Genomic DNA, 56,713 nt, shown 5'->3' on the forward strand with positions numbered 1-56,713 from the left:
CATCATCTATAAGCAAACACAATTGCTTTGCATTAGTGGAAGTTTCTCAAATGTCCCTTATTAATGTAAGAAATAAGTTCATGTAAGACCTATCAATGCACTACCTTCTTGGCTACATATATTCTGTAATGCTACAATGACACAAAATTATTTATGGGGAAATTGGAATTAGCAGAGGTTATCCATAAATTATACAGCTAATTCTCAGCTGGCGTACTATTCAAATGGAAGCATTAAAATGGAATAAATCAAAGCTGTAGATGTAGAAACAGCTGATCAAAAAATACACATCTATGGGGACTGAGGTCTTGGTCATGTGATAGAACTCCAATATGCAGTTTTCTTTCAAGCCTTGATATTCAGGTAGTGATGAAAGTTATGGATTCAGAGTGATAATTGAACTTCTAACGTAGGCTGCTCCATGGGATTGTGTGCACTAGCAGGTACTCAAATGTGTGAATCATGCAGCACATGTTCTTTCAATACACCACAGCAAATATGTACTCATACTATTTCCAATCATGAACATTATTGTTCATAGTGCCTATATGTCTGTAATAAGCTCTATCTAGGAATAACTATTTCTTACACTTCCATCTCAAAACTCATTTGAAATATCTGATATAATCCAAGTCAACAATTCAAATGGTAATTAGAGAATCAGTTTGATGAACTAGGCTTTTAAGCATATTTGCCCAAGAGGAATCATGTTTGGGGCCTTCATGTCCATTGAAACAGATGGAACCATAAAGGATATGGAGGGAAAGATTATCATAAACAAAATTATTACCCCTTATTTGTCACCTGGAATTAGGAACTCAGATGCAGGGCCTCAGGACACAGAGTGCTTAAGAATCCTCCAGAGCTGAACAGTGAGCTGAAAAACATGACTGAGAGAAGTACATGCATTCTTTACTAGTAACTACAGTAATAAAAGGAGACACCTAGATGTGTTCATGCATAGTTGATACATGGGTTTCTGTCTGACTCTTCATGCTGCACTTTACTCAGACTCCTCTCTTGGAGACATGACAAAGATGCTCTCTTTGATCTTTGTCTTTTTGGTCCTGAAGCTTTCCCTCATTTTTTGCAGTTTGACTGATCCCAAGTGCTTTTGGAGAGTAAAAGACAAGAGAAACCAGGAAGGAGATGAAGAGCTTGATTGTTTATTTTCTATTTACACAAAGCATGGATATGTGAAGAATGATCATTTCACTGGGAATCTAGACAAGAAGTAAGTACATCTTTCATTCATTAATTTTAGTAGATCATGGAAGATGATGTATTCTAAGGGTACTGAGAAATAGAACATGATTCTGTGTGTTCTCAATCTGTTTTGCCCTCCCTCCTCTAGGATATAATCCAGATTTATTTCATGTTTTACTGCTGGTTATCTCCCTATAGCTAATGATTAAAGGGATAGTTTGTAGCTTGTTTTTTATCACTCTTGAGTCAACATTTCCAGGCAGAAGATGAAAAATTGGCCCACACTGTCTACCATGCTCCTAGGAAGATTCCCTTAATATGATAATTCCCAACTCATCAAATCATGTGATGTCTCTCAGAAACATAGTACCAAACTTATCTTTGAGTTTACTTCACAGAGACTACAGTAAAATGGTGTTTATCGGCCTGCTAGTGCTTCATCCATCAGCATGGATACCCAGTTCCTGCAGTTGGAATGTGGTGTATCTGCTCTGACTTTTAGTTGCATCTGTTGAAAAGATACACAGATTTTGTTTAAAAACTCTGTCATAATTTCATAATTGTTGTGTTCTATGACTCCTGCAGTTGAAATCTGGGATGAGAATATATTTCCATTTACTATAAGAATTTTATGCTTTCTTTTCCTTTACATTCTGTTTCATACGAATAGATACATTTTTGCTGTATTAACAATGTAAGGAGTCAAAGTTCTGAGTTGGAAACTTATAAAGCATCTGCATATTCTAGTACTAATTTGTGCATTTGGTAGAAGAGGAGATACTTCTACATGCAATTATTTCCTGTTTCCCTTTTCATGTGCTAGAATAAAAGATGTTCCTGTGGTACCTGATAACATTTGAAAGAGGAGTACTAAAGTTACAAATTATGTCAAGTTTCCCCTGATAGAAGGTCATTTTCTGACTACAATTGGTCATGTGTCTTTCTGCTGCATATATTTATGTTATATTCATTCCACATTTTCATCTCTTTTATTTTATTGAAAACAGATTATTCTCTCATACAATACATCCCAACCACAGTTTTCTCTCTCTCTCAACTGCTCCCAGATTCTTTCCTCCAACCCTCTTCCTAGATCCACTTCGCCTTTGTTTCCTCTTCAGAAAAGATAAGACCTCCAAAAGAGATGAGCCAAACAAGACAAAAAAAGATACATGAAGACAAAGCAAAAGCCCTCATACTGAGGCTGCACAAGACTACCCTTTAGAAAGAAAAGAGCAGACAAAAGAATCAGAGATACACCTGCTCCCACTGTTAGGATGCTCATAAACTCACCAAGCTAACAGTCATAACACAAACACAGAGGACCTAGAGCAGATCCATGCAGGCACCATGCTTGTTGCTTCAGTTTCTCTGAGCCAATGGGAAACCTGGTTAGTTGATTCAGAAGGCCTTGTTCTCCTGGGATCCTCTATCTCCTCTAGTTCCTAGAATTTTTCTCTTTTCTCTTCTGTAGAATTTCTTGAGCTCAGAGAAGAGGAATTTGTTGGATATCTCTGAGTTAGAGATATCTGTTTTGCCCTCCCTCCTCTAGGATATAATCCAGATTTATTTCATATTTTACTACTGATTATCTCCCTATATCTCTCTCTCTCTCCATAATATCTGGCTGTAGATTTTATATATATATATATATATATATATATATATATATATATATATATATATATATATATATATATACCCACTCCCATCTGCTGATTGAGGAAGCTTCTCTGATGGCTACATGACAAGGCACCACTCTATGGGTATAGTATAATATCATTAGGAGATTTTTCCCCCAGGAGTGTTTGCTCCTACCGTAGGTCTCTGGGTTATCCAGTCTCTAGTTCCTGGCCATCCAGGCAATGTAAAACATGGACTCATTGTCACAACCTGGGCCTCAAGTTAAACCAAACATTGATTGGCCCTCCCACAAATTCTGTGCCATCATTGTACAAGCACATCTTGCTGGCAGGAAAGATGATAGGTAGAAGGGTTTGTGGCTGCATTCTCTTTCTGTAGCCTCAAGGGTACCTTCCTGCACCAAAGAGACTAGAAAATAGGACTAAAGGCTCCATGCAGGCACCAGCTCAACCTCTCCATGTTCAATGAGCTGTGGATGCATTGTCCTGGGCAATGGGGACCCAATTTCAGTTTTCGGAGAGCAACCTTCTATCTAGGCATTATCCTGGATTGTTTGGGCAACCCCACAGGACTTCCTCAACCAATAATTCAAGCAAATGCAACCCAATTCCACAACTAGAAGCCTTGCCCGGCTACAAAACATGGCCATTTCAGACTCTATATTCTCTCTTACATGGAGTCCTCATTAGGATCACCCTTAAAGATTCAAAGAAGTTTCCACTGAACTATTTCCAAAACAAATGAAAATGCTTGTCAGTTCCACCTGTCACTACCAGAACTCTCTCCCTCAATCCCTTCACCCTGACCTTATCCTTCCCATACCAATCAACCACCAGACCCCACTCAAACCACAAGATTTACCCTATTTCCCCTTCCCAATGAAGATCATGGGTTCCCTCCATATTTGTCCTCTTTACCTAACCTCTTTGGATCTGGGTATTGTAGCTTGATTATCACTTAATAATCAACTGATATCCACTTATAAGTGAATGCATGCCATATTTGTCTTTCTGGATCAGGGTTACCTCACTCAGGATATTTTTTTCTAGTTTCATCAAATGCCTGCAGATTTCATGTTGTCACTTTTTAACAGCTGAGTAATACTCCATTGTGTAAATGTTTCTTTATCCTAACATATATTCCTCATGCATCTTAGATTAATGGATATCTACATTGTTTCTAGTTTCTGGATATTGTGAATAAGCCACAGTGAACATAATTGAACAAGTGTGTTTGGGTTGGATGGTGTGTTCTTTCAAAATATGCCCAAGAGTGGTGAAAATGAGTTTTGAGGTAGATTGATTCCCAATTTTCTGAAAAAAAAAACCCACCATATTTATTTTCACAGTTGCTCTAAAAGTTTGCACTACCACCACCAATGGAAAAATGTTCCCCTTGCTCCACATCCTTGCAAACATGAGCTGTTACCTGTGTATTTGTGCTTGGTCACACTGACAGATGTAAGATGGAATCTCAAAGAAGTTTTGATTTGCCTTGTCTTGATGGTTAAGGATGTTGAATATTTCATAAAGTGTTCCTCAGCCATTTGAAATTCCTCTATTAAGAATTCTCTGTTTAGATCTGATTCACATTTTTAATTGTAATATTTGTTTTTTTTATTATCAAGTTCCTTGAGTTCTTTATGTATTTTGAATATTAGACCTCTATCAGATGTGGAATTGGTAAAAAAAAAAAACTTTTCCCAATATGTAGGCTGTCTGTTTATCCAATTATTGATGTTCTTTGCCTTTATAAGCTTTTCAGTTTCATGAGGTTCCATTTGTTAATTGTTGAAATTAGGACCTGTGCTATTGGAGTTCTGTTCATAAAGTTATCTCCTGTGTCTATGCACTCAATAACCCCAGATTCTCTTCCATTAGGTTCAATGTGTCTGGTTTTGTGTTGATGTCTTTGATCCAATTGGACTTGAGTTTTATGCAGGGTGATAAATATGGATGTATTCACATGCTGCTACATGCTGACATCCAATTAGACCAGCACCATTTGCTGAAGATGCTGTCTTTTTTCAGTATGTGTTTCTGGCTTTTCTATCAAATATAAGGCATCCATGTGTGTCTGAACATATGTCTGGTCTTCAGTTAGATTCCATCAGTCAGCATGTCCATTTTTATGCCAATACCATGTAGTTTTAATTACTATAGCTCTGTAGTACATCTGGAAATCTGGGATGGTCATACTTCTACCAATTCTTTTATTGTTCAGGATTGTTTTAGCTTTCCTGGTATTTTTGTATCTCCATATGAAGTTCAGAATTTTCTTTAAAGGTCTGAAAAGAATTGTGTTGAAATTTTGATGAATACTGTGTTGACTCTCTGTACATTGCTTTTGGGATGATGGGCATTTTTGCTATGTTAATCCTATCAATCCATGAGCATGGTAGATCTTCCCTTCTTTTGATATCTTCTGCAGTATCTTTCTTGAACTACTTGAAGTTTTTATCATACATGTCTTTCTACTATTATATATACTACTATAGTATTCTACATTTCTTAAGTGTAACTGATACAATTGGATAACATTTTATGATCAGCAAAATGAAAAAAATGCCAATTTCTCCTGGCCCAGGCCCAGCCAACACTGGAAGCAGTTTCTTATTGGCCAATGTGCAAAGGCAAAATGCCTCTGAGTAACTGTGGCAACCTGTGTAAAGAAACAGGGAAGCCAACTATACTAATTCACATCAGCACTTTCTCCAAAGGCTGGCTGGCATAGAAAACCAAATCAGATCCAAAAATACATTTTCTGTCCCATATGTAGCCTCAGAACACAAGGTGGGAACCTTGTAGCTTTTTTGTTCAAGGCTGAGAGGCCAGGCCATCTCCCTGAAATTCTGGCAGTCTTTGGAGCTTCTCCCACAGTAACTAGGCTTAAAGCTGAATCCCTCTAGACTAGTTTAAATTAACTCATTAATTGTCTGCTATCTACATAATATCAAGGACTTAAACATAAACAATTAGTAAACTGAGCCTAAAATCTTATACCATGAATTGAGGTTAAAAGTATATTTAAAATGTTAATTGCTCAGGGAATTCTGCCAGATGCCAGTCTGTGCATTATCAACTGGTCCAGGTGGGGGAAGCTCATGGCAATTTAAGTTACTTATGTGCCCCAAAAGACTTTGATTCAACAAAAACCAAACAGTCTGTAATTCCATCCTTGAGTATAATCTGTGAAAGTCCAACTGGTAATCTCTCCACAGAGACACTTCATCTGACCAATTTGCCCTGTCAGTAAGCTAATGATAGAGAACAGGCTTCTAAGTTTCTCACCATATTGTGGAACAAAAGCTGAACTATGAGGGCTTGTTTATTCACCTGAATTACGCAGAGTCTTTATGTCTCACAACCATATAAATTTTATACCTCCTTTATGAGTTTCTTTTCTGTATTTGATAGCAAGGCAAACCATACAATTGTAACTATCTCATCTTCAACACCATCACAGACCTGATTCAGATAAAATATTAACTGAGTAAACAGGAAGTGCAGAGCAGGCAACTTCCAACTCTTAGGAATGACAGAAATAACTGGTTGCCTGGACAGTCACCCAGCTACCTCTGCAACATTGGGGCATCCATCTTCAGCCTTAAGGTCTAGAATATCTGACAGACTTTTCTGTAAAGCAGAAATTTTGAAGAACTGTCCCACCTTGTCTTAGCAAAGTATGGCAGTTTTATCCCTTTGTGTCCCACTTGTACAGTTTGTGCAGGATACTTTTATACTTTTAGCTTTTCTATCAAAATCAGGCATCCATGTGTGTCTGAACATATGTCTGGTTCAATTAGATTCCATCAATCAGCATGTCCATTTTTATACCAAAACCGTGTGGTTTTAATTACATCTGGAAATCTGGGATGGTCATACTTCTACCAGTTCTTTTATTGTTCAGAATTGTTTTAGCTTTCCTGGTATTTTTGTATCTCCATATAAAGTTCAGAATTTCCTTTAAAGGTCTGAAAAAGAATTGTGCTGAAATTTTGATGGATACTGTGTTGACTCTGTACATTGCTAGATTTATTTCTTTATATCTGTAGCAAGGATTTTCAGAGGGTCTCTCCTGTTCAAACTTGATCTCTATCAACCTTGAAGGATCCATAGCCTTATATTTTCTGTGGAAAAAAGCATAACCTCTTTCCCAAAGCAGTATGTTTTCTGACTTCACTCTAAAGTTAAGGCATTCCTAAAGTATCTAGGCTGGTATAATTCAGCAGTCCCTCTTACAATTCCATTTCTCTCAGCAGCTATGGTAATCAAAAAACTCAAAGTCAACAAGACTCCATATAGGATCCAGATGCTCGGTGTATTTTTCATCTTTATAAGGTTTATCCTTTTTATATTATGTTATTCTCTCTTTAAAGGCATTATTTTATTATTTATAAACTATTTTTTCTATTACTGTTTGTACTCATTTACTTTTTTTATTAAGCCTACACATTTTTAAACACACTGTATCCTGTTCAGAATTTTTTTTCTGTCTGGATCTGTACCTGCAGCATTCTCTGACCATTTGAGACAAATCTTTACCTGCCAGCAGAGTCACCACATGGTTCAGCTTAGTTCATGGTGCTGGTACATGGCACTGGTACCTGGCTCCAGCCTGCAGGCCGCAGCTGGTAATGCAGCCTCTGTATGCCAAGCATCTGCCCACCTGAGAGATTACAGATTGAAAGCCACATCTGACTTTTTGCCCAGAATTTTTCTCAGCTTTCTCAGGCCCTATGTTTGGATATTTGAGTCCCCAAGTTGGATGCCATGTGTGGACAGATTTTTCTTTGGGCCAACAGCTCACCAAAAATAGCACAGAGATGTATTATTAATTAGGAAAGCTCTGTCTATAGCTTAGGTTTGTCCCACTAGCTCTTATAACTTAAATTAACCCATTTATATTAATCTACATTTTTACTTGTGGCTTTTTACCTCTTTTCCATATTACACCTCCTGTTTCCTTTCCAAATCCTCTGGCATCTCTCCTATGCTTAGATTCACCTCCCTTTCTTTTCTCTCTACTTGGAAATCCCAACTAACCTAACCAGTAGCCTAGCTACTGGCCATTCAGCTCTTTATTAGACCAATCAGAAGGTGCCTTGGCAAAGACGTTTTCACTGTGTACAAAAAGACTCTTTCATAACAACAGACTTCAACACAGACCTTGGCTCTGTTAGGCACACAGACCCAAACACAGTCCTCAGCAGCAGCCCATGTCTAGTCACCATGGCTGCAGATGACAGCTAAGGCTACCAAAATAACAATGGCCTCAGCAGCAGCATGGCCCTGTAGTAAGAAGGTTTCTTGGGTCCCACCAGGCCCGCACAGTCCCGTGAGGCACGCTTATAGAATAATCACACAGAAGTTTATATTAATTACAACTGCTTGGCCATTAGCTCAGGCTTATTACTCACTAACTCTTACACTTAAATTAACCCATAATTATTATCTATGTTTAGCATCATTGCTTGGTACCTTTTCTCAGTTCTGCCTTGTCATCTTGCTTCTTCTGTATCTGGCTGGTGACTCCTGACTTAGTACTTCCTCTTCCCAGAATTCTCCTCATCTGCTTGCCCCACCTATACTTCTTGCCTGGCTACTGGCAAATCAGATTTTATTTATCAACCAATCAGAGTAACACATATTCATAGCATACAGAACAATAACCCACAGGACTTCCCATTTCCTGTCTAATCAAAAAGGAAGGTTTTAACTTTAATATAGTAAAATTACATATAACAAAACAGTTATCAAGCAAAAATTACAGTTATAATATCTTGTCTATTTGTATTTGGGAAAATTAAAGAAAAATTCTATCTATCCTATATTTGTGAGTCTAAAGACTCATGTGTAATTTATCATTTATCATAACAAAGGAAAATTATAACTGTCAAGTATTTAACTACAACAAAGATGACAGAAGGATACAATGTTACCTAAGTAAAGAGGAAATGCATTGCAAGCAGCTTCCAAAATTCTGGAAATGACAGAGACAGCTTCCTCCCTGGACATCATCCAAAGTTCCACTGCAACGTTGGGGCATCCATCTTCAGCTTATAGGCCTAGAGTCTCTCAGTTGCTTCTCTCTGTGCCCTGTAGAATATCTGTCAGTCTCCTCTGCAAAGCAGGAACCTGAAGGACTATCTCATCTTGAAAATTTCAGTGGTCATTTTCCCATGGGCCCTGCAAGTTCAGTCGATACAACATTTGGTCAAGCAGTCCAGGCAAGAGCAATTTCTTGCTCAAATAGCTGCTTTTGCCAAGAAGAAGGTAAACTCCATATGGAGTGTCTTCAATGCCCATCCTCCTCTCTGAAGCAAATAGGTGCTGCCAGGAGCAGATGTGTCTCACTGTCCAGGAAAGTCTAAGTTTTTAAAACATTTTAAATTTCATATTCTGTAGGTCATGAAAGTGTTTGAAGATTACCTACCTAACTGAAATATATCTAAGTATACCTATAAAACGTAACTAACATGACTATGAGTTTGATTATCATAGATGACTAATTATAAATCTGTATTTCACAACTATACATTACAATTTCAAATAAGTTGCATAAACTAAATACATTAAAAAGAGTAGAAATAGCCGGGCGGTGGTGGCGCACGCCTTTAATCCCAGCACTCGGAAGGCAGAGCCAGGCGGATCTCTGTGAGTTCGAGGCCAGCCTGGGCTACCAAGTGAGTTCCAGGAAAAGGCGCAAAGCTACACAGAGAAACCCTGTCTCGAAAAACAAAAAAAAAAAAAAAAAGAGTAGAAATATATATACAGTATAACAATATTAACTTTAAATTTCTATAAATAAACAAAAATCTATAACAATGTAAAACACTTTTAAACAAGGTGTTGCTCAATAACCTATCCTTTCATCCTATCATATCTATAATATCCCCTTTTTTCTTTAGAAAGAGATTGCATTTATAATCAACTCCCTTTAAATAAAAATAAACATTTATAAGTAATATTTGGGGAATTTCAGTATACCTTCTCATACTACTTCCTGCTGGTTGAGGGTGTAGGCAATCTAATGGGGATCCTGAGAAAATTAAGAATTATGGTCAAGCCCTGACTGGAGTAGTCTGTGAGGCTTCATTGTCTGAGCCAGTTGCCTTGAAGCTGATCTGGATGTTGGATCATCTGGGCCATGGCTGTCACTGGAGATCTTTCAGGGGGTCTTGGAAGATCAAACCATATTAGCCTGGAAACAATCCACAGATTCTCATCTTCTCTGGAAACAAATGCAGGACCTCTTTTCCAAAGCAACATATCCTTAGACACAAATTTTGAAGTCAAGATACCTTTAAAATATACATATTACTTAAACTTATCAGCCTTTACAATCAAATAACTTTCTGTATTTAAAACTCCCAATGACAACACAATCTAGATTCTCTGTTAATATCCATCTTTATGTGGCTTGTTTTTTATATTACCTTTACTGTCTCTATAAAGTCTTTATTATTTTAAAAGTACTTCTTTATATAACTGTCTATAATCATTTTCTTCTCTCTTCCAAGTCTACGTACATTTTTACACACACTGTAAACCTTTTAATGTCTCATTCCATCTGAATTTGCCTTATTGTTAATCTATTGCTTTAAACTGCAGTGGCTAGTACTGAAATAGAAGCCTTGGCTGCATCCACTCATTTTAGCTTCCCAAAATGGCAGTGGTACATTTACCACCAATTCTGGGAGCCATGTGCACCAGCAACTCTTGGAAGCAGTGAGTTATGCCTCTATCAAAGCAGCATGTAACCCAGAAACCAGTTCATTTTTTATTTATCTATAATAGCAAAAGCTAAATCGGCCATGCAGTGCACTGCACAGCTTGGAGAAACTTCTGTGTAACTCAGCAAGAATCTGCTATGCTGTCGCTCTAGCCCACATATCGAACCCATCACAGCAGGGGACTCGTCACTGTATCTTGGCCTGCCATGAGCAACATGAACTACAAAGGTGCTCTTAGCTACATTTATGATCTCTTCTTAAGCTCTCTCAGGTTTTAGGTGGAAAGTCTTGCCACCATGTGAGTGAAGCATTTGTAGTCTGAAAGTTTCTCTGGTCTGACCAGGCCCCCACAATCCTGTGTGGCACACATATAAAATAATCACTCAGAAGCTTATATTAATTACAACTGCTTGGCCATCAGCTAAAGCTTATTACTCACTAGCTCTTATACTTAAATTAAGCCATAATTTTTATCTATGTTTAGCCACATGGCTTGGTAACTTTTCTCAGTTCTGCTTTGTCATCTTGCTTCCTCTTCCCAGAATTTTCCTCATCTGGTTGCCCTACCTATATTTCCTGCCTGGCTACTGGCCAATAAGTGCTTTATTTATCAACCAATCAGAGCAACACATATTCACAGCATACAGAACGACATCCCACAGCATGGTTCCTAAACACCAACATGGTCCCAGGTGGTGGCCCTGACCACTGAAATCAGCATGGCCCCTGATGGCAGCTGGAGCCATGGAGAGCAACACAGACCCTGGATGCAGTAGGGTCATGGGCCCAAACACGGCCCCCCAGCTGAAGCCCTATCCCAGACATCACCATGACACTGGATAGTATTATATGTCCATCAGATTTGTATGGCCCCAGCTGCAGCATGGCCCTTGGGAACCAATATGATCCCAGGTGGCTGATCAAACCCTGGACAACCACATGGCCCTTGTTTGCAACAGGAGCCATGGACATCAACTCAAACCTTGGCTGCTATAGGACCAGGGGCACAGACATGGCTCTTGGCAGTAGCTTTGCCCGGACATCACCATGTTCCCTGGTGGCAAGCAGAGTCCCCATCAGCATACTCCTCAGTGCCTTCATTTCTTCCTTTCTGTCTCTTTCCACAGCACATGAACCATTCAGCCCCTTTCTCTCCCATTTCTCCACCACATATTTGCTGATCATGATGATACATACCTGCCTAGTGCCACTAGGTAAAGAGAAGACCAATGGATATCTTCCCATCAGCTGGGGCCCTCAAGGTCCCAGCTGGCTAGCCCCAACATAAATAGAACTGCATGGTGGTCATGGATTTTTTCCTGCAATCCAGGGCATTGAGTGCCCCAACTGGCCTGTGGCAAGCTAGCTCGCATTTGAGCAGAACTGCAGGTGGGGCCATAAATGTCTTCCAACCAGGAAGGACTTGAGGGCCCTGCCTGGTTAGCGCCCACTTAAGCAGAAGTAAGGTTTAGTCTTTTCAGTGTCCCAAACATATTTTTGGGATGGTTTGCCTCATGAACTCTTTAGATTAAATTTTCTTTGATTGTTTTACCCACTTTTTCAATCATATCTTGAAGTCCTGAGATTCTTTTTCATTTCTTGTGAAATGAAAAGGTGATGTATCTATCTGAAGTTTCTGTTTGTTTACGTAGCTTTTCCATTTCCTGGATCACCACAGTTTGTGTTTTCTTTCTTGCTTCTGTTTCCAATTTCAGATCTTGAACCATTTGATTCATTTCCTTGAACCGTTTGTTTTTCCTTGGCATACTGTAGAGAACTTATTCATTTCCTGTTTAAATACTCCTCACATCTTCATAAAGCTGGTTTTAAGGTCATTTTTCATGTGCTTCAGCTATGTTAGATTTTTCAGAGCTTGCTGTACTAGTATAGCTGGGACCTGGCAGTGATATATTACTTTGGATGTTGTTGGTTGTATTCTTACACTGGTATCTAGTCATCTGGCTTTGGAGTGATTATAGGCCTAGGTCTCAATTTCTGACTTTGTCTTGGTTGGGTAGGTGTTTTCTTTCCTTGGTTTCTGCTTCATTCCTAGTCTTCTGACCAGTGTGACTGGCCAGCAGGGTATCTCTGCATGCACTGGGGGTTGAAACAAGGCAACAAGAAAGGGTGTGGGTTGGGGAATGATGGGTGTAATGAAGAGAATGAGGGGTATCCCCAGACAGACACCCTACCTGGAGCTTTGGTGCCTGGCATAGCCTATGGTCAAACAGGGGACCTGAGCTTGAATTTGGAGCTGGAACATGGTGAGGAGGAGCGAGGAGGGAGAGGGGTTAGAGTATTTGGGCACTGAGAAAGTGTGGGTGATCCACGAAAATATAGCCTACCTGGAGTTCTAGAGGCCAGGATGGCTTCTAGTCAAAAAGGTGCCCCTGTTGGATTTGCAAGCCAGGATATGGTGAAATGAAGGGGAGAAGCAATTGAGAGTAGAGTGGGCAGGCACTGAGAGGTTGGGGGCAGTCCATGCATGAGTGGCCTACCTAGGGTTCTGGCAGGAAGAATGGTCTCTAGTCCAGAAGGGTGTCTCTACTCTGTACCACATTTTTAATTAGGTTATTTGTCTTCTGATATGCAGTGGTCTTTCGTTTGTTTGGCTTTTTTCTTTATATAGTTTAGATGTTAGTGCTCTTGGATGCTTAGTTGCCCCCCCAAGGGGAAAAAAAAACACCTGTACCCATGTTGTTGCTTTCACTCTGTCTGAATGATGGCATTCTTTCCATACAAAAGCTTTTCAGTTTCATGAGATTCAAGTAATTTATTGTTATTTTGGGTTTCTGGGTTGCCAGTGTTGTGTTCAAAACCACTTTTGCTGTACCAATGAGTTCAAGACTATTCCTCTATCTTTTATTTCATCATATTTAGTGTATCTTGTCTTAAGTTGAGGTCTTTGATCTACTTGGAGTTAAGTTTTGTGAAGGGTAGTAGGTTTAGATTAATGTGTGTTCTTTGTCATTCAGCTATCCAGTTTGGCTGGCACCATTTTATGAAGATGCTTTCTATTTTTCCCAGTGTATATTTCTGCCTTCTTTATCAAAATACAGTTACCCATAGGTCTATGGGCTTATGTATGGGTCTTAAATTACATTCTATTGATCAAAATGTCTGTTTTGTGCCAATATCATGCTGTTTTTATTACAACAGCTATGTAGTACAATGTAAGATCGGGGATGGTGCCATCCCTAGGAGTTATCACATTATTTGTGGTTGTTTAATCTATCCTGGGCTTTTCTTTCTTTCCATATAAAACTGAAAATTCATTCAAGAAGTAAAACAACTAATTTATAAACAATGTCCTATATCATTTGACATATTAAACATTCACAAAACAGTAATAGCAGTGGGTTAATTGAAAAACTCACTTTTAACAATGCATATACATGTCCAGTGCAGAATGGCAAGGACCTACAATATATGTAAAAATTTCAGGCATTTCTGGAAAAAAAGGAAAGTTGTAGGAGATGAAGGAAGAAGACATGGCAGAAAAAAATTATTCAGGCATGAAAAGCAGAAAAGTAGACAGAACATATGGTTCAGCAATTCAATACCAGGTTCACAGACACAAGTCATGTCTAGTTATCTGAATATGTACTATACTCAAAGCAGGGGAGAAAATATAGAACATGAAGTGAAAGCAAAAACACTCATACACAAACTACTGAAATGATATGTTATGGTTAAATAAAATTATCAAACTGTAAAAATTATATCAAAGCAGTTATAACCAGTTAAATGAAAGACAAATCTCAAGTGAATTTGTTAGAGAATTGTGACATGTGAAACCAAATCTGAACCTACTAGAATCCAGTCACAGTTCTGTGATACCCACGTTAGTGTATAGGATGATATGAATCAGTAAAACTTAAGTGTCCATGTGAAGTGAAAGGAACTCATTTCTCCCAGGAAAAAATTGTAGTTATCACCAACCTTATTTCATTCAATATTTCAAAGCCTAAAATAGAAAATGAAAAGTAGAAAACTGTGTGGAAGCAAGGAGGAAAAGTAATAATTATTATGCTATTTAGATGATTTATGACTCCACTAGAATTTTCAGAGCTTTTGACACAGAAAGAAGGACACGTATTCTTCATACCCATAACAATGTCATGTCATTGGCCAGTGCTGCCTCTATGTAACAAAAAAAGTATAGCCATCTAGATAGCAGATAATACCAAATTATTTTCTACATATTGTAAGTATTAGAATTACAGTATAAATGTATGAGGAGATCCAGTGTTGGCCAGGGCTTCTTTTCTGTTCCATGGAATGCGTAAGACCTTCACAGTGTTCACAGAAAACAGGGTAAAATTGTAGGAAACTTCAAAATGACAGAATCCCATTGATAAAAATATATCCCAACCCCTCAAAAAATAAAAATAAAAAAATCCTTTGAGAATCCTCATATTCTTCCCCCATGACTCACATCCTAGTGCGACACAATAATAGGACCTGTGTGAGTCATCATAAACTTGGGTCAAGAAAAAGAATCCAATACGAAACCCACTATGAGTGTGATTAAAATTATGGTTTTTGGAACCTAATCTCTCATTAAAATTGTCCTGTTTTCAGGTTGACACCAAAGAACATCCACTTGATTTTCTCTCTTTATTTTGCCATGGAAGAAATCAACAGGAACCCTCATATTTTACCAAATATTTCACTGCTAGTTGACATTAACTGTAATCTGTTTGCTAGTCATATAAAAGCTGTTTTGTCCTCAAGAGGAATTGAACATTTTCCTAACTACTACTGTACAAAACAGAGAAGATACTTAACTGTACTTAGTGGACCATTGTGGAGAAAATCTGCCATTCTTGTGCCACTCCTGTACACCTCCAGAACTCCAGAGGTAAGACTGCGTGGATTATATTAAATTAATTACTTTTTCCCTTCAAGTTAACTTTCTGGGTGCCAAGAGCAATTGAAAAGGCCGAGACTGGGTGTGTGTCTATGCTGATCCATAAAGCATAAATACTCAAATATTTTCTGTGGGGAAACATAACTTTATCACAAATGGGCATGAATGAACTTTGAAATATTTTTTTTTTTAATTTATTTTGCAATACAATTCAGTTCTACATATCAGTCACGGATTCCCTTGTTCTCCCCCCTCCCGTCCCCCTCACCTTCCCCCCAACGCACCCCCCCATTCCCATCTCCTCCAGGGCAAAGCCTTCCCCACAGACTGAGGTCAACCTGGTAGACTCAGTCCAGGTAGGTCTAGTCCCCTCCTCCCAGGCCGAGGCAAACAATCCTGCATAGGCCCCAGGTTTCAAACAGCCAACTCATGCAATGAGCACAAGATCTGGTCCCACTGCCTGGATGCCTCCCAAACAGATCAAGCCAATCAACTGTCTCACCCATTCGGAGGGCCTGATCCAGTGTGGACCCCTCAGCCATTGGTTCATAGTTCATGTGTTTCCATTCATTTGGCTATTTGTCCCTGTGCTTTATCCAACCTTGGTCTCAACAATTCTCGCTCATATAAACCCTCCTCATTCTCGTTAATTGGACTCCCAGAGATCCACCCAGGGCCTAGTCATGGATCTCTGCATCCAGATCCCTCAGTAGTTGGATGAGGTTTCTAGCACAACAATTAGGGTGTTTGGCCATCCCATCACCAGAGTAGGTCAGTTCGGGCTGTCTCTCGACCATTGCCAGCAGTCTGTTGTGTGGGTATCTTTGTGGATTTCTGTGGGCCTCTCTAGCACTTTGCTTCTTCCTGTTCTCATGTGGTCTTCATTTACCATGGTCTCCTATTCCTTGTTCTCCCTCTCTGTTGTTGATCCAGCTGGGATCTCCCACTCCCCCAAGCTCTCTTTCCCTCGACCCTCGCCTTTCATTACCCCCACTCATGTCCAGGCTGTTCATGTAGATCTCATTCCATTTCTCTGTCATTGGGCGATCCCTGTGTCTTTCTTGGGGTCCTGTTTTCCGGGTAGCCTCCCTGGTGATGTGAGTAGCAGACAATTCATCCTTGTTTCATGTCTAGTATCCTGCTATGAGTGAGTACATACCATGTTTGTCTTTCTGAGTCTGGGTTACCTCACTCAGGATGATTTTTTTCTAGATCCATCCATTTGTCTGCAAACCTCATGATGCCATTGTTTTTTTCTGCTGAGTAGTATTCCATTGTGTATATGTACCACATTTTGTTTATCCATTCTTCAGTTGAAGGGCATCTGGGTTGTTTCCATGTTCTGGCTATTACAAACAATGCTGATATGAACATAGCTGAACAAGTGCTCTTATGGTGTGGTTGAGCATTTCTTGGGTATATGCCCAAGAGTGGTATAGCTGGATCTTGGGGGAGATTGATTCCCAATTTTCTAAGAAAGCGCCATATTGATTTCCAAAGTGGTTGTACAAGCTTGCATTCCCACCAGCAGTGGAGGAGAGTTCCCCTAGCTCCACATCCTCTCCAGCATAAGGTGTCTTCAGTGTTTTTGATCTTAGCCATTCTGACAGGCGTAAGGTGGTATCTCAGAGTTGTTTTGATTTGCATTTCCCTGATGATTAGGGATGATGAGCAATTCCTTAAATGTCTTTCGGCCATTTGAGTTTCCTCTGTTGAGAATTCTCTGTTTAGTTCTATAGCCCATTTCTTAATTGGACTGTTGGGCATTTTGATGTCTAATTTCTTGAGTTCCTTATATACTCTGGATATCAGTCCTCTGTCAGATGTGGGGTTGGTGAAGATCTTTTCCCATTCTGTAGGCTGTCGCTTTGCCTTGTTGACCGTATCCTTTGCTCTACAAAAGCTTCTCAGTTTCAAAAGGTCCCATTGATTGATTGTTTCTCTCAGAGTCTGTGCTACTGGTGTTCTATTTAGGAAGTAGTCTCCAATGCCAATGCGTTCAAGACTACTTCCTACTTTCTCTTCTAGCAGGTTCAGAGTAGCTGGATTTATGTTGAGGTCCTTGATCCACTTGGACTTAAGTTTTGTGCACGGTGATAGATATGGATCTATTTGCAGCCTTCTACATGTTGATATCCAGTTTTGCCAGCACCATTTGTTGAAGATGCTTTCTTTTTTCCATTGTGCACTTTTGGCTTCTTTGTCAAAAATTATATGTTCATAGGTGTGTGGATTAATGTCAGGGTCTTCAATTCGATTCCATTGGTCCACATGTCGGTTTCTATGCCAGTACCAAGCTGTTTTTATTACTGTAGCTCTATAGTAGAGCTTGAAGTCAGGGATCGTGATGCCTCCAGAAGTTGTGTTATTGTACAGGATTCCTTTGGCTATCCTGGGTTTTTTGTTTTTCCATATGAAGTTGAGTATTATTCTTTCCAGGTCTGTGAAGAATTGTGTTGGTATTTTGATGGGGATTGCATTGAATCTGTAGATTGCTTTTGGTAAGATTGCCATTTTTACTATGTTAGTCCTGCCTATCCATGAGCATGGGAGATCTTTCCATTTTCTGACATCTTCTTCAATTTCTTTTTTCAGGGACTTAAAGTTCTTGTCATATAGGTCCTTCACTTGCTTGGTTAGTGTTACCCCAAGGTATTTTATGCCATTTGTGGCTATAGTAAAGGGAGATGTATCTCTGATTTCCTTCTCCACTTCTTTGTCCATTGTATATAGGAGGGCTACTGATTTTTTTGAGTTGATCTTGTATCCTGCTATGTTGCTGAAGGTGTTTATAAGCTGTATCAGTTCCTTGGTGGAATCTTTGGGGTCGCTCAAGTATACTATCATGTCATCTGCAAATAGGGAAAGCTTGACTTCTTCCTTTCCAATTTGTATCCCTTTAATCTCCTTATGTTGTCTTATTGCTCTGGCTAGAACTTCAAGTACTATATTGAATAAGTATGGGGAGAGTGGACAGCCTTGCCTCGTTCCTGATTTTAGTGGAATTGCTTTGAGTTTCTCTCCATTTAATTTGATGTTGGCTGTTGGCTTGCTGTAAATTGCCTTTATTATGTTTAGGTATGTTCCCTGTATTCCTGATCGCTCTAATACCTTTATCATGAAGGGGTGTTGGATTTTGTCAAATGCCTTTTCTGCATCCAGTGAGATGATCATATGGTTTTTTTCTTTGAGTTTGTTTATATGGTGTATTATATTGACGGACTTTCGTATGTTGAACCACCCTTGCATCCCTGGAATGAATCCTACTTGATCATGGTGGATAATTGTTTTGATGTGTTCTTGGAGTCTGTTTGCCAGTATTTTATTGAGTATTTTTGCATCAATGTTCATGAGGGAGATTGGTCTGTAGTTCTCTTTCTTTGTTGTATCCTTGTTTGGTTTAGGAATTAGGGTAATTGTAGCCTCGTAGAAGGAGTTTGGTAATGTTCCTTCTGTTTCTATTGTGTGGAACAATTTAGAGAGTATTGGTATTAACTCTTCTTTGAAGATCTGGTAGAATTCTGCGCTGAAACCATCTGGTCCTGGGCTTTTTTTGGTTGGGAGACTTTTAATGACTGTTTCTATTTCGTTAGGGGTTATTGGACTATTTAAATAGTTTATCTGGTCTTGATTTAACTTAGGTATGTGGTACCTATCCAGAAAGTTATCCATTTCTTTTAGGTTTTCCAGTTTTGTTGAATAGAGGTTTTTGAAGTATGACCTGATGATTCTCTGGATTTCCTCAATGTCTGTTGTTATGTCCCCCTTTTCATTTCTGATTTTGTTGATTTGGATGCTCTCTCTCTGTCTTTTGGTTAGTTTGGATAAGGGCTTGTCTATCTTGTTGATTTTCTCAAAGAACCAACTCTTTGTTTCATTAATTTTTTGTATTGTTCTCTTTGTTTCTATTTTATTGATTTCAGCTCTCACTTTGATAATTTCCTGGCGTCTATTTTTCCTGGGAGACTGTGCTTCTTCTTGTTCTAGAGCTTTCAGGTATGCTGTTAAGTCTCTAGTGTGAGATTTCTCCAACTTATTTATGTGGGCATTTAGTGCTATGAATTTCCCTCTTAGTACTGCTTTCATAGTGTCCCATAAATTTGGATATGTGGTGTCTTCATTTTCATTGATCTCTAGGAAGTCTTTAATTTCTTTCTTTATTTCTTCCTTAACCCATTGGTGATTCAGTTGGGTATTATTCAGTTTCCATGAGATTGCAGGTTTTCTGTAGTTTTTGTTGTTGTTGAAATCCAACTTTAGACCATGGTGGTCTGATAGAACACAGGAGGTTATTCCAATTCTTTTGTATCTGTTTAGATTTGTTTTGTGGCCAAGTATGTGGTCAATTTTAGAGAAGGTTCCATGGGGTGCTGAGAAGAAGGTATATTCTTTTTTGTTAGGATGGAATGTTCTGTAGATATCGATTAAGTCCATTTGAGTCATGACATCAGTTAAGTCCTTTATTTCTCTGTTAAGTTTCAATTTGGGAGATCTGTCCAGTGGTGAAAGTGGGGTGTTGAGGTCTCCCACTATTAATGTGTGGGGTTTTATATGTGATTTAAGCTTTAGTAATGTTTCTTTTACATATGTGGGTGCCCTTGTGTTTGGGGCATAAATATTCAGAATTGAGACTTCATCTTGGTGGATCTTTCCTGTGATGAGTATGTAATGCCCTTCTTGATCTCTTTTGATTGATTTTAGTTTGAAGTCTATTTTGCTGGATATCAGGATGGCTACACCCGCTTGTTTCTTAAGACCGTTTGATTGGAAAGTCTTTTCCCAGCCTTTTATTTTTAGGTAGTGTCTATCTTCGAATTTGAGATGTGTTTCTTGTATGCAGCAGAAAGATGGGTCCTGCTTTCGTATCCATTCTGTAAGCCTATGTCTTTTTATAGGTGAATTAAGTCCATTGATATTGAGGGAAATTAATGACCAGTGATTGTTCATTCCTGTTATTTTTTGGTGGTGATGTGTGGGTACTTCTATACGTTGGGGTTTACTGCTGTGGCTTTATCTGTTGCCTGTGTTTTCGAGGGTGTATCTGACTTCCTTAGGTTGGAATTTTCCTTCTAGTGCTTTCTGTAGGGCTGGGTTTGTGGATAAGTATTGTTTAAATCTGGCTTTGTCATGGAATGTCTTGTTCACTCCATCTATGGTGATTGAAAGTTTTGCTGGGTATATTAGTCTAGGCTGACATCCATGGTCTCTTAGTGTCTGCATTACATCTGTCCAGGTTCTTCTGGCTTTCAAAGTCTCCATTGAGAAATCGGGTGTTATTCTGATGGGTTTGCCTTTATATGTCACTTGGCCTTTTTCCTTTGCTGCTCTTAATATTCTTTCTTTATTCTGTACGTTTAGTTGTTTAACTATTATGTGGCGAGGGGACTTTTTTTGGGGGTCTAGTCTGTTTGGTGTTCTATAAGCTTCTTGTATCTTCATAGGCATTTCCTTCTTTAAGTTGGGAAAGTTTTCTTCTATGATCTTGTTGAATATATTTTCTGTGCCCTTGAGTTGGTATTCCTCTCCTTCTTCGACCCCTATTATTCTTAGGTTTGGTCTTTTCATGGTGTCCCAAATTTCTTGGACATTTTGGTTCATGACTTTGTTGGCTTTAGTGTTTTCTTTGACTGATGAATGTATTTCTTCTACTGTATCTTCAACGCTAGAGATCCTCTCTTCCATCTCTTGCATTCTGTTGATTATACTTGCATCTGAAGTTCCCAATCGTTTTCTCAGATTTTCTATTTCCAGCATTCCCTCTGTTTGTGTCTTCTTCATTTTTTCTATTTCGCTTTTCAGGTCTTGGACTGTTTCCTTCATTTGTTTCATTGATTTTTCTTGATTTTCTCTCAGTATTTTATTGTTTTCTTCCAGGACTTTATTGATTTCTTCTAATTTGTTTGCCCTTTCCTCTAGTTGTTTACAGCGTTCTTCACATTTTTTTGTCTTTTCCTCTACACAAGCCTCTAGCTTCTTCATGATGTCATTCATAAGGCTGTTTTCTTCTGCTTCTTCCAATTTCTGATGTTCAGGTCTAGGTGTTGGAGGAGGGCTAGGGCCTGGTGATGCTGTATTGCTATTCATTTTGTTGTATATGTTTCTGCCTTGACGTCTGCCCATCTCCTTGTGCTTCGTTACTGGCCTTATCAGCACACTTGGTTCAGCCAGACCAGTATTCCAAAAGGGAAGTCCGGAGCAAGATGGGAGCTGAGGGCCGGCCTCTAAGTCTCAGGAAGAGGCTTGGGGCTCAGGCGGATGGGCGTGGGGGCAGGGCGTGGAGACTGCAGGGTCTGCCAGGGGTCTTGGAGAAGGGGATCCTTCCCGGTGGGGCTAGCAGGGAACCTGCCCGGTGGCCAGAACCTGGGGCCAAGTTGGGCAGGTCTTCCCTGGAGTGGCTGGTGCCCAGGGATGGGGTCCGGGGCAAGGAAGGGCACTCACCAGTTTTCCAAAAGGGAAGTCTGGAGCAAGATGGGAGCTGGGGGCCAGCCTCTAAGTCTCAGGAAGAGGCTTGGGGCTCAGGGGGATGGGAGTGGGGGCAGGGCGTGGAGACTGCAGGGTCTGCCAGGGGTCTTGGAGAAGGGGATCCTTCCCGGTGGGGCTAGCAGGGAACCTGCCCGGTGGCCAGAACCTGGGGCCAAGTTGGGCAGGTCTTCCCTGGAGTGGCTGGTGCCCAGGGATGGGGTCCGGGGCAAGGAAGGGCACTCACCAGTTTTCCAAAAGGGAAGTCCGGAGCAAGATGGGAGCTGGGGGCCAGCCTCTAAGTCTCAGGAAGAGGCTTGGGGCTCAGGGGGATGGGAGTGGGGGCAGGGCGTGGAGACTGCAGGGTCTGCCAGGGGTCTTGGAGAAGGGGATCCTTCCCGGTGGGGCTAGCAGGGAACCTGCCCGGTGGCCAGAACCTGGGGCCAAGTTGGGCAGGTCTTCCCTGGAGTGGCTGGTGCCCAGGGATGGGGTCCGGGGCAAGGAAGGGCACTCACCAGTTTTCCAAAAGGGAAGTCCGGAGCAAGATGGGAGCTGGGGGCCAGCCTCTAAGTCTCAGGAAGAGGCTTGGGGCTCAGGGGGATGGGAGTGGGGGCAGGGCGTGGAGACTGCAGGGTCTGCCAGGGGTCTTGGAGAACGGGATCCTTCCCGGTGGGGCTAGCAGGGAACCTGCCCGGTGGCCAGAACCTGGGGCCAAGTTGGGCAGGTCTTCCCTGGAGTGGCTGGTGCCCAGGGATGGGGTCTGGGGCAAGGAAGGGTACTCACCAGTTTTCCAAAAGGGAAGTCCGGAGCAAGATGGGAGCTGGGGGCCGGCCTCTAAGTCTCAGGAAGAGGCTTGGGGCTCAGGCGGATGGGCGTGGTGGCAGGGCGTGGAGACTGCAGGGCCTGCCAGGGGTCTTGGAGAAGGGGATCCTTCCCGGTGGGGCTAGCAGGGAACCTGCCCGGTGGCCAGAACCTGGGGCCAAGTTGGGCAGGTCTTCCCTGGAGTGGCTGGTGCCCAGGGATGGGGTCCGGGGCAAGGAAGGGCACTCACCAGTTTTCCAAAAGGGAAGTCCGGAGCAAGATGGGAGCTGGGGGCCGGCCTCTAAATCCGAACTTTGAAATATTTTACCTGAAAACTTAATCTGTACTTGTTTAGAAAATCACAAGAAATTGCATTTGATTTTAATAATTAGATGAAGAATTCATACTTTCTAATTCTCCCCACATTTGCTTAGCACACTTAGATCTTAGACTGTTATGCATTCCATCTTCTTAATATTGTTGCTTATGTTCTATGTCTTTCAGCTTTACTATGGTCATTTTCAATCTTTCCTGAATGCCCATGAACAATTTCCTCATCTCTACCAGATGTCGCCTAAGGACACATCTCTAGCACTAGCTATGGTATCCCTAATGGCTCACTTCAAATGGAACTGGGTGGGAATGATCATTTCAGATGATGACCACGGAATTCAATTTCTTTCTGAATGGAGAGGAGAGATGCAGAGAAAACTTGTCTGTTTAGCATTTGTGACTATAATCTCAACAGATACAATATTATACTTTAAAATGTCAAATAAATATTATAACCAGATCATGACGTCATCAGCAAAAGTTGTGATCGTTAATGGAGACAAAGAATCTCATCTAAAGTGGAACTTTATCCTATGGCAATCTCTAGACATTCGGAGAATCTGGGTCAGTGTGTCAAAATTTGATATGATCACAATAAGAGGAGATTTCTTGCTTAAATCCCAACATGGGATTCTCATTTTTTCACATCAGCATTCTGAGGTATCTGGTTTTAAACAGTTTCTGCAGACAGTGCACCCTTCAAACTACAGTAATGAAATTTCTCTTGCAAAACTGTGGTGGACTTATTTTAAGTGTTCCTTACCATCATCTAATTGCAACAAACTGAAGTATTGTTCAATAGAAACCCTACTGAAATGGTTATTTAGGACACCCTCTGGAATGTCCATGAGTGATACAACTTACAACTTATATAATGCCGTGTTTGCTGTGGCCCACTCACTCCATGAGGTGCTTCTGCAACAAGTAGACACATGGTCCAATAATGCTAGGAAGGAATTGGAATTTGACCCCTGGAAGGTAGTGTGTCTTACACTGAATAGCATGTATGTCATAGAGATGATGTTCTTAAAGGAAAGCATAAGATCTAAATCCATGTAAATAAGGAATCTCTTTTCCTAAATGCATATGTGCCTGTACCCTAGCACTGCATGTGAGGTAGATCAATGACGATGCAGTCAACACTGTCACCCAAGTCAGCATTTTACAATCTAAGTCAAAAAATTTTGCTCAGATGTTTCAACCACACACACACACACACACACACACACACACACACACACACACACATCTCATGTTTTTAACATTTGAATAAAAATATTTTCTCATGAAATTATTAAATGGTAATAAGAAAATGACTTGTCTTTTGTGATCAAAAAGTTGCTGATCAATGTAATGAAGAGACACAAAATAATATCAAGTAGTTTTGCCACTTTTTGACCCATTAGGATCTCAATTCCCTAGGTTATGGTCAAATAACACTGTTAGTAGAAAGAAGTAGGGGATGTGTCACTACTCTTCAAGCATACATTTCAGGTGTGCATGCATTAAGGCATAAGTCCAGCAAGAAAATTGTATTTTTAAAGCATCTTGATCTTTATATCTACATTGAATTTCTTCTTTTCTATTACTGAGTACTTATAATAGTTACATTTTAAGAAAGGCTAATGAAAATTAGGATCATTACAAACATTTTATTTTCTGGCCAACTGTGTAGGCCCAGTTGAAACTAAAATGACAAATGTGTTTTAGATGTTCTCTTTCCTGAAGAACATACAGTTTGTAAATCCTGCTGGAGACCTTGTAAACATGAACCAGAAACTAAAACTGGATACAGAATATGACATTTTCTACATCATGGATTTTCCACCAAATTTTGGACTTAAGGTGAAAATAGGAAAGTTTTCTGGACGTTTTCCAAATTACCAACAATTGTATATGTCTGATGAAATGATAGAATGGGCTACAGGTCTTAGACAGGTAATTTGGTCTTAATTCTAATGCTTTACATGTAGCATAAATGCCTAAAATTAAATGGTCTGCTTATGCTTCCATGTGAGATAAAGCACTTTGATACTTATTACCAACTCACTTTCTACCCTCCTAAATTCATTCTCTCTCTCTCTCTCTCTCTCTCTCTCTCTCTCTCTCTCTCTCTCTCTCTCTCTCTCTCTCTCTTTCTCTCTCAATTAGCAATATATAAGTCACATACATTCTTAAAATTTTTCTGGGGATGTCTTTCTGTATGCTGTAAATTTGTTGCTCTGATTGATTGATAAATAAAACACTGACTGGCCAGTAGCCAGGCAGGAAGCATAGTCTAGATGGGATAAGCAGAGAGGAGACTTCTGGTAACGGGAAGGCTGAGTCAGGAGATGCTGCTAGCCGCTGCCACCATGAGAAGTAAGATGTAAAGATACTGGTAAGCTACGATCCATGTGCAAAGTATAGATTTATTGAAATGGGTTAATTTCAGATAAAAGAACTGGATAGCAAGAAGCCTGCCACGGCCATACAGTTTATATTTAATATAAGCTTCTGTGTGTTTGCTTAGGGGACGCTAGTGGGAGAGATTTGTCCCAACTGCCAGCAGTCCGGGACACAGGAAAACTTCATCTATAATATTTATCTTAAAAAACAATGAAATTGTGTTCTATTTTTTTCTTCTATTGAAAAAAGGTTCTTCTCTCATATAATATATGCTGATTATAGTTTACCCTTCCTCTACTCCTTCCAGTTTCTCCCTCCTCTTCCTCCCCTCCAGATGCACTCTTTTTCTGTTTCTCAGTAGAAAATAATAGGCTTCTTAGAGATAACAACCAATCATAGCAAAAGAAAGTATAATAAAATGAAGGAAAAACTATCATATTGAAGTTGGACATGGCAAGCCAACAGACAGAAAAGAATCCTGTGAGTTGGCACAAGAGTCAGAGACCCACTTATTCTCACAGTCAGGGGTCTCACAAAATTCTAACCCAATACTTTAATACTTTAATAGACCAGTTGCAGACCCATGTAGGCTCTGTACTTGCTGCTTCAGTCTCTGTGAGCTCATATCTGCCATTCTTAGTTGATTCAGAAGACTTTGTTCTCCTGCTGTTCTCTGTCTCCTCTGGCTCTTCCAATTTTTCTACCTCCTCTTCTACAGGATTCCTTGAACTCAAATGGAAGGTATTTGATGGAGACCTCAAACTTAGACTCTCCACATATTATGTGGCTGTGGGTTTCTGAATCTGTTCCCATCTCCTTCTGGAGGAAGCTTCTCTGATGATGACTGTTGAAGGCACTGATCTGTGAATATAGCAGAACATCATTAAGAATTATGTTATTGATTTTGATTTTTAGACCAACTGGTATTGATCTCTGAGCTATTGAGTCTCTGGTTCATGGTTACCCAAGCTGTTTTGGGTATGAATATCTTCTCATGGAGTTGACTATAGGTCAACTGAGACATTGGTTGTATACTCCCATGAGTTCTGTGCCACCATGACCCTAGCATACTTTGTTGGCAGGACGTATTTTAGGTCAAAGGTTTTGTGGCTCGGTTGGTGCCCACATTTATCTTTTGGTAGCCTGAAAACTGTCTTCTGTACCAAACAGAGTAGAATGTAGGGATGAGGGCTCCATGTAGGTAGCAGATTGACTTCTCCATTTTCAAGGCATTGTAATGCATGTTCTCCTCCACAAGGAGGCCCCCACTGTCAGTTTGCAGAGAGCAATGATTTGTCTTAGCAACAGCCTTCATTGGAGATTTCCATGGGATCCCCTTAGCCAACAATTCAACTGAATGTAACCTAGTTCTACGGTTGCTCCACACCACTTATCAAAAACCCCCTAGTTCAGGGTATCTATTCATTAACTCTCTCCCTTCAACCTATCTCTTCCTACCTGATTTCTCCACTCTTGTCTCCACCCAGCCCCAGTCTATAAATAAAATCTTTTCTAGTTCCCACTTCCTGGGAGATCCCTGTGCCCTCTCATGACACCTCATTACGAGACTTCTCTGGGTCTATAGATTATAGCTAGGTTATCTTTTATTTAAAGGTTAATATTAGCTAATAAGTGAATACATGCCATATTTATCTTTCTGTGTCTCTGTTACCTAACTCAGAATGGGGTTTTTTTGTAGTTCCATCCATATGCCTGCAAATTTCATGACATCATTTCTTTTAAAACCTAAGTAATATTCAATTGCATAAGTATACTACATTTCTTTATCCATTATTCTGCTGAGGTTGTTTCTAGTGTCTGATTATCATGAACAAATCTTCAATGAATGAAGTTGATCAAGTGTTCTTGTGGTAGTATGGAGTATCCTTCAGATATATGCTGAAAAATAGTATAACTCAGTCTAGAGATATTTATTGTCATATATCTGGGAAACTGACATTTTGATTTCCGTGCTGGATACAATTAGCACTCCCTCCAGCAATGGAACTGATATCCCCTTATTCCACATACTCACCAGCAAGAGATATCATTTGTGTTATTAAACTTAGCCAATCTGACAGGTGTAGGATGGAATCTCAAAGTAGTTTTGTTTGGTATTTCCCTCATGGCTAAGGATGTTGAACATTTCTTCAAGTGTTTATCAGCTATTTAAGATTCTTCCCTGAAAATTGTATTATTTGTTTTCTTATTAATTGATTATTTGAGTCTCTTGAATTCCTTCTATATTTTAGATATTAGTCCTCTATGAAATGAGGAATTGGTAAAGATCTTTTTTCATTCGGTAGACTACCTCCTTTGCCTTACATAAGCTTTTCAGTTTCATGAGGTCCCATTTATTAATTGGCAGACTAAGTGCCTGCAATATCGGTGTTCTGTTCAGAAGGTCATCTCATGTGCTAATGCACTCAAGGCTATTCCCCACTTTCCCTTCTATAATGTCCATTTTATCTGTTTTTGTTAAGATCTTTGATCAACTTGAACTAGAGGTTTTTGCAGAGTGATAAATAGGGGTGTGTTTGTATTCTGCTACATACTGACATCTAGTTTGACCAGCACCATTTGTTGAAGATGCTATCTTTTTTCCAGTATATGTTTCCAACTTCTCTACCAAAAATCAGGTGTCCATAGGTATCTGAACTTGTATCTGGTCTTCAGTTAAATATCATTGATCAATATGTCTGTTCTAATGCCAATACCATGTGGTTTTAATGATTATAGCTCTGTAGTACAACTTGAAACACGGGATGCTGATACTTCCTGCAGCTCTTTTACTGTTCAGGATTGTTTTTGCTCCCTTGAGGTTATTATTTATCTGTATGAAGTTGTGAAATGTCTTTTCAAGGTCTATAAAGAATTGTATTGGAATTTTTATGGGGACTGCAACAAATCTGTAGATTGCTCTTCTAGGATGACCATTTTTACTATGTTAGCCCTACCAAACCATGAACATGGGAGATCTTTCCATCTTCTTATTTCTTCTTCAATTTCTTCTTCCAAAGACAGAAGTTTTATCATAGAAATCTTTTCCTCACTTGCTTACAGTTTACTCAAGATGTTTTATAATATTTGAGGGTATTATGAAAGGTGGTATTTCCCTGACTTCCTTTTGTTTGTCATTTGTGCATAGATGGGCTGTTGATATTTTTAATTAATATTATGTCTAGCCACTTTGCTGAGAACGTTTATCAGCTGTAGGAGTTCCCTGGTGGATTTTTTTAATGTCATTTAGGCATACTATCATATCCTCTGCAAATAAAGATACTTTGTATCACCTTGATCTATTTCAATTATCTGACTGTCATAGCTAAAATTCAAGTACTATTTTTAATAGATATGGGGAAAGTGGACAAACGTCTTGTTACTGATTTTAGTGAAAGGGTTTTCAATTTCTTTCCATTTATTTTTATGATGGCAATAGGCTTACTTTAAATTACCTTCAATATCTTTATGTATGGCCCTTATATTGCTAATGTCTTCAGGTCTTTTATTATGAAGGAATATTGGATATTGTCAGAGGCCTTTTTGGCATCTAACATACAGTTTTATTTCTTTCAGTTTACTCATATAGTGGGTTACAGTTACTGATTTACCTATGTTGAAACATCTCTACATCTTCTGGATGAAACCTACTTGGTGATGGTGGATGATCTTTTGTATATGACCTTGGATTTGGCTTGCATGTATTTTATTGAGTATTTTTCAATTTATTCTTATGAGGGAAATTAGTCTGTAATTCTCTTTCTTTATTGAGTCTTTATTTGGTTTTGAAATCAGGGTAACTGTGGACTCATGAATTGGGCAATGCTCCTTCTGTTAAAATTTTGTAGAATAATTTGGGGAAGATTAGAGTTAACTCTTTGACAGTCTGTTAGAATTCTATGCTGAAACCATGTGGCCATGAGTTTTTTTGTTTGTTTGTTTGTTTTGTTTTGTTTTGTTTGATGCTAGAGTTTTTTCATTTGGTTGATTGGTTTTTTGTGTTTTTCTTTTGGTTTGTTTGTTTGGCTTTGATTTTTCCTGTTTTTGATTAGAGGAATTTTAGTGACTGCTCTGATTTCACTAACAGTTATAGGTTTGTTTAAATTGTTAAACTGATCTTGATTTAACTTTAGTAAGCTATATCTGTTGAGAGAATTGCCCATTTCTTTTTGATTATCCATTTTGATTGAGTACAGGGTTTTTTTAAAGTATGTGCTGTGGAATATAGGTTTTCCAGTTATGTAGTTGTAGTTTTCTGAATTTCCTCACTCTCTGTGGATATATCTTCCTTTCTGTTTTTTTTTTATTTTGTTAATTTAATTATTCTCTCTCTGTCTATCTTGTGGACTTTCTCAAAGACCAGCTCTTTGTTTCATTGACTCTTGGCATTGTTCTCTTTGTTTCTATTTTATAAATTTCAGCCCTCAGTTTGAATATCTCTTGCCATCTACTACTCAGGTGTGAGTTTATCGCTGTGTTATAGAGCTTTCAGGTGTGCTGTTAAGTTGATAATATGAGATCTCTCCAATTTCTTTATGAAGGCACTTACTGCTAGGATATTTCCTCTTGGCTGTACTTTCATAGTGTCACATAGGGTTTTCTATGTATCCAATTTCACTGAATTCTAGGAAACCCCTAATTTCTTTCCTGATTCCTGTCTTGACTCATTTTTCAGTCAGTAGAGAGTTGTTCAGTTTCCATGAGTTTGTAGGCTTTCTGTTTTTTCTGTTGTTGTTGTTGATGATGATGATGATGATGATCATCAGATTTAATACCTGGTGGTCTAATAGAATACATGGAGTTATTTCATTTTTCTTCTATCTGTTGAGACTTGTTTTATGTCTGAATATTTGGACAATATTGGAGAAAGTTCCATGAGATGCAGAGTGTAGAAGGATTCTTTTGTGTTTGTGTGAACTGGTCTCGAAATAACAATTAGGTCCATTTTGTTTATAATGTCTCTTAGCTCCAGTATTTCACTGTTTAATTTTTGTCTGGGAACCATCCATTAGTGAGAGTGGAGTGTTGAAGTTTCCCACTATCCATCTGAGAGGACCAATATATGTTTTAAGCTGTAGTGGTGTTTCTTTTACAAACCTGGGTGCCCTGGTGTTTGTGGCATAGATATTAAGAATTGAAGTGTCAATTTGTCGGGATTTTTTCCTTTTTGAGTATGTAGTGTATCTCTCTATCTTTTTATATTAATTTTTGTTTGAAGCTTATTTCATTAGACATTAAAATGGCTATACCTACTTGAGTTTAGATACATTTTCTTGGATTATCTTTTCCCAACACTTCACCCTGAGGTTATGTCTATACCAATGTTAGGGGGCATTCTTGGACGCATCAGAAGCATGGATCCTGTTTAGACAGCCAATCTTTTAGTCTGTATCTTTTTTTTTTTTTTTGGTTTTTCGAGACAGGGTTTCTCTGTGTAGCTTTGCGCCTTTCCTGGATCTCGCGCTGTAGCCCAGGCTGGCCTCGAACTCACAGAGATCCGCCTGCCTCTGCCTCCCAAGTGCTGGGATTAAAGGCGTGCGCCACCACCGCCCGGCTAGTCTGTATCTTTTTATTGGGAATTGAAACCACTGATTTTGAGATATCAGTTACCAATGATTGTTGATTCATGTTATTTTACTGGGGGAATGGAGAATAGTGCTTGGAGAGAGAGAGAGAGAGAGAGAGAGATTCTTTTAATTGATTCGGGGTGAAATTCTTTTCTATGATTTGATTTGTGTTGTTAACCTCTTTAGTTAGGATTTTCTACTTCAAGCATCTTCTGTACAACTGTATTCGTAGATAGATATTATTTAAATTTGACTCCTTTATGGAATATATTATTTTCTCCATTGATGATTGGTGAAAGTTTTTTTGGATAGTATAGCAGTCTGGGCAGCATACATGGTCTCTGTCTGGCATTTTCTGTCTTTCAGAGACTCCATTGATAAGTTGGAATAACTCTAAAAGACCTGTCTTTATATATTAATTGGTATTTTCCTTGCCAATGTTAATATTCTTTGTTTTTCTGTATGCTTAGTGTTTTTGCTGTTATGTGGCAAAAGCACTTTCTTTTCTGGTTCAATCTATTTGGTGTTCTATATGCTTCTCGTACCTATATAGTCATTTGTTTCTTTACATTAGGAAAATTTTCTTCTATGACTGTGTAGAAAATATTGTCTGGGCCCTTGATCTGGGTTTCTCATCCTTCCTCTTTCTCTATTTTTCTTAGGCTTGATCTTCATAATGTTCCTGATAATATGTCAGGATTTTTTTCAGATTTGACAATTTCTTTCACATATGTACCCATTTCTTCTATCATATCTTCAAGGCCTTATGTTCTCTCACCCACCTCTTGTATTCTGCTAGTGAAGTTTTCCCCTATACTTCATGTCTAGTTTCTAAATTTTTCACCACCAGAATTCCCTCAGTTTGGGTTATTTTTATTGATTCTATTTCCATTTTCAGGTCTCAAACAGTTTTATGTATTTCCTTACACTGACGGCTTGTGCTTTTCCATGTTTCTTTAAGGAATTCATTAATTTCCTATTTAGGGACCCCATCAAATCCAAAAAGTATATTTTAAGGTATTTTTCTTGTACTTTCAGCTATGTTTAGATATTCAGGGCCTGCTGAGGTAAGATAGCTGGGCTCTAATGAAGACATACTGTCCTGGCTGTTGTTAATTGATTTTTTATGCTGGCATCTTAGCATCTGGGTTTTAGGTGCTTAAAATTCTTGGTGCTGATGTTTGGATTTGTCTTTGTTGGCTGGTGTTTTTTTTTCCTTGGTTTCTGTTTCCTCTCTGGATGTTCCGAGTGTGATGTCTGTGTGTTATCTGTGTGTTGCCTGGCCTGTTTCACCACTGTGTTCACAGGGAATGCCTGCTGTTGTTTGAGGCTGGATAATTGGAATGAGTTGAGGAATGGAACATTGGAGGAGAAGGTCTTTGTGATCCATTAAGGATCACATTAAGTATAAGACAGGAAAGGGAGAACACAGCAGGTTTCCAGCTACAGAGCTGGGAATGAGACTGAAAGAATTGTACCTCAAGAGTATTAGGAAGAGGCTGTGAGTCTGTTTTCAACCTACTTTTTGACTTAGGAAGGGTGGCACTTGAATTAGTAGGAGATTCCTACTAGAGTTGAAGGCTGGGATTCGGGAATGAATTGGGGAAGGGAGTTTAGGAAGGGATAGCTTGTTGGACCCACAGGAGATGTAAACAGGTGTGAGGGAAGGCTGCAGAGGGCATTCTGTTGCAGCACTAGTGAGGAGAATGTAGGATTGTGTCTCTGCCAATAGAGAGACAGAAGAAGGCCTGCCATAGCCTACCTGGCTTTCTGGAAGGTGTGGCATCTGTTTAAGCAGCTCATGCCTGCTAGAGTTGGGTGCTGTGATATGGGGATGAGCGAGGAAAGGGAGGTTAAGAAGCAATGGTCTATGACATCTATGGGAGATGTGGTAGGAGGAGGGAAGACTGCAACTGGTGTTCTGGTGCAGCACCAGGGAGAAAATTCAGGGAAAGAAAAGCATGAGAAGGTACTGAAATTATGCTTTATAACATGATACATGTGTGTAAAGGGAGATTTTTCAGTGGATCCATACTGTGAATCACTGCTGCTTTTGTCACGTATGTTAAGCTTTTTATTTCAAAAATGTATCTAATTTTCCACAGACTGCACCCTCAATATGCAGTAGGCCCTGCAGTCCTGGACACAGGAAATCCCCTCAGCAGGGAAATGCTGTCTGCTGTTTTGATTGTAATCCCTGTCCAGAAAATGAAATTTCAAACATGACAAGTAAGAATATAATTTACCACAATAATCAACAGATTGTTTACTTTATAGCATATTTATATAGTTCTCAAAGATCTCTTTGGGGGAAAGGAAAAGATAAATGTCAAAGCAATCCAGACTTCACCTTCACAGGTTCACACAATGGGCTCTCTGGGCCTCCATTCAGGGACACCCCTGACACATGCCTGGCCTCAGAAACAGTCCTTAATCATTGAGGAAGTTTCCATAATCCCTTTATTCAATCCTTAAAACCAGAATCACGTGACCAAAGTTTCCCAATTCTGCAACTTGCTGGGGCTGGAGCATAGCCTTGTTGTTCACTTATATATTCACCAACTTTCTGTTTTCAATGGTATCCTTCACTGTCTGAACTTAGCTATCCTGAAACTGAATCTGCAGACCAGGCTGGCCTCAAACTCAGAGATGTGCCAACATTTTCCTATTGAGTGCTGGGATTAAAGGTGTACACCACCACACCAGGCTCTATGCTTTTCTTTAATTCCTTTTCACAAATTGGAAACTTATCTGGGTGAGATCTTGTCATGAGGTGACCAATCCCTTCATTCCATTTCTTAATCAATTTAACTCCGAAACACAGGATTTAGCTGCATTCCAATTCCTGGTGTTCCTTTTCCCCTCAAATTATACATTTGTATTTTACCTTGCTCACTTGTTCCTTTTCATTATAAATCTTCAATAGAGTTAACACTAATAACCACACATGGCAGTTTTGTGGGGCTTTTTGTGCTATTTTCTCAATATTGGGATGTTTTGAGATTTGCTCTGCCAATAGTATTAATCAAAAACTCCTCACTTTAGAATCTTCAGACAAGGGGAGAAAGCAGCTGCATTCTTCACCAAAATATTCAAGAATGATGTCCAGGCCCTGTATTAATATTCTTCTTCTCTGAAACCCTTTGAGCCAGGCTGCCACAGTTCATCAAATGACACTCATCACCACTGTCTTCCATGCTGTCCATTAAGAAGCACTTAAAGCATTCTACTGCTTTTTAATCTACAGTCCCAAGATCTATATTCTTTCAAACAAAAGTACAATCAGGCCTATAACATCAATACCTCTGTCCCTGAGACCAACTTCTGTCTTACTTAGGGTTTCTGTTTCTTTGAAGAGACACTATGACTATGGAAAATCCTATGAAGGAAAACATTTAATTGGAGTGACTTACAGTAAAGAGGTTTAGTCCATTATTATCATGATGAGACATGGTAGCTTGCAGGTAGACATGGTGCTGCATAAGGACATGGTACTAGAGAAGGAGCTAAGAATTATACACACCTTGATCTAAAGGCAACAGGAAGTGAACTGGATGTCACACTAAGACTGGTCAAAGGATACCACAAAGCGCAGCCCCTAGTAATACACTTCCTCCAACAAGACCATGCCGCTCCAACAACAAAGCCACACTTCCCAGAAGTACCACTCTCTATATGATTGCAGAGAATAATCACGTTCAAACTACCACAGCATCCATATTTTCAAAGTGTTCCCCAATGGCTCTAACAAGAAGTGAACACTCAATACTGTTTTATCATGTTTTAGAAACGTGTTTTAGTATTGTGTGCTATGGTAGATCAATACAATCATCAGTGGGTTTCATTTACAATAGTATTCTAGGTAACAGGTGAGTTAGGAGGCCAACATATTAAACTCTGAAATAAATATTTTATTCTAATGATCATAACAAATATGAGTAGAGAGTTTTTAATTCAATATATGGTGGTATCTATATTGAATTTCATAGAAATAATTGAAATGATGTATTGTTAGTTTATGGAGTAACTGAAGGACGGAATTAATTGTGGTTGGATTGATGAGCTACAGCTAAATAATTAAAGTTTTATTTAAGAATAAGACCAAAATGTATATGGTTCCATATGATTTGAACACAGGGATTGTGAAGATGAGGGACATACTTTAAAAATTACACTGAATATTAAACATATTTGATATCAGAACCCAGTGAAAAATTGAAGAAGATAAACCACTTAGTTTATTGACTTTTGTGTTAGTCCAATACAAGGATACTAAACAGAGTTAGATTAAATTCCCCTTGTTCCTATGTGTATTTCTTAAAGCTTTAAAATACAACATTTTATAACACATAATAATTTTGAATTGGATAGAAAAAGTTGAAATATTTGAATACTTAGATTTACTAGTTTAAATAACATTGTTCAGCACAATCAGAGAGAGTGTAAAAACAGAAAAAGAATGTACACCTTTCAATGTAGAGACTCAGTACTGGGAAGACACCATCACTGCTCAGTATGTCCTGTTGGCTGGCTCAGTGCAACTAAAAGAAAACTGAATGTTCTGCGTGTAAACTACAAACATAAGGGTGGAAGGATGTCCTCAGCCCCATCCAGTACTGTCTTTTAAAATTATGTCCTTTACATATGGAGCATTATCTTGACCATGACGTTTCTCAATAAAAATTAAACTGTCAAGAGACTCGGGCAGTTGAATCTTACAGAAATTAGTAAAACTGGTAAATAATATACCCTACCAAAATTCATACATTGAAACATAAGCCAAAGGTGATGATTTTGACATGCAGAGAATTTAGGTGGTAATTTGTTCATGATGTCTCTGCCTTCTTTGATATTATCAATGCTTTTGTTTGCTTCTTTTATTTTTGAGATTATAATGCAATTACATAATATTCCTTTCCCTATCCTTCCTACAAAAACTCCCACACATGCCTCCCCCCTCACTTTAAAATTCATGGCCTATTTTCTTATTAATTGATATCACATAAAAATATTTTATGTATATACATACATTTCTTTGTACAACCTGTTCAGTATGTGTGATATAATTCTTATGTTTTCAAGGCTGACTATTTTGTTATCAAAGATAGTCTGTTGGTGTGCATTTCTCTGGAGAAGATAATCTATTCCACTTTCAATATTCCTTAATTGTCTGTAGTTCTCTTCATACAGCTGTGTCTGATGGTCTTTCTCCAACTATCTTTGTCATGTCTATTGTTTTTGTCCATGTTCAGCTCATATTTAAGCAAGCATATTAGTGAGACATTGTGGATGTTCCTTGTGATGTTCCTAGGAAACACAGACTCACATCAAACCCTGTGAAGTGGCTCTTGTAAGCTTTCCAACCAGCTTTCATGCAATTTTCCATGAGCCTTAGTGACAGAATAGTGTTGCAGATGAATCTATTGGACTAGACTCCAAAACTTTAAAGTTTCATTGGTTGTGTTTTTCCCTAATGATCTCTATCTGTTCCAAGATAATTTTCCATGATGAGGAGTAAGGACTACACTTATTTATGTCTATAAGGACAAATATTTAGAATGACATAAGGATTACATTGCTTAAAGTATATGTTGTACGTTCTTTAAAAAACATAAAGTAGGTTGAGTTTGTATGTCCAAGGAGCCCTATGAGGTCATTAATGAGGAATCAAATTTGTGGTTGATGGACCATAATATGCATGGAAGCAACTCATTCTAAGTTCTTGTTTTGAATACTACACAAAATCATGAATAACAAAAGTGTGCTTCCATGAATAATCCAATCCAAGTTATGTTGTTGCATAAATATTATGTGAGAGAGCATTATTGTTTTTGAAAAACACTAGGAAATTCATGAGTATGTAAGATAAATATGAGCAAGGGCTTTCATAAAAATGATAAGCTTTGGAAATTGGAATTAAACCCTATGAATCAACCATATTTAGATTTCCATACACCACAAGTGGTAAGGCTAATTTAGATATAACTTTCCAATGCACTAATATTTGGTATATTTTATACATAAAAATAGAGAAAAATTAAAACTGATAACAATACCTTTCCTATACTAGACATGGATGAATGTGTGAAGTGTCCACCTGATCAGTATGCCAACGCATATCAAACTCACTGCCTCAAAAAAGTTGTAACCTTTCTGGCTTATGAAGATCCTTTGGGAATATCTCTGGTCTGCTTGGCTCTGTGCTTCTCTGCTCTCACAGCTGTTGTATTCTGTGTCTTCTTGAAGCACCAAGACACTCCCATTGTCAAGGCCAATAACAGAGTTCTCAGCTATGTCCTACTCATCTCCCTCATCTTTTGCTTTCTCTGTCCCTTGCTCTACATTGGCCATCCACATACAATCACCTGTATAATGCAGCAGACTACATTTGCAATTGTATTCACTGTGGCCACCTCTACTGTCTTGGCAAAGACTATTACTGTAGTACTGGCATTCAAGGTCACTGTTCCAGATAAAAGAATGAGGTCACTGCTGGTTTCAGGGGCACCTAACTTCATCATCCCTGTGTGCACCATGATTCAAATGCTTCTCTGTGGAATCTGGATAGGAACTTCTCCTCCATTTGTTGATGCTGATGTACACATGGAACATGGCCACATCATCATTGTTTGCAACAAAGGTTCAGTGATTTCCTTCTACTGTGTCCTGGGATACTTGGGCTCCCTTGCCCTGGCAAGTTTCACTATAGCTTTCCTGGCCAGGAATCTGCCTGACACATTCAATGAAACTAAGTTCCTGACATTCAGCATGCTGGTGTTCTGCAGTGTTTGGGTCACCTTTCTAGCTGTCTACCAAAGCACCAAAGGCAAGGCTCTGGTGGCCGTGGAGGTCTTCTCTATCTTAGCCTCCAGTGCAGGGTTGCTTCTTTGCATCTTTGCCCCAAAATGCTACATTATTTTGTTAAGACCAAAGATAAATTCTTTTCACAAGTTCAGAATCACAAATGCTAAAGCTGAATATATTCATTAAATTTATCTACATTATTTACAACTGCAAACAAATATAAAAGATTACAAAGCTGCCTTCTACTCATTAAATATTGTGTCAAAATATAAAGTTTATCCATCTAAAATAAAGAAAATAAGATGCATAATAAAGTTTTAACAAATGACCTGGACCTCAATTCTATTGATCAAACCTTGTAATCAGTCACATTCTGTTGTTATATTTGAGGGACCATAGGCCTTTCATTAAATTCTGTGCTAAAATGTTGGGGCATTATATGAAATCTTAAAGTCAGATAGCCTAGATGGTCTATTTAGTGATCTGAATAGGGAGATCCTTCTACTTTGATACTAATAGGAGCATAGATTAGACATAGAGAAGAAACAAAGTAGCACTGATTAAATTACAAAATTAAGTGTTTCTATTCATTTTTCTAAACATGATATAAGGTTAATAACTACAGTGTAGAATGTGACCACATAATCATTTAAAACCCTCTAGTCCTCAAGCATTCTGTAAGCTTATTTTTAACATTTTCATGGACAAGAAAGGGGTTTGTCTTGAAGTGTTCCATAGGTATCACAGGGAATAGACTACTTGAATATTAATAGGAGCTTGGATTAGAGACAAAGAAGAGGCAAAAATAGTACTGATTAAGTCATAAAGCTAGGTGCTACTGTTCATTTTTCTGTTTTTTTATTTTTTCTTATTAAGTTTTTTGTTTATTTTTCATACCAACCAGTTTCCACTCTCTGCTCTTCTCCAGTTCCCTCCCCCACATGTTTTCTACACTCCCATCCACTCCTCAGAAATGATAAAGCTTCCCCTAATAGTCAACAAAGCATGGCATAACAAGTTGTGGCAGGTCAGAGCTTCTCCCCTCTGCATCAAGGCTGAGCAAGGCATCCCACCATAGGGAATAGGTTCCAAGAAGCCAGCTCATGTGCCAGGGACAGAGCCTGGTCCCACTGCTAGGGGCCCCCAAAACATACCAGGCTACACAAATGTCACCCACATACAGAGGGCCTAGGTTGGTCCCATGAAGGCTTCCTAGTTATTTGTCTAGAGTCTGTGAGCTCCCACAACTCAGGTAATATGTCTCTATGGGTTTTCCCATCATGATCTTGACCCCCGCTTTCTTAAAAATTCCCTCCTCCCTCTCCAACTGGACTCCTGAAATTCAGCCCAGTGTTTGGCTGTGGACTTCTGAAACTGCTTCCATCAGTTACTGGATGAAGGTTCTATGATGACAATTGGGATAGTCATCAATCTGATTATAGGAGAAGGCTAGTTCAGGCACCCTCTCCATGCTTGCTAGGAGTCATAGCTGGGGTCATCCTTGTGGAATCGTGGGAGTTTCCCTGGCACCAGGTTTCTCCCTAACCCCATAATGGCCGCCTCTATTAAGATATTTCTTACGTTGCCTCCCCAACTTGACCATCCTCATCCCTCATGTTCCCATATCCCACACCCTCCTTTTTACCACCCCACCCCCAGTTTACAGGAAGCCTACCCAGTGTGATCCAGGCTTCCCTCTTAGGGTCCTCCTTGTAACCTAGATTCTCTAAGGCTGTCAGTTGTAGCCTGGTTATCCTTTGCTTTACATCTGCTATCCACTTATGAGTGAGTATGTTTATCTTTGTGGGTATCAGTTACCTCACTCAGAATGATTTTTTTCTAGTTTTATTCATTTGCCTTCAAATTTCCTGATATCATTTTTTTACCACAGTAATATTCCATTATATAAATGTATTGCATTTACTTTATTCATTCTTTGGTTGAGGGGCATTTAGGTTGATCCAGGTTATGGTAATTAGGAATGATGCTGATGTAAACATAGTTGAGCAAGTGTCCTTGTGGTATGATTGAGCAACCCTTGGGTATATACCCAAGAGTGGTATCATTGGGTCGTTGATTCTCAGTTTTCTGAGAAACCGTCATACTGATTTCCAAAGTGGCTGTAGAAGTTTGCACTCCCACCAAAAGTGGAGGAGTGAGTGTCCCCCATGCTTTACATCCTCTCGAACATAAGCTGTCATCAGTGATTTTGATTTGAGCCATTCTGACAGGTGTAAGATGGTGTCTCAGAATTGTTTTGATTTGCATTTCCCAGAAGGCTAAGGATGTTAAGCAATTCCTTAAATGTCTTTTGGCCATTTGAAATTCTTATGTTGAGAATTCTCTGTTTAGATATGTAACCCATTTTTTATAATTTTTTATTTTAAAATTTAATTTATTTTGCATATCAGCCACAGATTCCCTTGTCCTCCCCTCTCCCGACCCCTGCCTTCTCCCCAACCCACCCTCCATTCCCATCTCCTCCAGGGCAAAGACTCCCCTGGGGATTGAGTTCAACCTGGTAGATTCAGTCCAGGCAGGTCCAGTCCCCTCCTCCCAGGCTGAGCCAAGTGTCCCTGCATAAGCCCCAGGTTCCAAACAGCCAGCTCATGCACTGAGGACAGATCCCAGTCCCACTGCCTGGATGCCTCCCAAACAGATCAAGCTAATCAACTGTCTCACTTACCCAGAGGGCCTGATCCAGTTGGGGGCTCCTCAGCTATTGGTTCATAGTTCATGTGTTTCCTTTCGTTTGGCTATTTGTCCCTGTACTTTTTCCAATCTTGGTCTCAACAATTCTCGCTCATACAAACCCTCCTCTTTCTCGCCAATTGGACTCCTGGAGCTCCACCTGGGGCCTGGCCATAGATCTCTGCATCCAGTTCCCTCAGTCATTGGATGAGATTACTAGCACGACAATTAGGGTGTTTGGCCATCCTATCACCAGAGTAGGTCAGTTCGGGCTTTCTCTCAACCATTGCCAGTAGTCTATTGTTGAGGTATCTTTGTGGATTTCTGTGGACCTCTCGAGAAGAACAAGAAATAAGAGACCATGATAAATGAAGACCAGATGAGAATAGGAAGAAGCAAAGTGTAGCCCATTTTTTAACTGGATAATTTGGTGTTTTGGTGTCTAGTTTCTTGAATTCTTTATATATTTTGGAGATCAGCCCTCTGTCAGATGTGGGATTGATGAAGACATTTTTTCCATTCTATAGAATGCTATTTTGTCTTATTGAACATGTCCTTTGCCTTACAGAAGATTTTCAGTTTCAGAAGGTCTATTTATTAATTGTTGATCTCAGTGACTGTACTACTGGTCTAATATTCAGAAAGTAGTGTCCTGTGCCAATGTGTTCCCACTTACTCTTCCATCAGGTTGAGTGTAATTGGATTTCTGTTAAGGTATTTGACCCAATTGGATTTGAGTTTTGTTCATAATGATAGATACAGATCTATTTGCATTCTTCTACAGGTTGATATCCAGTCATGCCAGTATAATTTGTTGAAGTTGCTTGTTTTTTTCCATTGTAAAATTTTGGCTTTTTTGTCAAAACTTGGGGTCTTTGATTTTATTCCATTGATGCATATGTCTGTTTTACCATCAATACCAAACTATTTTTATTACTATAGCTCTATAGTAGAGCTTGAAGTCAGGGATTGTGATGCCTGCAGAGGTGACTTTATTATACAGGACTGTTTTAGCTATCCTGGGTTTTTTGTTTTTCCATATGAAGTTTAGTATTGTTCTTTCCAGGTATGTGAAGAATTAATTGTGTTGGAATTTTGATGGGGATTACATTGAATCTGTAGATTGATTTTCATAAGATTTCCATTTTTTACTATGGTAATCCTACCTATTCAAGAACATGGGGAGATCTTTCCATTTTCTGACATCTTCAATTTTTCTTCAAAGATTTAAAGTTCTGGTCATACAAGTCTTTTACTTGCTTGCTTGGAGTTACTTCATGATATTTTATGTTATTTGTGGCTATTATAAAGGATGTTGGAGGTACAGTAGTGGTGCATGCCTTTAACCTGAGCACTGGGAAGACAGAGCCAGGTGGATCTCAGTGAGTTCGAGGCCAACCTGGTCTACAGAGTGAATGCCAGGAAAGGCGCAAAGCTACACAGAGAAACCCTGTCTCAAAAAACAAAAAAAAAACAAAACAAAAAAAAGATGTCATTTTTCTGATTTCTTTCTCAGCCCATTTATCATTTGTATATAGGAGAGCTACTGATTTTTTTAGTTAATCTTGTATCCTGCCACATTATTATCTAAGGTGTTTATAAGCTGTAGGAGTTCTCTGGGAGAATTTTTGGGGTCACTTATGTAGAATATTATATCATCTGCAAATACAAAAAGTTTGACTTCTTCCTTTCCAATTTGTAGCCCTTGATCTCCTTTTGCTGTCTTATTGCTCCAGCTAGAATTTTGAGTACTATATTGAATAGATATTGAGAGTGGACAGCCTTTTCTTGTTCCTCATTTTTATGGAATCACTTTGAATGTCTATCCATTTAACTTGACGTTGGCTGCCAGCTTGCTATATATTGTTTTTTATTATGTTTGGTATGTTCCTTGTATCCCTGATTTCTCCAAGACTTTTATCATGAAGGGGTGTTGGATTTTGTCAAAGGCTTTATCAGCATCTAATGAGATGATTATATGGTTTTTCTTTTCATTTCTTTATTTGGTGTATTACATTGACAGTTTTTTGTACATTAAACTACACATGCATGTGGTGGTATTTTACTTGTACTGAAATGTGATTTTAATTGTATATTAATAAATAAAGTTGCCTGGGGGTCAGAGCTATTAGAGCCATACCAAGTGTGTGGCGGCTGTGGCGTACGCCTTTAAGGACCTGGAGGGCGGTACATACAGGCAGTGACGAGGCAGTCACGTGTTTGGGTTTACAACCAATGAGAAGGCAGAACAGCTAGACTATATAAAGACATACACACGGGAAGTAGGTCCCTTTCGGAGAGCTCTCTTGACTGAAGAGGATCACTGAAGCAGGAAGGGTGAGGCTCTTAGCTCTGACCTCTTAGCTTTCTTCTCTGAATCGGCTCTGTGTTTCTTATTTAATAAGACGGTTGGTTACATCTACATTTGGCACCCAAAGTGACAAGAATCCATTAAAAACCGCTTAACTTGGCTTGGCGGAGGGTCTGGTTTCCCGCCAGGGTGGCTGGCAGGTCCAGTTTCCCGCCAGGGCAGCCGACAGGTCTGGTTTCCCGCCAGGGCAGCTGGCTCCCTAGCCCGGGCCCAGGTCGGCTTGGCCTCAGGCTGGACTAACCTTGAGCTACTTGCTTAAAGCCGGTGCTACAAACAACTCAGGCCTGCCCTGCCGAACAGGGCCCCTGCCTATAAAGCCAACGCACGTGGTTGGAGCTTAAGGTAGCCAGAGCCAAGGCTTGACAAGGCTCAAGCTGGAACACATGGCTGGATTCAAGCTCTTAGGCAGAACTTGCGGCTACTGTTCTTGCGTGTTCTCTCTCTCTCTCTCTCTCTCTCTCTCTCTCTCTCTCTCTCTCTCTCTCTGGATTCACACCTCGGACACTAGGTGGCTGTTTTGAAATTCCCTCAGATTGGTACTGTTCTACGAGGACTTGGTAAGTCACTTAACATATCAGATATTTTAAAGGAAACTATTTAAAAGAGAATTTTTTTTCCACATTAAAAAAAAATTGGTTTTCTGTGTACATTGGAAGAAAATTGGGCTTTGTTTGCAATTTTAGGCAGTCTGACAATGGAACAGCTATATGAGAAGATTAATGTTGATCGAATTATGCATTTTATTACTATGCTTATCCTCATTTTACTATTTAAAAAGATAGTCAATTTAAGTGTCAGGGTGACAGCTTTAGAAAAACTTGTTAAACCTGTAAAAACTCAGACAGAAGAAACTAACAGTGAAGTTGCTTCAAGATTGGATCATAGGGTTACAGAAAGAAAGTCTGTTTTCACACAGTCACCCTTGGTTTGTCCAGTAACCGTACAGCAGTTGCCTGATCAAATGACTACACAAAATATTTGGGCTCCAATTGAAATGTTAGATTTACAAAGGTTTAAGGAGGCAATAGTATCTTATGGCATGCATTCCCCATATGTAAAGCAAATGTTAAACTCTTGGTCAACATATAATAGGATTGTACCACAGGACTGGCGGGAGCTGGCACAAGCTGTTCTTGAACCCAGTCAAAGGCTTCAGTGGCTAACTTGGTTCAAGGATGAAGCTAAAAACATAGAAAAACAGTGGAGGGATAAAGGAATACAAGTCTGCCAGGATCAGCTTATTGTAGAAGGTCAATATGCTTCAGCACAAACACAATATTTATATGATGTCCAAACCCTAATTTTATGTCGAACAGCAGCCTTGAATGCATGGGACAGAGTTGAGGAACCAGGAAAAAAAACTGAGTCATTTACAAAGGTTGTACAAGGCCCAAAAGAATCTTTCACAGATTTTTTACAAAGACTGGCTTCAGCAGTAAGGAGAATGGTCCCGGATTCAGAAGCTAGTAAGATAATAATTGAATCTTTGGCCTTTGAGAATGCAAATGCAGCATGCAAAACAATAATCAGGCCATTAAAAGCAAGATCTGCACGTTTGGAAGATTGGATTAGAGACACGGTTAATGTTGAAGCTCATGAGCATGATGATACGTGGGTAGGAGAAGCAATTTCAAAAGGTTTGAGCAATGTTAGATGTTTTGGATGTGGAAAGCAAGGACATTTGAAAAGGGACTGTAAACAGGTCATTTCTAGAAACAATGTTTCTTCAAGGAACAATGGCAACAGAATGTCCCTTCCTTCTGGAGTATGCAGAAAGTGTGGTAAGGGAAAACACTGGACCAAGGAATGTAGATCAACAAGGGACAGACAGGGTAATCCTTTGCCTCAGTCTTCGGGAAATTCCCAGAGGGGCCTCATGCAGGCCCCAATAGCAAATCCAGTTCAAACCTTTCCTGCAGTCATAGAGGAAACCCCTACTCAGAGCAATTAAATAACCAAATGCCTATTGGAATAAATCATGCTGGTCAGGAGGATGAAACAGAGAGAATAGAAAATTCAGGAGAAAACATAAAGAAAATTTTTTGGCAAACTTCTATTAGTGAACAAAGACCAAAATTATCGATAAAAATAAATGGTGTTTTGTTGTCTGGTCTGGTAGACACAGGTGCGGACGTTACCATAATTGCACCAGAATTTTGGAATCCAACTTGGCCTCTTCAGGAGGTAAATGTTCAACTGTTAGGAATTGGGACATTATCTCAGGTGAAACAGAGTGCAAGATGGCTTGAATGTATAGGTCCAGAAGGACAGAGAGGAAAATTGAAACCATATGTAGCTAATATAGCTCTGAACCTGTGGGGTCGAGACTTGTTGCAACAATGGAATACTCAGATTAATATGCCTCCAATCTCAGAAACAAATCATAAACTAGCACATGTTTCTGAGAGAAATATTAGAAGGCATTATTCTGAGTGGTCACCAGCCATCCATATTATACAAGAACAGGGCACAACAACTAATGATCTTCCAAAAACAACAACAGCTCTACCTTTAAAATGGTTAACAGACAAGCCTATATGGGTCCAGCAATGGCCTTTAACAACAGAGAAACTCCAGCCTTTAGAAGAGCTGGTAGAAGAACAGTTAAATGCTCAGCATATTGAGGAATCAACCAGCCCTTGGAATTCTCCTGTATTTGTTATTAAGAAGAAATCTGGTAAATGGAGAATGGTAACAGACCTTAGAGCAATTAACAAAGTAATTCAGCCAATGGGCTCTCTATAATCTGGAATTCCTTTGCCTACTCTGTTACCAAAAGGATGGCCTCTCATAGTTATTGATTTAAAAGACTGTTTCTTTTCAATACCCTTACAAGACAGAGAAAGATTTGCTTTCACAGTGCCTACTTATAATAATTCTCAACCGGTTAAAAGATTTCAGTGGAGGGTCCTCCCACAGGGAATGTTGAATAGCCCAACTCTGTGCCAATATTTTGCACAACAGCCATTGGAAGTGACACGTAAAAAATTTCCCAAATCTATAATTTATCATTATATGGATGATATTTTACTAGCTGATTAAAATGCAGATACTTTAGAAAGAATGTTTGAAAAAGTAAAGAAAATTTTGCCTTGCTGGGGATTACAAATTGCTCCTGAAAAAGTACAAAGAGGAGATTCTATTAATTATTTAGGATATAAAATAGAGCTACAGAAAATTAGACCCCAAAAGGTGCAAATTAGGAGAGATAGACTATAGACTCTTAATGACTTTCAAAGATTATTTGGAGATATTTCTCATCTAAGAACTATTGTTGGGGTAAAAAATGATGAACTGCATAATTTGTTCAAAACCTTAGAAGGTGACAAGGACTTAAATAGTCCAAGAGAATTATGGAGCTGAGAAAGAATTGGCCTTGGTAGAAAAGAAAGTACATGAAGGGCACGTGGATCGTATTGACCCAAAGCTGGATTGCATTTTGATTATTTTACCTTGTAGGCATTCTCCTACAGGAAGATTAATGCAGAGGGAAGATATTAGAATGGATATTTTTACCAAATAAACCAAATAAAAAATTAAAAACTTATGTGGAAAAAAATCTCTGACTTGATTTGGAAAGGAAATTTGAGACTTTGTCAATTAGCAGGATAGACCCAGCAGAAATTGTCGTACCTTTAACTAAGGAGGACATTGAAAAATTATGGACAGAAAGTGAACCTTGGCAAAGAGCTTGCAGTAATTTTTTGGGAGAAATTAACAGCAAATATCCCAAAAGCGATAGAATTGATCTTATAGAGAGAGCTGATTGGATCTTGCCTTGAATTGTACAGGAAAAGCCCATATCTGGAGTTCGTACATTTTATACAGATGCCAACAAACAAGGAAAGGCAGGTTACAAATCAGAAAATTTAAGTAAAGTGGTTCAAAGTCCTTATAATTCAGTTCAAAAATCAGAAATGTATGCTATTCTGTTGGTATTAATGGATTTTTCAGAAATCTCAACATAGTTACTGACTCTCAGTATGCTGAAAGAGTAGTATTACATATTGAGACCGCAGAATTTATCCATGATGCTTCAGAATTAACTTCACTATTTATTCGATTACAAGATACAATCAGGAAAAGAAGTCATCCTTTATATATAACTCACAATTGATCCCATACTGGTCTGCCAGGCCCTCTAGCACAAGGCAATGATGAAATTGATAAGTTATTAATAGGAAATGTGCTGGAGGCCTCAGAATTTCATAAAAAACATCATGTAAATAGTAAAGGTTTAAAAAAGGATTTTTCCATAACCTGGCAACAAGCCAAAGAAATAGTAAAGAAATGTCCTACTTGTTCCTTCTACAATCAAACACCATTACCACCAGGATGTAACCCAAAGGGTACTCAAAGGAATGAAATCTGGCAGATGGACGTGTTTCACTTTGCAGAATTTGGAAAACTGAAATATGTACACCACACTATCGATACTTATTCAGGATTTCAGTGGGCAACTGCTTTGAGTTCTGAAAAAGCTGATTCTGTAATCACTCATTTGCTAGAAGTTATGGCCATCATGGGTATACCTGCACAAATCAAAACTGATAATGCTCCATCATATGTCTCTGTTAAAATGAAACAATTTTTCGCTTATTACAATATAAAGTATACTACCAGGCATACCACATAATCCTACAGGTCAAGCAGTTATAGAAAGATCAAACAGAACTCTAAAGGATATGCTAAATAAACAGAAATCGGTAACAAAAACCCCCAGAAACAGACTGCATAATGCTTTATTAACTTTGAATTTTCTTAATGCCAATGAGAAAGGAACAACAGCTGCAGAGAGACATTGGATAATAAAAAAAACTACAGAATTAAATCAACCTATATACTTTAAGGATGTGCTGACCTCAGAATGGAAACCAGGGTATGTGTTACATTGGAGATGATGTTTTGTTTTTGTTTCTACAGGAGAAGATAAGTTGTGGGTACCATCAAAATTGATAAAGGTTCGATTTGAACAAGAGAAACCTCTTAATTAGAGGAGGTGATAGTTCATCAACCAGCATGAACATCCAATTTAAACTAACTTATACCAGTAACACATGTCTTTTCATTTAATCAGATAATAACTTGCCAAAAAGGAACATCCCCAAAATTAGTCTTGGGGAAAGGTTTTTGTTTTTGTCTTTTAGGAGAATGAAGGTTAAGGAATCTGAAGAACACTGGACAAATGAGACAACTGAAGAAAAGGGACAAATCATCTATCCCAGGAAACAGAGTGAAATGGCATATGGGTACATATTATCTAAAAAATTTTATGTCTTCCTAAAGGTTTGTTTCTGCTTTTCTCTAAAAATTTAACACTATTGTTCTTCTAATAGTCCCAGTTCAATTAAAATTTAAAGCTGACTTTAGAGTTGGAGAATGGCTCTCTCCTTCTTTAAACTCAAGCATGTTGTTAAAAGGAAAATGCAAAACTCCCTGTATCATGCCAGAATAAAAGAGCCATCTTCTGCTATGGGACAGGAGAAAAGCCAAATTAATTAAGGGACTATTCTATTACTAATCTCAACTCTTGATCCTATTCTGATTCTTTAAAACTTTTCTTAAAGTATAAATTTTATATCAAAATTTACAAGATTAATATATATAGATATATATACATTTTAAACTTTGTTAAGATATGAATGGTCATATAGAGTACTAACTAATTCTAGAAAAAAAAGGCTTCAATTAGCTGCATATATATGTCTTTGTGTTCGAGTCTCTTATCAGTTTTCTGCAGGAAATCACGGCCAGGCCTAACATCAACTGAAGTCTCCAGGAAGAGTTGGGGCCCCACAACAACAACAATTTCACGTGGACAATAATAACATCATTAACCTGACAAATATCATCTACAGATCAGCTTTGAACTACAAGGTGCTCAGAGCAATTTTGAGATGACTAGCTGAGATGATCCAGTCTCAAAGACTACTTGAATAAGGACTTGAGATAAACCCTGAACTTTGGCATTATACACAGACTGGATAATGAAGGATATAGTTACCTTTCCTAGAATTTGACAATTAACCTAAAATTTTTCTTTTCAGGATAAAGATACCTTTGCCCATACCCAGCAGGAAGCAATTTCAAGAATACAACGCCCACATTCCCAAAGAGGTGGTGTGGGACGGGTGGTTTTTTTTATCTTTTAATGGGTTTTTGTTCTGGGATAATTTTCATTGATTAGGGGGGTTGGTTACAAGTTGTTGTCAAGGGTTAGGAAAAAGGCTAAGCAAAGGAGATTAGATTTAAGGTTCTTGTTTAAAAAAAAAAAGAGAAAGAAAGAAGAAGAAAAAGACAATTACTAGTTTTAAATACTTTACATTGGATTGGATTGGTTTATATTGTATACAAATTATATATATTGAAATTGATATTGTTAGAAAATGCTTTATGTATATTTCTAATTGTAATGTTCATTTAACAATGTAATGCAATTTTCTGATCCTTGAATGTTATTATTACCGACTATTAGGATATAAAGAAATGAAAGTTAGTAGTTAGACATTACAATAGAACTTGTAGTCATATTAGATATGTTTTAAAAATTGAGCAGATATATTTTAGACAGGTCATCTTCAAACCCTTCAGAGATCTACAGAATATGGCATTTAAAATGTTTTAATAACTTAGAAAATTTTTCTTTTTTGTTATGATTATGAGACATGTCGGCTCCTGGCAGTACCAATCTACTTCAGAGAAAATATGGGTATTGAAGAAACTGCATATGGAGTTAACTTTCATTGTGGCAAAAGTTAGCCACTGGACAACAAAGTATCCTCAAATCAACTGCTGACAAAATGGACAGACAGGACATGAAACAAAGGACTACTGATTCTTGCCAAAACAAGTGTGGTTATGGCTTTATCAAAAGGCATCTTCAGAGGCCAGGACAATATGGCACCATCCCTGAAGTGGCCTTCGCAATTCGGAAAAGGTACAGTGCCCTTTTCTTCGAAGGCAGCTGAACAGGCAGTGGGCCAATGGCTTCTGATGTGCAATGGAACAGCAGCTGAAACAATTATTCTTGAAGAGTAACTAAGCTCACGTCTCTCAATAGTAGACTGGCATTTGATAGAGGGATGTGGAGAAGAACGGGATGCTGAGATGAAGCCATACATACACAGACAAGAAGAATGGACAGCTGAATTCAAAAACCATCAACAATTTCCAGAATTTAAAATCCTGAATCATGACACGACACTAGTGGAATTCAGGTGTTTCTAGTACATGGACTGCTCTCACCCAATGTGAGGTTGAACTGTTGACCTTGTGTACATCCTACTTCACAAATGAGTCTGTCAGATATGCTAAGCCTATAGGCTGAAGATGATGCCCCAGCATTGCGGAGAAAAATCAGGTGACTGTCCAGGCAGCTGGCTGTTTCTGTCAACTCACAAATTTTTTGGAAGTTGCTTGCATGCACTTTCTGTTTTTATTTTTGTTAGCTAATATTATTTCCTTCTTGGGTCTCTGAGGGAGTTGAAGATTAGTTAGTTATAGTTGAAGGTTAGTTAGTTGTAGTTGAAGATTAATTAGGATAGAAAGTGAATTAGATACATTTTGGACTTAACAAAATAGGACAGATAATGAAATTATTTTCTCTGAATTTGTCAAATACAAATGGACTAGACATTGTTTAGACATTTATTACTTGTATATATTGTATATAGTCATTGTACTTTTGTATATAGTTTTTCTTTTGTTAGTTATAACCTTTTTCCTTTTTATTAAAATAGAAAAGGGGAAATGTGGTGGTATTTTACTTGTACTGAAATGTGATTTTAATTGTATGTTAATAAATAAAGTTGCCTGGGGGTCAGAGCTATTAGAGCCATACCAAGTGCGTGGCGGCTGTGGCGCACGCCTTTAAGGACCTGGAGGGCAGTACATACAGGCAGTGACGAGGCAGTCACGTGTTTGCTTTACAACCAATGAGAAGGCAGAACAGCTAGACTATATAAAGACATACACACAGGAAGTAGGTCCCTTTCGGAGAGCTCTCTTGACTGAAGAGGATCGCTGAAGCAGGAAGGGTGAGGCTCTTAGCTCTGACCTCTTGGCTTTCTTCTCTGAATCAGCTCTGTGTTTCTTATTTAATAAGACAGTTGGTTACATCTACACATGCATTTCTGAAACAAAGCCTATTTGGTGGATGAATTTTATGTGGTTTTGGATTCAGTTTTCCAGTATTTTATTGAGTATTTTTGCATCAGTGTTCATTAGGGAGATTGGTCTGTAATTCTCTTTCTTTGTTGTGTCTTTGTGTGGTATAGGTATCAGGGTAACTGTAGCCTCAAAAAGTGTCTGGCAATATTCCCTATGTTTCTATTGTGTGAAACAATTTGAGGAGTATTGGTCTTAACTCTTCTTTGAAATTCTGGTAGAATTTTGTGCTGAAAAAATCTGGCCCTGAGCTTTTTTGTTTGGGAGACTATTGATGACTGTTTCTATTTTCTTAGGGGTTATAGTTCTATTCAAGTTATTTATCTGATCTTGATTTAATTTAATATGTGTTACCTATCCAGAAAATTGTTCATTTCTTTTAGATTTTCCAATTTTTTGTAGTATAGGTTTTTGAAGTATGAATATAGCTGAAGTTTTTCTGGTCCCGCCCAGCTCCCATGCCCTGTGGTCCTGCAGCTGCTCAGACACAAGTAAATACACAGAACTTACATTATTTTTAAACTATGGTCATGGCAGGCTTCTTTCTAGCTAGCTCTTATCTCTTAAATTAACCCATTTCTATAAATCTATACTCTGCCACGTGGCTTATGACTTGCAGTATCTTTACATTTGCTTCTCCTGGCGGTGGCTAGCAGTGTCTCCTCTGCTCTACGCCTTTATCTCTTTTTAGTTAGAATGTCCTGCCTAACCTTACTCTGCCTCACCATTGGCCAAATAGATTTATTTCTCAACCAATCAGAGCAACACATATTCACAGCATACAGAACTTTATCATTGATCATATGACTTAATGAATCTATGGATTTCTCCAGTGTCTGTTGTTATGACCCCCTTTTCATTTCTGATTTTGTTAATTTCGATATACTCTCTCTGCTTTTTGATTAGTTTGCATATGGGTTTGTCTACCTTGTTGACTCTCAAAGAAGCAATTCTTTGTTTCATTGATTCATTGTATTGAGCTCTTTGTTTCTATTTTGTTGATTTCAGCCCTCACTTTGATTGTTTCCTGTCATCTACACCTCCAGGGTGAGGATGATTCTTTTCGTTCTAGGGCCTTCAGGTGTGCTGTTAAGTTGCTAGTGTGAGATTTCCCCAATTTCTTCATGTAGACACTGAGTGCTATGAACTTTCCTCTCACCGCTGCTTTTACCCATAAGTTTGAGAATGTTGTGCATTCATTTTCATTGAATTCTAGAAAGTCTTTAATTTCTTTATTTCTTCCTTGACCCAGTGGTGATTCAGTTGAGTGTTGTTCAGTTTCCATGAGTTTGTAGGCTTTCTGCTATTTGTGTTGTTGTTGAATGAAAACTTTAAGCCATGGTGATTTGATAAGATACTGGGCATTATTCCAATTTTTTGCATCTTTTGAGATTTGCGTGGTGGCTAAGTATGTGTTCAGTTTCAGAGAAGGTTTCCTTAGGTGCCAAGAAGGTATATTCTTTGTGTTTGGGTGAATGTTGTATATATGTCTGTTAAGTCCATTTGAGTCATAACATCTATTAGTTCCCTTATTTCTCTGTTAAGTTTCTGTCGGGGAGACCTGTCTATTGGTGTAAGTGGGTTGTTAAAGTCTCCCACTATTAGAGTGTGTGGTTTTATGTGATTTAAGCTATTATTATTATTATTATTATTATTATTATTATTATTGTTATTATTATTAAGAAATTTTCTATTAATTTTACACAAACCACAGATCCTCCCTCCTCCCTCTTTCCACCTCCCAGCTTTCCCCCCAACCTACACCCCATTCACACCTCCTCCAAGACAAGGTCTCCAATAAGGAGTTAGCAGAGCCTGGTGCAAACAGTTGAGGCAGGTCTAAGCCCCTCCCTCCTGCACCAAGCCTGCACAAGGTGTCACATCTTGGGCACTGGGCTCCAAAAAGCCTGTGCATGCACCAGGGATGGATCCTGATGCCCCTGCCTTGGGGCCTCCCAAACAGTTCAATCTAAACAACTGTCATGCCTATCTAGAGGGCCTTGTCCAGTCTCATGGGGTCTCCACAGCTAGTGGTCCACAATGCATGGGTTTCCACTAGTGTGGCTGGTCATCTCTGTATGTTTTCCCATCATGATCTCAATGTCCCTTGCTTATAGAATCCATCCTCTCTCTCATCGATTTGACTGCTGGAGCTCAGCCTGGTACCCAGCCATGGATCTCTGTATCTGCTTCCATCAGTAACTGAATGAAGGTTCTATTATGACAGTTAGGGTATTCATTAATCCAGTTACTGGAATAGACCAGTTCAGCCACCATCTCCAATATTATTAGTAGTCTAAGGTGGGGTCATCCTTGTGGATTCCTGAGAACTTCCCTAGCACCCTGTTTCTTCTTCATTTATCATGGTATCACTTTTTTTTCTGCTCTCCCAATCTGGCCCTGGTCCAGCTAGAAACTCCCATTTCCTTATGTTCTCATCTCCCATTCCTTGCCCTCCATTACCCCTCCTTTCCCCCAGTTTGCTCTTGTACATCTCATCTATTTGTCCTTCACTGGGCTATCTGTGTCCCTCTTAGAATCCTCCTTGTTAGCTAGCTTCTCTGAAGCTGTGGATTGTAGTCTAGTTATACTTTGCTTTACATCTGGTATCCATTTATGAGTGATTACATGCCATGTTTGTCCCTCTGAGTCTAGGTTACCTCACTCAGGATGATATTTTCTAGTTCCATCCATTTGCCTGCAAATTTCATGATATCATTGTTCTTTACTGCTGTGTAGTACTCCATTGTGTATATGTGCCACATCTTCTTTATCCATTCTTCAGTTTAGGGGCATCAAGGTTTTTTCCATGTTCTAGCTATTATGATTAATGCTACTATTAACATAGTTGAGCATGTGTCCTTTTGGTAAGATTGAGGATTCCAAGAGTGTTAGAGCTGGATATTCGGGTAGATTGATTCCCAATTTTCTCAGAAAATGCAATACTGATTTCCAAAGTGGTTGTACAAGTTTAAAGAGGAGTGTTCCCTTGCTCCACATCCTCTCCAACATAAGGTGTCTTCAGTTTTTGATCATAGCCATTCTGACAGGTGTAAGATGGTATCTCAGAGTTGTTTTGATTTGTTTAAATTTGTTTAAATTTGTTTAATTTTAATTTGATTTTTTTAATTAATGTAGAAATATATTCAATATAATAAAATTAACTTTAAATTTTGTAATAAATTAAAATCTATAGCAATGTAAAATATTTATCCTATATTTCTATATCATAGCCCCCTTTCTTCTTTTAGAAAGAGATTTTATTTATAACTAACCTATTTAAATAAAAATAAACATTAATTTTTTTCTTTTTTAATTTTATAATTTAATTTAATTTTACATATCAGCCACGGATTCCCTTGTTCTGTCCCCTCCCGCCCCCCGTTTCTTCAGGGACATTCTGAAGATAACTTCAGGTTCTTTTTTTCTTTTTTTTTTTTTTTTTTTTTTTTTTTTTTTTTGGTTTTTCAAGACAGGGTTTCTCTGTGTAGTTTTGCGCCTTTCCTGGATCTCGCTCTGTAGCCCAGGCTGGCCTCGAACTCACAGAGATCCACCTGCCTCTGCCTCCTGAGTGTTGGAATTAAAGGCGTGCATCACCACTGCCTGGCAACTTTAGTTTCTTAATGCTCTCAATCACTGTGGAAAAAATAAAGGAAATAGTACAAAAACAGAAAAAAAATAAATACTAATAAACAATATTTTGAGAATTTGGGTAAAGCTTCTCATAGTACTTCCTGCTGAGAGGGGGCACTGGTAATCTTGTGGGGATCTTGAGAAAATAGGAGATAATAGTCAAGTCCTGGGCAGACCGGCTATAACCTCTGTTGATAGGTACCATCTGTTAAGGTTCAGGAGGTCTGGCTTGATCAAATCTGATCCATCTTAGCCTGGAACAAATCCATAGCTTCTTGCTTCCTGTGGAAACAAAAACAGAGCCTCCTTTCCCAAGCAACATATCCTTAGATCCATGTTTTGAAGTCAAGATACCTTTAAAATATACATATTGGTGTAACTAAGCAGCCTTAACAATCAAATGTCTTTCTGCAGTTAAAAATCCGAAAGACTATATAATCCAGACTCTGTGTGTGATTTTCATCTTTATGTGGATTATTTTTTATATTATTTTTATTTTCTCTTTAAAGACTTTATTTTTTAAAACTGATTCTTTATATAACTGTCTATATTCATTTTACTCTCTTTCCAGCCTATGTACATTTTTACACACACTGTAAACTGTTTAGGCTTTATGCCATCGGAATCTGTCTTATTCTGAATCTATAATCCTTTTCTGGACAGGAGAGACTTTAAACTTCGAAACTGCATGGCCAGGATGAAAAGCAGCAGCCTTAGCTGCTGACTCTGCTCATTTCAGCTTTTCCACATGGTGGAGGTAATTCACCTCCAGCTCTGGGCCATGTGTACCATCAGCTCTCAGAAGCAGTAGGTCTATGCCTCCATTAAGCAGTTTTTAGCCCAGAAACCTTTTTTTTTGTACTTGCAAAATCTAAATCCACCATGCAACATACTGTGCAGCTTGGAGACACTTCTGTATACCGTGGTGAAAATCCACCTTGGTGCTTAGCTCAAGCCCGCATGCTGTGAACCCACCATAGTGTAGCTCACAGCTGGCCTGAGCTACACATTTAGGAAACTGTTTTTAGCTCTGTTTTTTAAAGCTTCCTCAGGTTTATGTGGATCAATGCCCAACAGTGAGCGCCAAATGTAGCCAGAAGATTCTCGGTTCCCATCAGGCATCCACAGTCGGGACAAATCTCTTACCCACAGTCTCATAGCACGCTAATAAAATAATCACTCAGAAGCTTATATCGGTTATGAACTAGATGACTTATGGCTAAAGCTTCTTGCTAGCTAGCTTTTATATCTTAAATTAACCCATTTTTATTAATGCATAAGTTGCCACATGGCCTTGGCTTACCAGTCTGCCGGTATATTGTTCCTTGTGTGGTGGCTGGTGTCTCTCCCCACATTCTTCCTCTCTCTCTTTGGATTTCCTGCCTACCCCTAAGCTGCCTTGCCATAGGCCAAATGGCTTTATGTATCAAAAATCAGAGCAACACATATTCACAATATACAGAAAGACATCACCCATCACAACAGGCTATCCAGAAGGAACCCTAATGAGGGCACAGCATTGATAGAGTAGTAGAAACCAAGAGCCTTGGATCAGACCAATGACTCTTTGCAATGAACACTTGCTAGTAAAGATATTTGGACAAAGGGATTCACAGCATGACCCACTGTGTCATACTGCAGCTTTCATGATGAGATATTTTTAAGATTTTATTTTTTTTCCTTTTTTTCTCTTAAATTTTGTTTTATTTGTGGGTTGTGCAAGGGGGAAGGACAGATGCAAAGGAATGGAAAATGAATGGAATCAAGATACATGAAGTTAAAGACACATAGAATAAATAAGTAAATAAATATGTAAATAAATAAATGAGAAAAAAAGACTGATGTCCTGTGTATTCAGATCACTTCTTTAACCTGCCTTTTAAAGACAATGGGACATCACACCTTACATGCCTTGGAATTCCCATGTAATCAGCTTTTGCATTCTAAGCTTATGAATAACTTTAATTTTAAGCTATGTACTCTTCCAGTACCCTGACCCAAAAGTAATACATTTTATGGTTAGAAATTCAGGAATCAGAAAA

At 38.8% G+C, this 56,713-nt stretch overlaps 1 protein-coding gene across 1 annotated transcript; it reads left to right on the forward strand.

The window, feature by feature from the left end:
- Window positions 1-1,028: 1,028 nt before the first annotated feature.
- LOC128095145 (vomeronasal type-2 receptor 116-like) lies at window positions 1,029-37,996 on the forward strand. The gene is made up of 6 exons (XM_052713880.1): window positions 1,029-1,234; window positions 15,170-15,449; window positions 23,223-24,029; window positions 24,762-24,989; window positions 33,112-33,235; window positions 37,077-37,996. The coding sequence occupies exons 1-6, from the start codon at window positions 1,029-1,031 to the stop codon at window positions 37,994-37,996; spliced, it is 2,565 nt and encodes an 854-aa protein (XP_052569840.1).
- Window positions 37,997-56,713: the final 18,717 nt, after the last annotated feature.

The sequence above is a fragment of the Peromyscus californicus genome, unplaced genomic scaffold (assembly GCF_007827085.1).
Source record: "Peromyscus californicus insignis strain IS unplaced genomic scaffold, ASM782708v3 Scaffold_4__1_contigs__length_199733344, whole genome shotgun sequence".
NCBI lineage: Eukaryota > Metazoa > Chordata > Mammalia > Rodentia > Cricetidae > Peromyscus > Peromyscus californicus.

Bases quoted from the DNA above. Each gene is read 5' to 3' on its own strand.
- LOC128095145 (XM_052713880.1), top strand. From the start codon at position 1,029: ATGACAAAGATGCTCTCTTTGATCTTTGTCTTTTTGGTCCTGAAGCTT. The intron at 15,450-23,222 runs GTAAGACTGCGT...TATGTCTTTCAG, and splicing joins ACACCTCCAGAACTCCAGAG to CTTTACTATGGTCATTTTCA. The intron at 24,990-33,111 runs GTAATTTGGTCT...AATTTTCCACAG, and splicing joins GGGCTACAGGTCTTAGACAG to ACTGCACCCTCAATATGCAG.